The sequence below is a fragment of the Jaculus jaculus genome, chromosome 7 (assembly GCF_020740685.1).
Source record: "Jaculus jaculus isolate mJacJac1 chromosome 7, mJacJac1.mat.Y.cur, whole genome shotgun sequence".
Lineage (NCBI taxonomy): Eukaryota > Metazoa > Chordata > Mammalia > Rodentia > Dipodidae > Jaculus > Jaculus jaculus.
Window position 1 is genome coordinate 74,711,259 of NC_059108.1, and position 72,089 is coordinate 74,783,347.

Sequence of the window (72,089 nt, forward strand, 5' to 3'; positions counted from 1 at the left end):
GAGGAATCAGAAAAATTTGACCTCTATCATTTATACTACTCTCCTTAGTCCCCATGATTATTATTATAAGATATTACTTGCAATTGTCCTATAATTATATAAGAACTAAAAAATGTATTGTGAAACACAAAGGCAAGGATACAGCTGTGTTTTAGAAATTGTCTACATATTAATTCACTTGAAGTTACCATGGACAGATTTTTACCATATTAACATTTCTTATCCTCTTTATATTATGTTTTATCTTATTTTATTTGTTTCCAAGACATTTCTGTGTTTTCTACTCAGATAATAGGCAGTGGCTCGCAACAACACATATACCTACTTTCTATGTTACTATTGGTTAAGTTTCTGTATGTTGATGAACCAATATTCTCAGAAGGTGAAGTCATATTATTTTAATATGAAAGACCTGTTACCATGTGAATGTTAGAAAATAGGATAGAGTTTCTAGAACCAGATGTGATACAGAGAGACATCAGTTGCGTGTCCCATGTATGGTGTCTCATTTAGATAACTAAAGATAAGGAACAAAGGGTACCTAGACACACAAGCCCTACTATTTGACAAGCAGTATTTGAACTGACTTCATGTATTTTCTGACTGGCCTTTCTTCATGCTACTTATTAACATATATGCCTTGTGATCTTTTCTTTTTGAGTACTTTCATTGTTTGGCTACTGATGGTCATTACCGTTCTTTGGCCACTGTGTTAATAGCTTGAACTTTACATAGTGCAGGACTTACACCTTTGCGGCATGTATCACTACTTCTAGTTGTTACCTTCATCTGGCTGTTTCTTCTTAGTGAGCCTCTTAGTTTACATCATTGAGACAGACCATCTAAACTAGTAATTAGTTGAGTGATTAATGGAAAGTGGATTGCAGGAGATTGTACATACTTATAGATATTTTCATTTATATAGTACATGATGTTTATTCCCTAAATTTACCTCTTCCTCTAGAAATTGTCATCTAGTCATCTTTTATTTGAATTTGTTTTATATTTATGAGAATAAACATATCTTTGTCCTAAGGAAATTTAATGTTATCATGATTATATTTATTATTTTATTTTTTTGTTTTATTTATTTATTCTTTTTTTAATTAATTAGTTTTGTATCCAGCAAATACAGTCAGCTTGGTACCATTATTAGGCTAATCTGTGACTTACCCCTCCCCTTGGCCCTTCCTTGTTGAGGTATATGGGTCAAGCATTGTGGAGTTAGCCCTCAGTTATGGGTAGGATAAATATCTCTGCATATCATGACCCAACATGTGGCTCTGACATTCTTTCTGCCCCCTCTTCTGCAAAATTTCCCTGAGCCATGATGGGTTCATTTTTGGTCTGCTTCAGTGATGAGGTGTTGGGGGCCTCTGGGACTCTGGCTCTCTGATTTGGTAGGAGTTGATTTTTGTCTGTGTTGATCTCCTTCACCCTTGTGCTAGTGATTATTTTTAAAATTTTGATTATTATAGAATACTCAATTTCAATCACTGAAATTTATTATTGCTCTTTTTAAAGGTATACTTTATACATAGCTTACAGACCTTTAGCTATTTTTTATTCCTATATTTTGAACCTTTCATTTCTGATTTTTTTATCTCCTTAAACTTTAGTTTTCTCACTAATGAGATGGATATAGAAACACCTTTTATAAACTTGATCTATGGAATAGATTAGCATCTTATTTTCACATAAAAGATGTTCAAAATATAGGAATTGTTTCTTGTGTATTATTATTGCAGAACAGAACAATGCATGTGATTATGTTAGTTTCTTTTATATCCTGTTCCCTTTGGTTTATACCTCATTGAAGCTATCTATAGAATGGATTTTCAAGACTGCTGACCCTTTTAAAATACTGGAGTTTCAAATTACTCACATCTGTTCTGTAAATTTTTGAAGTCTTCTTTTCTAAAATCTAAGGTACTGTCATTCTATGCCAAGTGTTTCCTTTCTAGGCTATTTCAAGCAGCAATATGACAAGTTGACTTTTTCCCAAGGATTCTGTCACATGCATTTCATGAACCAGTTCTTTCTTTATGGTCAGAGCTCAGTTCAGAGAAATAATCTCCTTCATTGCTTCATCAACAAGCTGAAGGATGGGATTTTCTGCAAAATGAGACTTCTAACAGATGTCTAGTTTGTTGACATCTCAGCTACAGCCTGCCTATTTCTAGTCCATTCCCTCATCAGAATCACTTATGCTTCTCTCTCCTTTTATTCTAAATGGGATATAGTTCACTGTTTCTTAAACCATAGTTAGAAGATGCAATTTCATGGTCTCTGATTACTCTATAGGAATTTTGTTTTTTTAATTTTAATTATAAAGTTCATATAACCATATTCTGGATTATGACTTCAATTCTGAGATTCACATGTCTATTTATGATTTTTAAGTGTCATGTGATCACTTATACTAACAATATTTAATGTTATTGTGCTGGTATTAGCATGTAACGAATGTGTTACCATAATGATGATAATCTAATGAACATTATGGTAAATTATTTTACATGTGAATTTACATAATCACAAAATTTCTCCTTTGAAAAATTACTTTCACAGAAAAAAATTAGTTTCTTAGGTTTTCAATAGATTACAACATTGATTTGATCTTGCACAAAAGACAGTGTGTGCCTAGATCAACTGTCACTGCCCAATGAGAAGCTCAGCATACAAACAATGCACTCTCTCCAAATTAAGAGAATAAGGGTGTCACAGTATTTTCAGGAAATGTGGAGAAAGAATCAAGTTATCACATTGAACACATAAAGGTCTATAATGTCAAAAAAAAAAAACCCAAACAACTCACATCTACTTTGCTTTGATTTTAGAAAGATGAATTATTACATTAAGTGGTATTGAAAGAACCTGCTTATATATAACTGTTTTGATTTAGATACCACCTCATAGCTTCATATTGTGGTAAAATTGGGCTAAGTTTTGTAAATTTAAAGTCAGTAAAAGAAATTATTGTTCCTGTCCCAGTCCATAGCTCAAGGCTTGTGATTATTGTGCTTTGCACTTCAAGGCATTATGTGTTCTCCGTGGAAGACAGGTTAATGCAACAACTTCTGTTCCCTCACTGTCAATTACACAACTACTCCAGTCTATCTATTGTAATGTCAAGCTTTGGCATAACAATAAAAGATCAAGTTGTAATCTGCAGAAAAATTTACTCAAGAAGTCATGACTGGATGGGATGTGGCTCAGTGGTACAGCATTGTTTAGCATGCCCAAGGCCCATGGGGTCCCACCCCAGTAGCAGTACCCAGGGAAACAGCAAAGGTTCTAAAGCATCCAGAGGTCTTTGTGGGTAGCTGTAGATTACTTATGTATGGATGGAGAAAAATGTGTTTTGGGGGAGGTGGATGAAAGGTATATCAGGAGGAAAATTTCTAAAAGAATGAAGAAGGCCAAGGAAGATGAGAAGGAAAATAAATTATTGAGAAACAGAGCAAAGGACACTAATAAGTATGAAAACGGGAATGAGGACAGTTTAAATTCTTCCTTTCCAATTTGTCTCCTGTTTATTTCTTTTATATTGTACTCTAGCTAGCCTTTGAGAAGTGGAGACAGTGGGCAGCTTATTCTTGTTCCAAATCTCAGTGGGAATGCTTTGAGTTTTTATCCTTATGATGCCTAGGATGCTGACTATAGATTTGTAGCCTGTAGCCTATATTATGTGGAGATATGTTCTCTCCATCCCTGATCTTTCCAGTGTTATCAAGATTTGTTGAATTTTGTCAAAAGCCTTTTACGTATCTCCTGAGATGATAATCTGTTTTCTGTCTTTGTATCTATTTATGTGGTATATTATATATACGTGATCAAGGAGGATGGTCTTTTTGATAGTTTTGAACTTGGTTTATAAGTATTTTATTAAAAATTTCTGTTTACATTCACAGGGATAATGGTCCATAATTTTCTATTTTTGTTATAGTTCATTCTGGTTTTGCTGTTAATGTAGTGCTTTTAGAAATAATCAGAGAATATTCCCTCCTTTTCTATTTTGTGGAATAATTTGAAAAGCAATTGTTTCAGTTCTTATTTAAGTGTTTGATAGAATTTTGCAGTGAACCATCATTACCTAGAATTTTTTGATTAGGAGATTTTAGAGTAGTGCTTCAACCTTGTTGCTTTTATAAATCAGTTTAGGTTACTTATCTCAGCTTGGTTTAACTTTGGTAGGTCATATGCATTGGTAAATTCATCTATTTCTTTTTTTACTTTCCAATTTGGTGGAATATAGTGCTTTCAGTTTCTTATGATTTTTCTCTGCTGTAATATCTCCCTTTGCATCTTTAATCTTATTCATTAGAGTAATGTAATTCTTTTGGGTTTGTCAATTGTGCTTATCTTTTAATAGAAACAACTATTTGTTTCATAAGTTCTTTTACTTGTTTTTATTTTTGTTCAGAAACATTGTAAAAACCACAAGGTTGGAAGGAATACCTTGGTGCACTATCCTACAGACATTAAATAGTTGCTGCATTTATGAACTCATAGTGGTTACTGCCTTGTTGGTTCTGTCAACAATTTGACATGTATAAAGAAGGAGAACATAAACACACACACAAACATATACAACATGCACTCATGTGTACACTCGTCAGAATGGAAGTGGCTAGTTGAAAGGAAGAAGGGGCTCAGTAGAAAAAGGTCTAGGAAGGGGGAAAGAAGATAATGAGGGAATTATGATAAAATTACAGTATGTTCATGTGTAAAAATTCTCAATGAAAGAAAAAAATGTAAAATTGAGGTTAACAATATAACCTAAAATGGCTCTAAAAATGCAACCTGGTTAAATAAATCAATGTTTCATATAAATTTGATAGTTTTCTCATAGTTGTTTTATGTAATTTTTTGAGCTGTTAGTCTAGATGAATAATGTTGTACTGCAATTAGTTAAAATATTTAGAATATGAGATAATCATTCCATATCATGGTATATAGCAACAGAAGCTGAAAGTCCAAAATATGTACACATTTGGACATAAAATTTAAGCTCACAGAGGAAGAAATACAAATGGCAAACACACACTTAAGAAAATGTTCATCATCCCTAATCATCAGGGAAATGTAACTTAAAACAACAATGAGATTCTACCTTCCCCCAGTAAGGATAGCAAACATCAAAAAATCAAATGAAAATAAATGCTGGCAAGGATGTGGAGAAGTAGAAACCCTCATCCACTGTTGGTGGAAATGTAAGATGGTACAACCACTTTGGAAAGAAATCTGGAGACTCTTGAAAAACCTGCCTATAGAGATACCAACAAACCCAGTTATTCCCTTACTGGGCATCTACCCTAAAACCTTCAAACCACAAGCCAGAAATATTTGCTCAACCATGATTGTAGTGGCTCAATTCATCATAGCTAAGAGCTGGAATCAACCCAGATGTCCATCACTAGAAGAATGGATAACTTAAGATGTGGTATATCTACACAATGGAATTCAATACAGCAGTAAGAAAAAAATGACACAATGAAATTTGAGGAAAAATTGTTGAACTTGGAACAGTTCATTCTCAGTGAACTTACCCAATCACAGAAAAAAACTCCCCACATAGTTTGACTTGACTCATCGTTAGCACCTAACCTGAATCTACCCAAGATGCCTTACAAACTCACCAAGCTTATCCTGGACTAGACAATAGGATGGGTGGGAAGGGAGGGAGGAGAAGGGAGAGGGTGAGAAACACAAATATAGACCCAAATGGCAATGGACCATAAAATTCTACTTCCTAAAAGGCAGACCAAATGGCTGAACCTTCACCAGGCCCTTAGAGGGAACACCTGACCCACAAGACACTAAAGAGAGTATAATGAAGATTGACCTTAATCTTCTACAGCATCTCTCTCTGCCTCTCCCCCTCTCTCTTTCTCTCTAATTCTTGTATATTAGTTATCTTTTTCTTCCTTTTCTTAGTGGGCACTGACCTGTGACTCCTAATACCAACATGTGGCTATCATCCACAATGAGCTTTTGATCAGAGAGATGTACAAGATTTCCTAAAATACATATTTCTGTCAGAGTACTTGATGACCCACCAAAGGTTAGTGGTAAAACCCTACTGCTGGATACACCTTATGCAGTTGACACATAAAATGGAATGGCATGGCTGGAAGCTGGAAGTGAGTCATTTCCCAGACAGTCAGCCTGTCTAGTGCCAGAAGGTACTACATGGGTGACTGGGGGAAAATGACCAATATCTTGTCTAAGTGACTCATGGTCTCACCTATGTAGCAGCAAATAACCTGTCATGATGCTCACACAAGTGCAATAGTGGCACACAGTCATGGTGGGAAACCAACTGCTCTTGATTCGGCTAACTGATCCCCTCAGTGGTACAGGACCCAAAGCTGGAGCTGGGAAACAAGTCAGAACCATATCCAAACATAAGCCCATTCTCCATTGTCAAGCTACCATCAGTTGTGGGCTACAAGAAGGCCTACACCTATTAAATTCTCTATAAAAAAGTAGGGGTTATCTCATTTTCTCTGGTGCCAACTCCTTCTCTATTGGAGAATGTGCTTCTCTTTTTCAGATAGATGCAGATCCTAAAGAGACAGCCACCTCATACCTCAAAAGGGCCCCAGCTGAAACTAAGGAAAATTGGCGAAACAAGCAAGGGTGCTGTTTTCCTGATGAACCAGATATCAGCACAAGGGGGAAGGAGACCAACACAGAGAAAAATCAACTCCTACCAAATCAGCAATCCAGAGACCTAGAGGCCCCCAACACCTCATCACTGAAGCAGACCAAAAATGAACTCAACATGGCTCAGGGAAATATTGCAGAAGAGGGGACAGAAAGAATGTCAGAGCCACATGTTGGGTCATGATATATAGATATTTATCCTACCCGTAACTGTGGGCTAACTCCAGAATACATGACCCATATACTTCAACAAGGAGGGGCCATAAGGAGGTGGTAAGTAATGGATGAGCCTAACAATGGTACCAAATTGACTGTATTTGCTGAGAACAAAACTAATTAATAAAAAAATTTAATGCATGGGCAAGCAATCTAAATGCAATTCATTTATTGAATTATATTGTCTGCCTGACCCATGTTTTTGCTCATTCAGAGATTCTCTCTTTTTTAATGTATATATTTATTGACAACTTCCATAATTATAGACAATAAAGAGTGGTAATTCCTTTCCTTTACCCACTTTCCTCTTTGCAATTCCACCATATGTCATGTCTCCTCCCCCTTCTCAATTAGTCTCTGTTTTAGTTTGATATCATCATCTTTTCCTCCTATTATGATGGTCATGTATAGGTAATGTCAGGCATTGTAAGGTCATGGGTGTTTAGGCCAATTTGGGTCTGAAAAAAGTGCATTGTATGGAGTCTTATCCTTCTTTTGGCTTTTACATTCTTTCCATCACCTCTTCTGCAGTGGACCCTGAGCCTTGGAAGGTGTGACAGAGATGTTTTAGTGCTAAGCACTTCTTTGTCACTTCTCAGCACTGTGGTGGTCACTACAATCATAAAAGAGAAGCTTCTCTAACCAAAAGTGAGAATAGCATTATATGCATATAAACATTTGGAGAAGAGTTTTCCAGACAGTTTGGTGAGCACAATATACACATTAAGCCAGACAGAAGCATAAATTACACCCCTGGGCTCATGAATTCCCATGTCATAGGTTTGCAGTATCAGGCATGTATTCCTTCTTGTGGAGTGGTCTCCAGTCCAATTAGAAAGTGGTTGGTTTCCCCCATAACAGACTTTTGTAGTCAGGTTTCCATTGCTGGCAGGAATCACCTGACCAAGAGCAGCTTGTGGAGAAAAAAAGAAAAAGTTTCTTTTGTTTACAGATCCAAGTGGAAGCTCCATGATGGTGAGGGAAAATGATGGCAGGAGCCAAAAGGAGATACCACCTCCTGGCCAACAGCAGGTGGACAACAGGAACAAGAGATTGTGACAAACACTGGCAAGGAAAATTGGCTATAATATCCACAAGCCCATAAGCCTGGTCCCAACAATACACTGCCTCCAGGAGACATTAATTCCCAAGTCTCCATCAGCTGGGAACCTATGTTTATGGGGGCACCTGAATCAAACTACCACATTCCACCTCAGGTGCCCATAAATTGATAACCATCTGTGATATAAAATGCAATTAATTCAGTCCAACTTTAAAATTCCCCACAGTTTTTATCAATCCTAATGATGTTCAAACATTACCATAGTCTGAGATCATTTAACTTAGCCATAATACCCAAAACACCAAAAAACCCACAATGACACAGAATATACATGCACACTGCAAAAGACGGCATTGAATTCAGAAAGATATATTCAATGAATACAACATTTCAAACAACCAGGGCAAACATCAAACTCTGTAGCTCCAAGTCCAACAATTCTAATTAGTGACAAGTTTCTAAGTTTAGTAATTCTAACCAGCAACTAGTCTCTGGAATTCAAATTCCACCCCTCCAACTAGGCTACTCACAGTCATGGAAAACTTCATCTGGGCCTGGCAGCTCTTCTTAGCAGCTGTCTCATGACCCCAGCATTTCCACTGGGTCTTCACTGCAACCCATGGTTCGTCCTCATGGCTCCATCAGGTCTCCATGCAGGCATCCAGCAAACCTGCTTCACACTGTCCAGGGCTGTTTTCAAAACACAAGACCATGTTGCAAGTTCAATGACTCTTCCTTTTCTACAATTCTTCTACTTCACAAGACCAGGTGGAGTGCCAATTAATTTATCCAGAGGGTAATAAAGCAGACTTTGAATAACAAGACACTCCTTTAGCATCCAGGCCCCATCAAAAGACTGCATTCTTTCTGTTGTCCCAATGCAAGTCAGTCAGCCCAATCTCAATGTGTGTCATCTCCCAATTGCACCTCAATGGGCAGCAGTTTCTCCCAAAGATTTCTTTCTGTGCCATATCCCTCTGCTCATACTAGTTCATCTCTATGCAAAACAACTGCAGAAATTCTCAGGTCATGGGCATAACAGCAAGCCTCTCACACAAACTAATTCTATCCCAGTGCAGGCAAAGCTCTTTCTCACCCTCACAAGCCAAACTTCACAGTCCATAGTTGTTACTGCACTCAGGTCATTCAACTCTGACCAGAATAGTTAATTAAGCTTTACTTACAGCACCACAAGGTGTCTCTAGGGCAAGGTTTCAAATCCTTTTACATTCCTCTTGAAAATCAACTCCAAAAGGCCAAAGCCATAAATTCAGGTGTCTAGCAGCAGTCCCACTCCTCTGGTACCAACTTTATTGTTGCAATCAGGCTCACATTGCTGGCAGAAACCACCTGATCAAGAGAAGCTTATGGGCAAAAGGTTTATTTTGGCTTACAGACTCAAGGGGAAGCTCCATGATGGCAAGGGAAAAGGATGGCATGAGCAGAGGGTAGACCTCACCTCCTGACCAATACCAGGTGTACAATAGGAACAGGAGAATGTGCCAAATGCTGGCAACGGGAAACTGGCTATAATATCCATAGGCATGCCCCCAACAATACACTACCTCCAGGAGGCATTAATTCCCAAATCTACATTAGCTAGTAACATAGCATCCAGAACACCTAACTTTATGGGGGACACCTGAATTAAACCAGCATACAGACATGCCTCTATTGCATGCATTGGCTCATTTGGCCTGGCTGGCCAAAGTTAAGGCTGGCAGTGTCCACTGTTGTTTATCTCCACTGGTGAGTTCTCTCTTTTCCAAGGAACTGTATGCATCATAGATTTTTCCAGGTAGTCTACATGGAGAAGATTTTCAGCTCAGCTCCAGCAGTATTTCTCTGTGACCTAGCAGACCAAGCATGTGGAATCTTCCCCCAATAGAGTCTTACCATCTATTCCTGGTGTAAAACCAAGAACCTTGCCAATGGTCTGTAATGTTTGCGGGCATCAGGGACCTCTCTGGTCAACAATTCACTGGAAGGTCACCCATTCCTGGCACTGAAAATTTTCTTCTAACAATTTATAACTTCTGGGTATACCATTATCCAAAAAAAGTAGGTTTCCCTGTGATTTATTTGTACCCTCTTATATATTGATTAGCCCTTGCCCACCTTTCCTTTACTCAATCTCTTCCCTTAACCTCACTTAGGCAATTCCACCCCCAGTAATGTTTTTCTACTTACATATATACAATATCATCCCCTTTAGTCCCTTCTACCTCCTTTATATCCCCTTTCTAGCTTACTGGCCTGGGTACTGAATTTTATTGCAACTCACATTCAAATCCAAACATTTGTAGCTAGGATCCACATATGATAGAGAATATGTAGTGCTTGCATTGCTGGGCCTGGGTTACCTCACTAAATATAATCCTTTCCAGATTGATCCATTTCCCTGCAAATTTCATAATTTCATTTTTCTTTGCTACTGAATAGAACTCCAAATATACCACATCTTCATTATCTACTCATCAGTTGTGGGACAACTCGGCTGGTTACATTTCCTAGCAATTGTGAATAGAGTGGAAATAAACATGGATGTGCAGGTATCTCTAAGGTAGTATGATGAGTCCTTTTGACATATGCCTAGAAATGATATAGCTAGACCATATAGTAAACCTATCTTTAGCTGTCTCAGGAGCATCCACACTGATTTACACAATGGCTGTACTAGATTACATTCCCATCCACAGTGTAGAGGAGTTCCTCTTTTCTGCATGCTTTCCAGTATTTTTTGTCATTTGATTCCTTGATGGTATTCTGACAGGAGTGAGATAGAATTTCAAAGTAATTTTAACTTGCATTTCCCTGAGGGCTAAGGATGCAGAACATTTTTTAGATGTTTATTTGGCAACTGATTTACTTCTTTTGAGAGCTCTCTGGTTAGTTCCATAGCTCATTTTTTAATTGAGTTGTTTGATTTCTTATTAGTTTTTTTGTATATCCTTGATATTAATCCTCTGTCAAAATTAAAGCTGGCAAAAATTTTCTCACATTCTTTAGGTTGTCTCTTTACTATATTCATTGTCCTCTGCTGTACAAAAGCTTTGTAATACCATGAGGTCCCAATGGTTTATTAGTGGTTTTATATCCTGAGCAGCTGGGGTTATATTGAGAAAGTTTTTGCCTCTGCCAATATGTTGAAGGTTTTCCCTACTTTTTTTTCCTAAAAGTTTCAGAATTTCAGGTCTGATATTAAGGTCTTTGATCCATTTAGACTTAATACCTGTGCAGTGCAAGATATAAGTATCTGTAAGGGTGTGGTGAAGGTTTAGCCATTACAGGAAACACCTGAACTACAAGACACTGGAGAGGGTAGGATGAAGTCTAACCTCAATCCTCTACATCTTCCCTCCCTCCCTCTCCCTATCCCTCTCTCTATCCTCTCTAACTCCTATATATTAGTTAACTTTTTTCCTCATTTTCTTAGGGGGCACTGACCTGTATGTCCCAGTACCAGAATGGGGCTATCACCCACAATGAGCTTTTGATCAGAGCACCTCCAAGGTTTTCTAAAATAATGACAGATTTCTGTCAGACTACTTGATGACCTACCAAAGGTTAGTGGTAAGACCCTATTGTTGAAGACAACATATGCAGCTGACCAGTAAAATGGAATGGCATGGCTGGAAGCCAGGAGAGAGTCAGTCCCCAGACAGTCAGCATGTCTAGTGCCAGAAGGTGCTACATGGGCGACTGGGGGAAATGACCAATATCTGTCCAAGCAACTCATGGTCCAACCTACTTAGCAGCAAATAACCTCATGTGATGCCCACACAAGTGCAATAGTGGCACACAGCCATGGTGAGGAACCAACTGCTCTTGATTTGGCTAACTGATCCCCTCAGTGGTACTAGACCCATAGCTGGAGCTGGGAAACAAGTCAGAACCATATCTAAACATAAGCCCACTCTCCAATATTAAGCTACCATCAATCATGGGCTACAAGAGGGCCTATACCTATTAAAATCTCTATAAAAAAAGTAAGGGCTATCTCATTTGTCCTGGTGCTAACTTACTCTCCATTGGAGAATCTGCTTCTCTTTTTCAAATCAATGCAGGTCCTAAGGAGAGCGACACCCCATCTTACCTCAATAGGGACCCGATTGAAAGTAAGGAAAATTGGCAAAACAAGCAAGGGTGCTGTTTTCCTGATGAACCAGATACCAGCACAAGGGGGAAGGAGACCAACATAGAGAAAAATCAACGCCTACCAAATCAGAGAGCCAGAGCCCCAGAGGCCCCCAGCACCTCATCACTGAAGCAAACCAAAAATGAACCCAGGGCTGGAGAGATGGCTTAGCGGTTAAGCGCTTGCCTGTGAAGCCTAAGGACCCCGATTCGAGGCTCAGTTCCCCAGGTCCCACGTTAGCCAGATGCACAAGGGGGCACACGCATCTGGAGTTGGTTTGCAGAGGCTGGAACCCCTGGCTTGCCCATTCTCTCTCTCCCTCTATCTGTCTTTCTCTCTGTGTCTGTCACTCTCAAATAAATAAATAAAAAATTAAAAAAAAAATGAACCCAACATGGCTCAGGGAAATTTTGTGGAAGAGGGGGCAGAAAGAATGTCAGAGCCATATGTTGTATCATGATATGCAGGCACGTTTATCATACCAATAACTGTGGGCTAACTCCACAATGCACGACCCATATACCTCAACAAGGAGGGGCCAATGGGGAGGTGGTAGCTCACAGATGAGCCTAATTATGGTACCAAACTGCCTGTACTTGCAGAATAGAATACTAATAAAAAATTTTAAAAAGCAGAAATTCAAAAAAAAAGAGATAAGGATCTATTTCCTCTCATATGTGTGTGTGTATATATATGAAGTATGAAAAGCTCCTAGTTTTCTCCATTTAATATTATGTTGGCTGTAGTTTTGTCATAAATATCCTTTATTACATTGAGCTATGTCTGTTCTTTACCCAGTTCTGTAGGACTTTTAATGTGAAAGGATGTGGGATTTTTGTCAAATGCCTTTTCTGCATATAAGGAGATAATCATGTGATTTTTTTTCCACCAGTGCACTTATATAGTGTATGACCATTATCTTATTGTGTATGTTGAACCATCTCTCATTTGTGGGATAAATCCTACATGGTCAGGGTGAATGATCTTTCTGATATATTCTTGTATTCTATTTGCCAATATTTTGTTGCAAATTCTTTCATCAATGTTCATGAGTGACATTAGTCTGTAATTTTCTTTATTCTCTGACTGGTTTTGGTAGCAGGGTGATGCTTGCTTCATAGGAAGAGCTTGGGAGAATTACTTCCTTTTCTACTCTATGGAAAAGTTTGAGAAACGTTGGTGTTAGTTCTTCCATGAAGGTCTGGTAAAATTCACCTCTGAATCGATCTGGGCCAGGACTTATTTTAGTTAGAGATTTTTTTCATACCTGCTTGAATCTTCATATTTGTTATACATCTGTTTAAGTGGTTAATTTCATCTTGATTTAATTTTGGTGGGTCATATAAGTAGAGAAAATCATCCATTGTTTTCATATTTTTAAACTTAGTGGAGTGTATGTTCTTAACATATGTCATTTCTGATGGATTTATAATTTTTGATGGATTATATTGTCTTGATTTTTGTATTTCTTGTATTATAATGTAGATATTTTTGTATCTTAGGTTAATTTGATGCTTGGGTTTTCTGTTATCTGCAATGTTCGTAGATATGTAAATCCAACTTTCTGTATCTTCAGTGTTGGAGTTTATGGCCCCAGATGTGGTTCTTACATTTTCCCTGGAGTAACAGGAGAGGTGACTCTAGGTGTTGAGTGCCTGCTATTCAAGTATTGCAGCCCAGCTTGGTGGTGCACGCTTTTAATCCAAGCACTCAGGAGGCAGATGTAGGAGGATCACTGGGAGTTCAAGACCACCCTGAGACTACATAGTGGATTCCAGGTTAGCCTGAGCTAGAGGGAAACTGTTTACCATGCCCTTAGGGGGCACACCTGAATCACAAGGCCTTGGAGAGGGTACAATGAAGACTGACTTTAATCTTCTCCTGTTTATGTTTCTTTCTCTCTCTCTCTCTTTCTCTCTCTCCCTCTTCTATTTATCTCCTTTATTTTACTTATCTTTTTCTTTGTTCTCTTCTTGGGCACTGACCTGTAACTCCCAGTACCACCATATGGCTATCCTCCACAAGGAACCGTTGATAAAAAAAAGACTTACAATATTTCCCAAAAGAGGGCAGGTTTCTTTCAGAGTACTTGATAACCCAACAAGGGTTACTGGTAAGACCCTACTGCTGAAGATACCATATGCTGTTGGCACCTGACATGGAATGACATGGCTGGAAGCTGGTAAAGAGTCAGTCCCCAGACAGCGTATCTAGTGCCAGAAGGCGCTACATGAGTGATTGGGGGAACATGGCCAATATCTGTCCAGGCAATTCATGGTCTAAGCTACTCTGCAGCAAACAACCTGATATGATGCTCACACAGGTGCAATAGTGGTGCATAGCCATGGTAGGAAATCAACTGCTCTTGATTTGGCTAACTGATCTGCTCAGTGGAATGGAACCCATAGCTGGAGCTGGCAAACAAACAAGTCAGAATCATATCTAAAAATGAGTCCACTCTCCATTATCAAGCTGCCACCAATAGTGGGCTACAAAAGGGCCTACATATATTACATTCTCACTCTAAAAAAAAAAAAAAAAGGCTTATCCCATTTATCTGGTGCTGACTTGAGAGAATATGCTTCTCCATGAGAGAATATGCTTCTCTTTTTAAGATACATGCAGATCCTAAGGAGAGAACCATCCCATCATACTTCAAAAGGGTCCCAGTTGAAACTACAAATAATTGGGGAAACAAGCAAGAGTGCTGTTTTCTTGGTGAACCCAGTACCAACACAATGGTGAAGGAGATAGACACAGAGAATAATCAACTCCTACCAAACAAGATATCCAGAGACACAGAGGCTCCCAAGACCTCATCACTGAATCAGACTTAAAATGAACCCAACATGGCTAAGGGAAATTTGTGGAAGAGGGAGCAAAAAGAATGTCAGAGCCACACGTTGGGTCATGATACACAGAGACATTGCCTCCTACTCATAACTGATGTCTAACCCAAATTCCACAATAAGAAAGGTCCCTGCAGAAGGGCATGGTCACAGAGGAGGCAAACAATGGTAACAACTTGACTGTATTCACTGAGTACAAAAGTAATAATAATAAAAATGCATTGTAGTAGACTGGATGGAGCAAATTACTGGCTAATTCTAAAATTCAACTGAGCAGTAAACACATTCAGTGAAAACAAGCACAGAGTATACAAGAATTAGGATTAAAATAAAATGTAACCTAATAAAGCCAAATTCTCTAAGGGTATGTGTTGCCCCATAACATTAATCCTGTCAATGAGAAGGTTGAGATTTCTGGTCTGAACTGGATTTCAAGTCAGCCTGGGTCTGAGTAAAACCCTTCCCACAATAATGACAGAAGAAAAAGTCAAGGCCCTAAATGTCAGGATGCATCAAAGGCAACAATAGTCAACTATATGCTTCTTGGTTGCTGGATCTGGTGCTCTATTCAGCTATGTTGGATGTCATGCAGCCAAGGGTGAGTGAGTTCTTGTTGGGGATAGGAGGCTATTCATGATGCCTTGGGTTGCACTCACGCTTCTCAGCTGGTCCTGTTTGGGTTATCCTTCAGTAGATGCTCAGCTAGCCCCTGCTCTCTTCCCTTTCTGGAATATTGATTTTGAAAGGAGGCTGATGTGAGCAGAAAATCCCTTCACCTGGTTTCTAGTCTTGTAGCTCTGTGCCGGCCAGGCAGGCAGGACAGTGTGGGGGCTCACAGACTGGGGCCGCTGGTACCTTGGAAGGATTCTGACTGGTTTTCTCCTTTCTTCATTGTGTAGAAAATGTTATGTATTTGATTAAATAAGTGTTTTAATCATCATAAACTTCAGCATACTCCCATATAACACAGAAATTTATCATGGGTATTAAAAAAGCACATACAAAACACATGGGCACTTATTTATTTATTCTATATTTTTCCTTGTTTATCCAAGGTGATTGAATGCAGTGTAATGTAAGAGTAGGTTCAATAATTGTATTTTTATTTTGATTTAGGAGAAAATGAAAGTGAGTGAATCTATATGAACTATGTTTTCTTCCTTCTTACAAATTAATATGATGGAACAATGACCTGAATCGATGCTCAGGAACAGCTGCAGTTGCAACATGGTAAGACTCCCCAACCCAGCGTTCCCCTTTTCATCAGCATCTCCCTCACAGAATGGCTTCAAGGTCTGAGTAGAAAACTGAAAATCAAAATGTAAGGAAATTTTCATTTTAATTTCTTTTTTATTTAATTTAATTTATTAGTTTTCTTTTCAGCAAATACAGGCAGTTTGGTACCATTGTTTAGGCTCATCTGTGATCTACCCCCTCCCATTGGACCCTCCTTGTTGATGTAAATGGGTCGTGCATTGTGGAGTTAGCCCAAAGTTATTGGTACGATAAATGTCTCTGCATATCATGACCCAACATGTGACTCTGACATTCTTTCCGCCCCCTCTTTCGCAAAATGTCCCTGAGCCATGTTGGGTTCATTTTTGGTCTGCTTCAGTGCTGCGGTGTTGGGGGCCTCTGAGGCTCTGGCTCTCTGATTTGGTAGAAGTTGATTTTTCTCTGTGTTGGTCTCCTTCCCCTTTGTGCTGGTATCCAGTTCATCAGGAAAACATCACCCTTTCTTGTTTCACCAATTGTCCTTAGTTTCATTTGGGACCCTTTTGAGGTATGTTGGGGCAGCTCTCTCCTTAGGATCTGCATCTATCTGAAAAAGAGAAGCAGATTCTCCAACGGAGAGTAAGTTAGCATCCAGAAAATTGAGATAACACTTACTTTTTTGATACAGAGTTTGATAAGTATAGGCCCTCTTGTACCCCATGATTGATGGTAGCTTCATATTGGAGAGTGGGCTTATGTTTGGGTATGCTTCTGACTTGTTTCCCAGCTCCAGCTATGGGTCTCATACCCTGAAGGGATAAGTTAGCCAAATCAAGAGCAGTTGGTTCCCCACCATGGCTGTGTGCCACTATTGCACTTGTGTGGGCATTGCATCAGGTTATTTGTTGATAATTAGGTTAGACAATGAGTTGCTTGGACAGATATTGGTCATTTCCCCCAGTCGCCCATGTAGCACCTTCTGGCACTAGACACGCTGACTGTCTGGGGACTGACTCTCTCCTGGCTCCCAGCCATGCCATTCCATTTTACACGTCAGCTGTGTATGGAGTCTTCAGCAATAGGGTCTTACCACTGGCCTTTGGTGGGTCATCAAGTACTCTGACAGAAGTCTGTCACTGTTTTGGGAAACCTTGTAGGTTTCTCTGATCAAAAGCTCATGGTGGATGGTAGGCCCAAGCTGGTAATGGGGGTTACAGGTCGGTGCCCACTAAGAAATTGAGGAAAAACATAACTAATATACAAGACTTAGAGAGGAGGTGGGGGGAGAGGGGGAGAGGGAGGGAGGGAAGATGTAGAAGATTTAGGTCAGTCTTGATCCTACCCTCTCCAGTGTCTTGTGGTTCAGGTGTTTCCTGTAAGGGTCTAGTGAAGGTTCAGCCATTTGGTCTGTTTTTTAGGAAGTAGAATTTTATGCTACCATTGGTGTTTGGGTCCGTACATATAGTCTGATTTTTTAAGCCATCACTATATAAAATACAATGCCACTATTGCCCACATACATGCTGCAGTCCCTCAGGAATGTGGCTGTAGCATCCTATGGGAATATGCCTTGAGCCAGAAAATTTCCTTCACATTATCTAAAATCCTTCTTTTAGAGTTTTTTAATTCTACCAGACTTAGACAATATATTCACTTCTTTCATGTACTTCCATAGTATACTGAAGTCACCGTCCAAGGCACTATTTTGCTTGCATTGAGATTCCTTTCTTTATGAGCCTGCCAATAAACTAGATGGTAGGATTCTGTACAGCAGAGACCTGCAGTCTAGACAGGAGGCTCTGGGATAACAGGGACCGGATTTTTCATTTGGCCCTTTTCTCTCTGATGCATTGAAGAATTTAAAGCACAATTAATCTTTTTCTTAAGGTTTTATTTATTTACTTATTTGTATTCAGAGATGAGAGAGAAGGGACAAAGACATTAGATAGATGATAGATAGATAGGTAGTTAGGTAGACATGTAGGTAGGTAGATAGACAGACAGATAGATAGATAGATAGATAGATAGATAGATAGACAGACAGACAGACAGATAGACAGGAATAATGTGGGCAAACCAGGACCTCTAGCTGCTAAAAACAACTCCTGATGCACGGGCCCCTCTGTGTATCTGGCTTTATGTGGGTACTGGGGATTTCAACCTGGGCTGTTAAAATTTGTAGGCTAGTGCCTTAACTACTCAGCCATCTCTCTACTCCCAATTAATATTTTTTGAATTAGGGTTTATTAGGAAGAGAAGAACAAAAATATTTCTTTGGCTACTCAACCCAATATAAAGTGTTTATTATATTTTCTTTATTAGGATTTTATACTTTAAAGAATTTTTTTTAATTTTTTGGTTCATTTTTATTTATTTATTTGAGAGCGACAGACAGAGAGAGAGAGAATGGGCAAGTCAGGGCTTCCAGTCACTGCAAATGAACTCCAGATGTATGTACCCCCTTGTGCATCTGGCTAACGTGGATTCTGGGGAATTGAGCCTTGAACTGGGATCCTTAGGCTTCACAGGCATTACTGAGGGGACAGGCACATTCATTATTAATTAAGTACAATTTCATTAACTAAGACACATATTATTATAAGTAATTACTTATAGAACAAAAGTTACAATTTTCACTCTTCTTATTATTTCTAGACATTTGTTAACATATGAAATTTTAAGTTTTAGTTAATAATTGGTATGTAGTTGCTGAAAAATGCAACATATTTCTTTATGCCTCCAGGAGCTTGTAATCTAATTAGAGATATTATAAATACAAAAAACTTTTTGTACAATTTGATTTTCTATTAATGTGTGTTATTGCACATTATTCTACTAGACTTGCCTAACTTCTAAAGAAATGATAACTAGAGAAATAGTCATATGAGCTCAAGGGAGAAAAGCTTCCATAAGATGAAGAGGTTTTCACTATGCATTGCAGACAATGAATTTTCAAAGCAAGTTTTACTAATTCAGACCACATAAAGAAAGCCAGGTATTTTTCAACTCCTTGACAGGAAGTCTCAAAGGTAGATATGGCTTCTGAGAAGAATTTCTTGTCAGGAGCAAACTGTCTTGATGATTCTTATTTTACTTCTTTGGAATCTTCTGGGCCTGCCTTCATATGAGTGTTGGAAACCTATTCGGGCACTTCCCTTTTTGTGTTAATAATGATTACAGAAGTTTAGACCCTGTATTACCATAGACATATCTTTGTGTAAATGGAAATGTAACACAAAAGTTCCATTGCTGCTGTTGGGAGAGATCCCTAATTCCTAAGAAGAACTTATATCTCAACTGTAAACAACTGACTATTTATAAGGAAAAAGAGGAGAAATATGTTGAGATGGCAATATGTGGGCACTGGTGTGGTGATTTTTAAAAACTTATCTATTTGAGAGCAAGAGACACAGAGATAAAGAGGCAGAGAGAAAGAGAGAGAGCGAATGGGTGTGTCAGAGCCCCCAGCCACTGCAAAGGAACTCCAGATGCATGTGCCACCTTGTGCATCTGATTTCCATGGGTCCTGGGGAATTGACCCTCGACCCGAGGTCCTTAGGCTTCACAGGCAAGCACTTAACTGCTAAGCCTTCTCAGTAGCCCTTATGTGGTGATTTTTAAGGTAAAATGCACAGTGTTGGGCTCACTGGACTTGAATACTTAATTCTGTTGGTGGTGCTGCTCAGAAAGGTTAAGGAACCTTTAGGAACTAGAACCTTGCTGAAAGATGTGTGTCACTGTGGTTGGACCTTGATGTGTTCCAGTGCAGTCTTGCTTGCTATCTCCTTCCTGTTCTCATTGCTTCTATGCTGCTAATGTGACCTTGCCTTCTGCTCCTACCACACTTTCCCTGCTAGGATGAAACTTCCCCTTAAAACTGTAAGCTGAAACAAACCATTTTCTTCTATAAGCTGTTTCTGTTTGATTAATTTGTCTTACCAACAACAAAGTAACTGATACACTTGAATTCTAAAAACATGAAAAATACCTATTTGTGGAGAGAGTAAGGTTAAGACCCAGGCAGATGGAATGATATACCCATCAATGTTATAGTGGATCATTGTGTTTAAATAAACTAACACATAAAGCAATAGTAATTGCCTGATAAATTATATGAAGATAAATTGGTGTGGTTTGAAGCTTAAAAGTTTGACTTAAAAATTTGAATTTTAGAAACAATGTCATCTAATGGGTGCCTTAGTATAAATATTGACCTCTCGGAAGATAATTCTTCTCTCCCTCCAGTTTCTTTTCATATGTATGGCAGCCCATGAAATAGGAATCTTTATAATTTAGACACAGGTATCAATAAGAGTAATTTAGGTTTATATGAATAAACAACAGTCTTAAGGTTGGGATTAGCTGTGTGCGAATATCATGAAATAAAAAAAGCTTAATATTGCTTTTTCAGTGTGCAGAGTAATTGTATTAAGAATTGAACAGGCTAGTTCATCATATAAGCAATCTTAACATGGCCTAGCCATGCACTATCAGGTTAGCAATGCTGTTAAGATTTAATAATCTGTCTTTGCTGACTCTAGATTCTGTATTCTGTTGTGGTTGTCTCCTTAAAATCACATGGATATGTGCCTTGAAGGGTTGAAGAATTTTTCCAGAAAAGAAATACATTGTCTGTGTCTATTTTCTAAGATAATCTCTTTTTTTTAAGTGGGGAAAGGGAAATATAACAAGAGAAAAGATTTTTTTTAAAGGACACTTTTGGTATCATTGTGGCTATTTCCTGCTAGACGTGAATCCAACAATACCCAAAATAATCCCAGTGGCTGTGTGTAAACTGGTTATTATCTCATTTCAACAAGACTGGGGATAATGAAGAGAAGGTGAGGTAAAAGCTGTGGAGTAATGGTCTTGGCTGTGGGCTCACACAACAGTAGTGTCTAGCCTTGATGATAAACATATGTGTTGAACTTAACCTGTCATTTACCCAAATATTTAATAAAAATGTATCTTTGGTACATCATTTTATTTTTGCAGGACTACAGGGAATTGGAGTTGGCTTTTGCCAGGCTTGGAATGGAATAATCTAATAATGTTCTTCTTTGAAGATATAACACTTGTAATCATGGTTGAGGAAGGTTATAAAAATGGATCCATGGTGTGAGAAGTGTCAGCTATGAAATAGAAGGGCAACTTAGTAGGGAAGATGCAGGGAAAGATATATACCACAGTACAAGAAAGATACACAGAAGTGTTTCTGAGTAGAAACACACCTGTATGAAAGGGACTCTCATATTTATCTGGGGACCCTCTATTTTGGGTCATTAGGTAGTTTACATTGTACTCAAGGGCTAATGAGGCAAGAATATTTTGTCTAATACTATAGTCAGAGTAATAATGACATAAGTTTAGTATTGAAGGAACATTGTATGGGTGGTCATATGTACAGTGCATCAGAGGTAAGAATACAGTTCAGGGAAAGTGACAAAATAATCTCTTTAATAGATTTGAAATTCCTTTGCTTTTCTTTGAGGATATGGATGTAGCTCCATTGGCACAGTGTTCCCCCAGAATGCATGAAGCCTGGGATTGGTCCCCAGGAACAAATGATGACATATTCCTGCAATCTCAACACACTGAAGGTGGGGTCAAGGAAATCAGTAGTCATTTTTTTTTTTTTTGCAGGATGAACTTTATTATTATTATTATTATTATTATTATTATTATTATTATTATTTTAGTTTTTGAGGTAGGGTCTCACTCTAGCCCAGGCTGAACTGGAACTCACTATGTAGTCTCAAAGTGGCCTTGGACTCACAGTGATCCTCCTACCTCTGCCTCCTGAGTGCTGGGATTAAAGGTTTGTGCCACCACAACCCACATTTTTACGTTTAATAAGGTCCTAAAATCTTTTCTCCAAAGAATCTACCAACTTTAGGATTGAATATAAGAGTGAGTGGAGTTTAAGAAATATGTGTGAGTTGATGGTAATTGAAAAGGGTAGTGACTATAGTCATGAGAAGTAAATGACAGGAAAGAATGGGTTCTGTGCCTCTACTTCTCACTTTCTTTTCTTTGCCCACTACAGTTCAATCTACATCTGAAAGTGCCATCAAGGTTTCCCATCTATTGCAGACAGCCTCAGGTTGCTGGCAGAAAACACCCAACTTAAAACAACTTGGTTTTGGTTTATAGACTTGAAGGGAAGCCTTGATGTTGGCACTGAAAATTGTTGGGATGAGCAGAGGCTGGACATCACCTCTGGCCAACATCAGGTGAGCAACTGCAGCAGGAGAGTGTGCCCAACGTTGGCAAGGGGAAGCTAGATATAACACCCATAAGCTCCCCTCCAGGAGGCTCCAATTCCCAAATACCCACCAGCTGGGGGCCTAGAATTCAAAGCACATAAGTTTATGGAGGAGACCTAAATCAAACCACCATATTCTATCCCTGAACCCCATAAACTGATAACCATCCATGATGTAAAATGCAATGCATTCAACCCAACTTTAAAATTTCCTATAGATGTTATCAATTCAAATGCTGTTCAAACATCCACATGTTCCAAGGTCTTTTAACCAAGCAATAATACAGAAATAACACAATGGCACAGAATAAATAATCACACTGCAAAAGATGGCATTGGGCATAACAGAGACAGATGAAACCAATAAAAGATTTAAGCAAACAGGGCAGAAATCAAACTCTGCAGCTCCAAGTCTAATAACTCTAATCAGTGGCAAAGTCTCCAAATAATTCTAAGCAGTGATGTCTCTGGAGCTCCAGTTCCACCCCTCAAGGTAGGTTTTTCACAGTCCCAGAAAACTTCATCCAGTGCTGGCAGCTATTCTTGGCAGCCATCCCATAGTCTAGGCATTTCTACTGAGTTGTTGTAATCTGTAAAAAATTGCACCTTAATGGGCATCACTTTTGGCCCTAATATTTCCTTTTTTTTCTCTGTACCATATTGCTGTTCTCACACCAGTCCATTTCTATGAAATGCAACCTTGCATGCACAATGTTCCAGGCAGAACACAGCAAATCTCTCACACAAACTGCTTCTGGCCAAGTTCCTACTAAGTTCTTTCTCACCCTCATTAGCCAAGCCTCACTCTCCTTACTTCTTAATGGATTTCATTCTTTCAACTCGTACCAGAATAATCTATCACACTATACTTGAGGTACTGCAAGGTATCTCTTAGGCCAAGTTTCAAATCCTTCCATATTCCTGTCGCAAGTCAGTGCCAAAAGTCCAAAAGCCACACAGTCAGCTTTCTAGTAGTAATGACGCCCCTTCTCAATACCAATTTCTTTGTTGAAGTCAATTTTGCACTGCTGGCCGAAAACACCCAACCATGAGTGCCTTGTTGGAGGAAAGAGTTTATTTTGACTTATAGATTTGAGGGCAAGCTCCAAGGTGGCAGGGGAAAATGTTGGCAGGAGCAGAGGGTAGGCAGCATCACCTGTCCAATATCAGGTGGATAATCACAACAGAAGCACATGCCAAACACAGGCAAGGGAACACTGGCTAAAACAACCATAAGCCCACCCCAACAATACATTACCTCAAGGAGGCTCCAACTTAAAAATGGCCACCAAGTGGGTACCTAGCATTCAGCATGCAAAAATTTATGGGCTACACCTGGTGGGAAACCAAGGGCCTTGGCAGTGGCCTATAGTGTTTTGGGGGCATCAGGGACCTCCCTGGCCAGCAACTCATTGGAAAGTATCCCATCCTTGACACTGAAAATTTTCTAGCAACAATATATGGCCCCTGAGTGTTCCATTGTCCATAAAAGTAGGATTCCATATGATTTATTTATATCCTCTTAGATTTTGATTAGCCCTCCCTCCACCTTTCCTTTACTCAGTCTCTTACCTCGACCTCAATTTGGGCCTTTTCATCCCCATTAATTTATTTTTCTAATTACACATATATAATACCATCCTATTAAGTACCCCCCTCCCTTCATTTCTCTTCCCTTTATATATTTTTTCTAGCTTACTGGCCTTTGCTACTGAGTTTTCTTCCTACTCACACAGAAGTCCAATCATCTGTAGCTAGGATCCACATATAGAGAAAACATACAATGCTTGGCTTTGTGGGCCTGAGTTACCTCACTTAGCATAATCCTTTCGAGATCCACCTGTTTTCCTGCAATTTTCATAACTTCCTTTTTATTTACCACTGAGTAGAACTCCAGTGTATAAATGTGCCATATTTTCATTATGCACTCTTCAGTTGAGGGACATCCAGGCTGGCTCCATTTCCCAGCTATTGTGAATTCAGCAGCAATAAACATGGTTGAGCAAGTATCTCTAAGGTAATGAGATACGTCCTTAGGATATATGCCTAGTAGTGCTATAGCTGGATCATATGGTAGATCAATTTTTAGCAGTCTTAGGAACCTCCACACTGATTTCCACAATGGGTAGACCAGATTGCATTCCCAACAGTGTAGAAGGGTTCCTCACTTTCCACATCCTTGCCAGCATTTATGGTCATTTGTTTTCATGATGGTAGCCAATATGACAGGAGTGAGATGGAATCTCAATGTAGTTTTAATCTGAATTTCCCTAATGACTAGGGATGTAGAACATTTTTTATATGCTTATATGCCATCTGTAATTCTTTTTTGAGAACTCTCTATCTAGTTCCATAGCCCATTTTTAATTGGCTTATTTGATTTCTCATTATTTAATTTTTTGCCTTGTTTGTATGTCCTAGATATTAATTCTCTATCAGATGTAAAGCTGGCAGAGATTTTTTTCCCATTCTGTAGGATGTCTCTTTGCTTTATTTACCATGTCCTTTGCTGTACAATATCTTTGTAATTTCATGAGCTCAAAGCAGTTAATCTGTGGTTTTATTGCCTGAGCAATTGGGATTATATTCATGAAGTTTTTGCCAAGACCAATATGTTGAAGGGTTTCCCCCACTTTTTCCTCTAGCAGTTACAGAGTTTTAGGTATGATGTTAAGGTCTTTAATCCATTTGGACTTAATTCTTGTGCACGGGTGAGAGAAGAATCTATTTTCATCTTTCTACAGATAAATATCCAGTTTTCCCAACACCAATTTCTGAAGAGGATGTCTTTTCTCCAATGAGTATTTTTGTCATTTTTATCGAATGTCAGGTGGAGGTGTCTATAGCTACACAGACGTACATCTGTGTGCTCTATTCTATTCCATTCATCTACATGTCAGCTTTTGTGCCAGTACCATGCTGTTTGTGTTACTATGGCTTTGTAGTATAGGTTAAAATCAGGTACAGTGATACCACCAACCTTATTTTTGTTGCTCAGTATTGTTTCAGATATTTGAGATATTTTGTGATCCCATATGCATTTTTGGATTGTTTTATATTTTTTTTCTATTTCCATGAAGAATGCCACTGTGATTTTGGTGGGAATTGCATTAAATGTGTAGATTGCTTTTGGTAAGATTGCCATTTTTACAATATTTACTCTTCCCATCCAGGAACAAGGGTTGTTTTTCCATTTCCTAGTGTCTTCTGCAATTGCTCACTTGAGTGTTTTAAAGGTTTCATTGTAGAGATTCCTTACTTCCTTGGTTAGGTTCATTCCAAGGTACTTTATTTTCTTTGATGCAATTGTGAATGGGAGAGCTTCTCTGCTTTCATCCTCTGTGTGTTTGTCGTTACTATATAGGAAAGCTACTGATTTCTGTGTATTTATTTTGCATCCTGCTATATGGCTGTAGGTGTTTAACAGCTATAACAGTTTGCTGGTAGAGTGTGTAGGGTCCTTTATGTATAGAACCATGTCATCTGCAAATAATGATAACTTGATCTCTACCTGTCCAATTTGTATCCCATTTATGTGCATCTCTTGCCTTATTGTTATGGCTAAGACTTCCAGAACTATATTAAAAAAAAGTGGGGACAGTGGACACCCTTGTCTTGTTCCTGATTTTAGTGGAAAAGCTTCCAGTTTTTCCCCATTTAGTAATATGTTGGCTGTAGGCATGTCATAAATAGCCTTTATTATATTGAGATATGTTCCTTCTATTCCCAGTCTGTGTAAGACTTTTATCATGAACTGATGTTGGATTTTGTCAAATGCTTTCTCTGAGACTAATGAGATGATCATGTGAGTTTTGTCCTTCAATCCAGTTATATGATATATTACATTTATAGATTTGCATATATTGAACCATCCCTGCATCACTGGGATAAAGCCTACTTGGTCAAGGTGAATAATCTTTCTGATATATTATTGTATTCTGTTTTCCAATATTTTATTGAGAAATTATGCATCTATGTTCATGAGGGAGACTGGTCTGTAATTTTCTTTTTTTGTTCTATCTTTGTCTGGTTTTGGTATCAGGGTGATGCTGGCTTCATAGAATGAGTTTGGTAGAATACCTTCATTTTCTATTTCATGGAAAAGCTTAAGAAGCAATGGTGTTAGCTTATCCTTGAAGGTCTGATAAAATTCAGCAGTGAATCTATCTGGGCTGGGGATTTTATTAATTGGGAGATTTTTTTTAAATAACTATTTAGATCTCCATGCTTGTTATAGGCCTATTTAAGTGATTAATTTCATCTTGATTTAATTTAGGTAGGTCATATAAATCAAGGAAATCACACATTTCCTTCAGATTTTCATACTTAGTGGAGTATATGTTTTTGTAGTATGCTCCTATGATTTTTTGTTGATTTTTATTTATTTATTAGAGATAGAGAGATAGAGAATGGGTACACCAGGGCCTCCAGCCACAGCAATGAATTCCAGACACATGTGCCCCCCTGTGCATCTGGATAACGTGGGTCCTGGGGAGTCTAGCCTCGAACTGGGGCCCGTAGGCTTCACAGGCAAGTGCTTAGCTGCTAAGCCATCTCTCCAGCCCAATTTTTTGAGTTTCTCTTGTATCTGTTGTGATGTTGCTGTTTTTCATCTCTAATATTATTAATTTGTGTCTCTTCTCTCTTTCTTTTGGTCAGATTTGCAAAGGGTTTATCAATCTTGTTTATCCTTTCAAAGAACCAACTCTTTATTTCAATGATTCTTTGAATTGCTTTATTGACTTCTGTTTCATTAACTTCTGCCCTAATCTTTATTATTTCTTCCTATCTACTGATTTTCAGTTTGCCTTGTTCTTCTTCTTCCAAGGCTTTAAGGTGAAGCAGTAGGTCATTTACTTGTGACCTTTCAATTTTCCTATATAGGCACTTAAAGCTATAAATTTCCCTCTTAAATCTGCCTTCATTGTGTTTCAAAGGTTTTGGTATGTTGTGTTGTCATTATCATTTGACTCTATGAATGTTTTGCTTTCTTTCTTGATTTCTTCATTTACCCATTCATCATTTAGTAGTGTATTGTTTAGTTTCCATTATTTTGTGTGTGCTCTATAGCTTTTCTTCCTGTTGACTTTTAGTTTGATTCCATTATGGTCAGATAGCATGCAAGGAATTATTTCAATTTTCCTGAATTTGTTAATATTTGCTTTGTATCCTAATACATGGTCTATTTTTTTATTTATTTAAAAAACCATTTAATTCTTTATTTTTTGTTTATTTTTATTTACTTGAGAGTGACAGACAGAAAGAGGCAGAGAGAGAGAGAGAGAGAGAGAGAGAGAGAGAGAGAGAGAGAGAGAGCACACCAGGGCATCCAGCCACTGTATATGGTCTATTTTAGAGAATGTTCCATGTGCTGCTGAAAAGAATCTATATTCTTCAGCATTTGGATGACATGTCCTTATATATCTGTTAGGTCCATTTGTTCTATGACCTCATTTAATCCAGATGCCTCTCTGTTTAATTTTCCCAGGATGACCTGTGCATTGATGAGAGTGGGGTGTTTAAGTCACCCACTACCACTATATTTGTTGTTATCTGTGACCTTAGCTCTAATAGCATTTGTTTGATGAATTTGGAATCCCTCATGTTAGGTGCATATATGTTTAGGATTGTAATGTCCTCTTGTTGGAGTGAGCCTTTAATCAATATAAAGTATCTTTAATCAATATAATATATCTTTTCTAACTAATATTGGATTGAAGCCTACCTTGTCAGAATTAGGATAGCAACCCCTGCGTGTTTTCTAGGCCCATTTGCTTAAAACACTGTTTTCCAACCTTTCACCATAAGATAGTGTCCATCTTTTGTAGTAAGGTGGGTTTCCTGGAGGCAACAAATTGAAATATCCTGCTTCTTAACCCAGTCTGCAAACCTGTGTATTTTTCTTGGGGTATTGAGGCCATTGATATTAAGAGATATTACTAAAAGGTGTGTATTTATTTTTGCCATTGTTTTGTAGGCTTTCCAATTTTTTTCCTTTGCTATCTTTTATTAACTAGTACTTAAGTGTGGTTTGTTTTTTCCAGGTTCCTTATATGTGTGATTTTCTTTCTCTTTTCTCTTCAGCATGAAGGATTCTTTCAAGTATTTTCTGTAGAGCTGGTTTTGTCTTCAAATACTCCTGTAGCCTGCTTTTGTTGTGGAATGACATTATTTCACTGTCTATTTGAATAGATAGCTTTGCAGGATAAAGTAACCTTAGTTGACAGTTGGTAACTTTCAGAACTTGGACTACATCACTCCAAGCCCTTCTGGTTTGTAATGTTTGTGTTGAGTAATCTGCTGTGATCCTGATGGGGTTGCTTTTGTCAGTAACTTGACTTTTCTCTCTAACTGCTTTCAATTCTTTTTTGAGAGTTTTTATATTTTGGTTGTATAGATCTTTTACTTCCTTGGTTAATGTTATTCCAAGGTATTTTTTTGTTGTTGTTGCTATTGAAAATGGGATTATGGCCTTTATTTCTTTTTCTGTATCATTTTCATTTGCATACAGAAATGCTACCGAATTTTGTGCATTGATTTTGTATCCTGGTACTTTGCTATAGGAGTTAATCACATTCAAGAGTTTTGGGATGGAGTCTCTCGGGTCTCTTACATATACAATCATGTCAGCAGCGAATAGAGCTAACTTAACTTCTTCCTTTCCAAATTGTATCCCTTTTATTTCCTTCTCCTGTCTTATTGCTTGAGCTAGGACTTCCAGAACTATATTGAAAATCAGAGGTGAGAGAGGACATCCCTGTCTTGTTCCTGATCTCAATGGGAATTCCTCCAGGCTCTCTCTATTAAGTATTATTTGGGCCTTTGGAGCTTTGTATATTGCCTTTATTATGGTAAGATGTGAACCAGCCATGTTGATTCTCTCCAATGTTTTGATCATGAAATGATGTTGTATCTTGTCAAAGGCCTTTTCTGCATCTATTGAAATGATCATGTGGTTTTTATGTTTAAGCTTGTTTATGTGGTGAATTACATTGACAGATTTTCATATGTTGAACCACCCTTGTGTTCCGGGGATAAATCCCACTTGGTCAAGGTGGATAATGCTTTTGATGTGTTGTTGGATTCGGTTTGTGAGTATTTTGTTCAGTATCTTTGTATCTATGTTCATTAGGGAAATAAGCCAGTAGTTTTCTTTTCTTGTGGCATCTCTGCCTGGTTTTGGGATTAGGGTGATACTAGCTTCATAGAAGGAGTTGGGTAGCTTTCCCTGTTCTTCAATGGCGTGGGACAGTTTTAGAAAGATTTGTTTGAGTTCTTTCATGAAGGTTGGATAAAATTTGGCTGGGAATCAATCTGGTCCTGGACTCTTCTTTTTTGGGAGGTTTTTTATTACTTTTTCAATCTGCATGAGTGTGATGGGTTCATTGAGGTAATCTGCTCTGAGTTTAGCTTTGGTAGATGATATGCATCCAGGAATCTATCCATCTCCTCCCCATTTTCCAGTTTTGTGGAGTAGAGGTTTTTGAAATAAGTCCTTAGGATTCTGCCAGTTTCACTTATGTCTGGTGTGATCTCTCCTTTTTCATTTTGGATTTTGTTAATTTGGAATCTCTCCTTTTTTGCTTGATCAAATTGGCCAGAGGTTTGTCAATCTTGTTTATTTTATCAAAGAACCAGCTCTTTGTTTTGTCAATTGCCTTAATTGTTTCCTTGGTTTCCACTTCATTAATTTCTGCTCTGATTTTAATTATTTCTTTCCTTCTGGAGCTCTTTGGGTTGGATTTTTCTTGTTTCTCCAATGCCTTTAGGTGGATGGTTAGGCTATTGATTTGGGATCTTTCTGTCTATTTTATGAAGGCATTGAGTGCTATGAATTTTCCCCTGAGGACTGCCTTCATTGTGTCCCATAAGTTTTGGTATGATGTGTTCTCATTGTCATTCAATTCCAGGAATTTTTCAATTTCATTTTATATTTTATCCACTATCCATTTATTGTTTAAGAGTGTGCTATTCAGTTTCCAGTTGCCGTCGGGGTTCTTGTTGGTTTTTTTGTTGTTGATTTCTAGGAATATAGCATTATGACCTGGAAAGTTCTGTAGATGTCTGTTAGGTCTAAGTGCTCTATGGTTTTGTTGAGCTCTCTTACTTCCCTCTTGAGCTTCTGTTTGGATGATCTGTCTATTACTGATAATGGTGTGTTAAAGTCCCCAGCTATGATGGCGTTGGCAGTTATTTCTGTTTTATTTTCAAGTAGGTTTTGTTTTATGAACTGTGGTGCACCTGTGTTTGGTGCATACAGGTTTATGATTGTAATATCCTATTGATGTATTGTTCCCTTGATAAGTAGGAAGTAGCCTTCTTTTTTTTTTTTAATTGTTTTTGGTTTGAAGTCAGTTTTATCTGATATTAATATAGCTACACCTGCTTGTTTCTTATTTCCATTTGCTTGGAATATTGTTTTCCACCCTTTCACCCTGAGGAGGTTTCTGTCTTTACTGGTAAGGTGGGTTTCTTGAAGGCAGCAGATTGAGGGGTCTAATTTTTTGATCCACCCTGTTAGCTTGTGTCTCTTGATGGGTGAATTAAGGCCATTAATAATTAGGGTGATGACTGTGAGATTTGATTTGATCCCTGCAATGTTGTGGTGGAAGAGGTGTGTTGGTGTTTTCATGGAATTCGAATTTTTTGTGTCAACTCTAGGTTTGGTTGTTGTGATCTGCTTCTTGTAGGCATTTGTGTTTGGTTATTTGTTTCTTTTCTGTGGAGAATTTCCTGAAATACTCTCTGTAGGTTTGGTTTTGTGTTAAATAATTGTAAAGCTCAGTTTTGTCATGGAAAGTTTTCCTTTCACAATCTATTATAAGGGAGACTTTTGCTGGGTAGAGTAGTTTGGGTTGAAAGCCACAGTTTCTTAGAGTTTAGAGAGATTCATTCCAGGCCCTTCTAGCTTTCAGGGTTTCCATTGAGAAGTCTGAAGTAATTCTGATGGGGTTACCTTTGAAAGTGGTGTGCTGTTTTTCCCTAGCTGCTTTTAGGATTTTCTCTTTGGTGTCAATGTTTAGAGTCTTAATCATAATATGTCTTGGGGAGTTTCTCCTTTGGTCTAGTTGTTTAGGAGTTCTCTTTGCTTCTTGTATCTTTATTGGCCTTTCTTTTAAGAGACAGGGGAAGTTTTCTTCAATTATTGTGTTAAATAAGTTCTCCATGCCTTTGGTCTGAAATTCTTCTCCTTCTGGTATTCCAATGGTTCTGGTATTAGGATGTTTAAGTGTATCCCACAATTCCCTCATGTTCTGTTCACAAGAACTTTTGAACTTACTGAAATTTTTGAACTCTCAAACTGTTTCTTCCATCCTGTCTTCCAGATCAGAGTTTCTATCCTCCACTTCACTGACTGTATTCTTGAGAGCCTCTAGTGAGTTTTGGACTTGTTCAATTAAGTTTGCATTTTCTACTACTTTCTTATGTATCACTTCCATCGCTCTGTACAGCTCCCTTTTCACCTCATTTTCTGATTTTCTTGATGATTCTTGGTTATCATCCTTGCCTTTCTTTATATTTTCATTTATTCTGGCCTCCTGATTTTTAAGGTGCTCTTTTTTTTCACTCTCCCATAACTCTCTTATCTCTCTTTGAATTCCTTCCAGTGTCTTATCATATTGCTGTAGCTTAGTCATGGTAGCATCCACACAATCATCTGTCCTTTGTAGCTTTCCTGCAAGTTCTAGCAGTAGGTTGGTCAGGGTTGCATTGCTCATAGCTTCCACTTGATGTTCTGATCCTAAACACTCTTCTATGTTTTGGTTATATGTAATCCTTGTTGGACTGGGTGATCTGTCTGGATTTTCTTGCATTTTATTTTTCATGTTATTTCTTTTGCACTATTGTCTACCCATGTCAGTTATGGGGAGGTAGGTGGGTGGAGCATCCTGGGCTCTAGCTCAATGAGAATCCAAGGCAGCCTGGGGCAGTTGCAAGCAGCCTGGGTTTTTGCTCTCTCTTGCCAAAGTCGCTTATCAACTGCCTGAAAGGGGTGCCAAAGTTGCCTGAATTCTCACCTAATAATGCACCAAAGCTGCCTGCCTTTGAGTTTGAAAGGGGGCTGAGTTAGTAAGCCCTGAAACTGCCCAAATTCTGGCTGGGAACACTGCGACCTGCAAACAGTCCGTGCTCTCCTGCTTCAGGGGAGTGGGGGATGGGTGGCGATGGACAGGTAGGGGATGGCACCTGAGCTGGTGCTAGTGACTCAGTGTGGACTTGTGTGGCCCTTGCTGTGGGACTCGGCCCGCTGCACATGTAATTGTAGTGCAGAGGCAGCTGATGTGGGCATGGGATCAGGACACAGCTGAGGCTGGCCGGTGGGCAAGCAATCGGAGCACAGCAGCGGGGGGGGGGGGGTCTGGTAGCCACCTAATAATGGCCGGCAGAGGTGGCCCCTGTGGGCGTGCGAATCAAGCACAGTGTGGCAGGCCAACGCGCGCTGTCAAAGCACAATGGCAGAGTCCCCACATCAGCTCAGCAGGCTGGCAGTTGTGCGGTGGGCTGGAAGGCACATGATCAGAGCACAGCCACGTGGGGCACGGGGCACAGTGGCTGTATGTGTGGGGGTAGACTACCCACCTGAGGGAGGATCCGTGCTTCCCTGTTTTTCCCCTCTCTGTGCCCTCCCACTGGTAAGAAGACCCTTATAACCCTTAATTCCTTTCTTTCCGCGGTAGCTGCAGCGCAGCTAGGCAGTCGCCATCTTGGCCGGAAGTCCGCTAAGTTTGGATATTCTTGTCTGCGGAGATACCATATTGTTTTCAATGTCCATCTAAATAAATAATTTTAATCATTTCCCTAATTTGTGCCTCAGGCCTTTGCCCTTAAACTGCATGTCAGGAGGAAATACTTCAACTATTTTTCTGTGGAGCCTTTTAAGATCCTCATATTGTTATACACCCTAAGCTAAAAAATGTAATGTCAAGATAGAATATTTGCCTTCATTCTCTGCATATTTGTATGCTGCAAAAAAGAAGGTTCTTTCCAACTATTTCATACTTTCATGATCTAATCTCAGCTGTAGTCCCAAATAATACTTGTCTGTTAGCAGCTTTCTGCTTAAGTCTCATGCCTCATCTCCTGTTCATACTCACTGAAATTGAATTATTGACAGAACTAATTTTTGAAGGGAAATTAATGATAATTATCATGGTATTTCCTTATAGATACTAAATGTACTACCTAGTGAATCCATCCAATATAAATGCATTGAAATAATGTTTTTTGAGGGACTCTCAACTCATAGATCTTATTAAATAAAAGGTTGATCGTATATAACTTGTAAGCAGTGCCCATTGAAATTTGATAACTAATAGGAGCAATTACTTAGTAGTTTCCTCAAGATGAACTCTGCTTTATTACTTTAATTCAACTTGTGTTGCTTCAAAGTATTCAGTGTTTATTATTCAGCAATTGTCTCTACACAGAGGTAAAAATATTTATTCATAAGAGAGCAAGTACCTTGGCTGTTGAGAAATACTTTACACAGCAGAAGCATTTCCCCTAATAGACTTTGTTTCAAATGCTTCACTTGCACTGTTTTTGTATATGTATTTCACTTATGAATTCTTTGGCATTAAATATATCTGCTATGGTTAAAGGAATACATATAACCAATTGAAGTCAATTTTATATTAGTTTTCATTATGGCTCATAATAAACATGTAGTTTTCTTGGAATGGTGGTGAATGGCACCATTCTCATTTCTACCCCTTCATATGTCCATGAATGCTCACTATAGGAGAAATATTATCATATATGAGATGCTGATTCAGAGAATATACAACTTCTAGACATTCCTACCCTACTCCCAGTACCATAAGGCTTATATGAGTGAGGGTTTCTTAAAGGATCAGAACAAATAGAATGCATAGGTATTTTATATATAGAATGGGATTTATTACATTAGTTTATCTAATATAGGTTGCACAATCCAACATTGGCTGTCTCTAGGCTGCAGAGCCTAAGAACCCAATTGCAGATCAATATATGAGACTAAATGCCCTCCACAGTCCTGATCTGGTGTTCAGTGTCTGGAGGATTCCTGGAAAGCCACTAGTTTTCAGGCAACATTGTAAGGGTGTGGACACTTCATTTCAATGTCAGTGAAGGATGGCATTGAATGGACTCACTGAAAGTGTCTACTTGACATCCTGTTAAAAGGCAATGCTTTTTCCTAGGCCCTCCTTATATATGGGGAAGAGATGCTCACTCTGGGGGGAAGTCCTCCTGCCTCAGACAGTCCTTCCTAGTAATACTCCCACAAGCTTATTGAAGTTGATCTGATTAAGTTGACAATAAAAATTTGCTGTCACAATGCTATTTACAATTTTCATGGATACTATCAGGCTTATAATATGGAAATCAAAATCTGTATTCCTACTTTTTCTTCCTTAATTCTCTTTTTCAGAGTTGATGTATATTGGATATGCCCTGGAGTAATATTATTAGTTGTTTGGTGTCAGTGACTGTATTAACTGGCATATAAATGTCATTAGATAATAATTATTTAATAATATATTTTATAGCAGGGGAAAGCCTGGTATGAGCAGATTACAAAAGGTGGAAGACAACAGCAAGACAGTGAGGCAAATTCCACCAGTATGGGGGATCTAGCTATGACAGTGCCCTAACCAGCCCCCAGAAACATATCTCTTGAAGCTAACCCGCACCTCCCGTATTGCCAGATGTGGTCAAACATTCAGAAAATATGAGTTTATATGGGACTTCAGATTTGTAAACTACTACAATTACCCTTGTTCAATTCTTCTTTTCAACAAAACTTCAGCTTATTTTCAGAAAATGTGCTAAAATATATATTTATACATAGAAACACATATAATAAATGTGGGTTAGTATACACAAAATGTTTCTAATTTCACTTGCTTGGTCTAAAGCCTCCCTGTTTTTACACTCAATATGCATGCGTGTAAGTTGTGCCTTTTGAAGGTATTCATTGAGTCTTGTATTTTGATCCAACCAGCTAGTCTTTGTCTTTGAATTGAAGTTGAAAACTATTAACATTAGCATAGCTATGCAATTAAAATAGCGATAACAATAACACTGGGTTATTATCGAGAGATCTTGCTAACCTCCTGTAATTTTGTTAATTGTATTTTCTAGCTTGTTTGAACATTGCTTTTTCTTTCCTATCCTATTTGATTTAGGGGTTTGCTGATTTGCTGAGTTTAGCATGTTTCATCCTTTTCCAATACTCATTTATTTTTCTCATAAGAGTTATGCTTTTCTATATTCTCATGTATTGAAAATCTCAAAGATAGAGCTGAATTATCTAGCATGATAGTATTCTCTTTTTTTTTTTTTTAAGTTATAGGCATACTCAGTATCTAATCAGCGCATGTTGGTACCATCCTTACCTTCATACCTGTCCCCCCTCCAAAGGGATTCTCCTCTTTGGGGATGATGGTTATCCCAAGGGCATTCTGTGTTCTTCATGGTGGAGGTAGCCATCAGTTATGGGGAAGAGGCAATGTCTCTGTATATAATGATGCAACTTGTGGCTCTGATAATATTTCTGCCACCTCTTCCCTTAATTTTCTTGAGCCATTGTGCATTTGTTTCAGATCTACTTCAGTGATGGGTTCTTGGAGTCTCTGTGTCTTTGGATTTCTGATTTGATAGGTTTGGAGTGTCCCCTGTATCTATCTCCTTCACCATTGTGCTGATATCAGGTTCAGCAAGAAGGAAGCACTCTTGCTCATTTCCCTAATTACTTTATGGTTTCAGCTGGGGCCCTGGTGAAGTGTGATGGGCTGATTCTCTCCTCGGATTCTGCCTCCATCTGAAAAATGGAGGCAGAATCTCCAAAGGAGAATGAAGTCAGGACTGCTTAAATGGGATAACCATTGTTAATTTAGAGAGAATTTAATAGGTATAAGCCCTCTTATAGCCCAAGATTGGTGAGAACTTGGTACTAGAGAGCAAACTCACTACTTGGATGTGATTCTGATTTGTTTCCCAACTCCAGCTTTAGGTTCCTATCCACTGAGTAGATCTGTTAGCCAACCCAAGGGCAGTTTGTTAACCACCATGGGTGTCTACCACTACAGCCCTTGGGTGAGAATCATGTCAGGTTGTTTACTGCTGAGTAGTTTAGACCTCAAGTTGCTTGGACAGATACTGGCCATTTTCCTCCAGTAGCTCATGTAGCATCTTCTGGCACTAGACTGTCTGGGGACTGGCTCTCTTGCAGATTCCAGCCACATCTCTCCATGTTCCGTACCAACATGATATGCTGTCTTCAGCAGTTGGGTCTAACCTTTGGTGGGTAATCAAATGCTCTGACAGAAGTCTGTCTTCTTTGGGAAAACTTGTAGGTTTCTCTGATCAATAGCTCATTGTGTTTGTTAACCACATCCTGGTACTTTGAGTTACAGGCCAATGCCAAGGGAAAAGAAGGAAGAAAAAGATAAGTAATATAAAATACAGAGAGAAAAACATGAGAAAATTAGTGTTAGGCTTCATCTTTTACTCTCCAGTGACTTTTGGATTGGGTGTAACCTCTAAGGTCCTGATGAGGGTTCAACCTTTTAGTCTGTCTTCCATGACATAGGATTTTATGGTAATACTTACATTTGCATCCATTTTGTGACCCCCTCACACACACACTTTCCCTCCTCTCCAGCCCCACCCTCCCTATTGTCCAGTCCTTGAGATGCTTATTAGGTATGTCAGCATCTTGGGCTGATCCAATTAGGAGCTACAGATGAGTGAGACCATGCAACAATTATCTTTCTTTGATTGGGTGAGTTTGCTGAGAATGATCTGATCCAAGTTTGACCCTTTTTCTACAAATTACACTGTGTCATTTTTTCTAAATGCTGAGTAGAATTCCATCATGTAGATATACCACATCTTGGTTAACAATTCATCCAACGATGGACATCTGGATTGATTCTAGTGCTTAACTATTATGAATTGAGCAGCTATAAACATGGTTAAGCAAATATCTTTGAAATAAGGAAGGGAGAATTTAGAGTAAATGCTCAGTAAGGGAAAAACTGAGTCTGTTGGTGACTTTATTGTCAACCTTTTCAGGAGTCTCCATATTGCTTTCCATAGTGGAAAGTGCTTTCCATAGTTGTACCATCTTACATCCCCCCCCCGGCAATGAATGAGGGTTCCTATTTTTCCACGTCCTTGCCAACATTTGTTTTCATTTGATTCTTTAATGTTTACTATCCTTACTGGGGTAAGGTGGAATCTCATAATTGTTTTAATTTGCATTTCCCTGATGGTTAGAGATGTTGAAAAATTTCTTAAGTGTGTGTTTGACATTTTCATTTCTTCCTTTGAGAACTCCCTGTTTAGTTCTCTGCCCCACTTTGTGAGTGGCTTTTTTTATATTTTATTATTTAAGTTTTTGAGTTCTTTTTAGATTCTAGAAATTAGTCCTCCGCCAGTTGTATAGCCAGAAAACATTTTATCCCATTCTGTAGGTAGTCTATTGGCTCTGCTTATTGTATGTTTGTCTGTGAAAAAAATTTTTCAACTTCCTGAGACCCCAGTGGTTGAGTGTTAAGTCCCTGAGCTACTGGGGTTTTGTTAAGGAAGTCTTTCCTCACTCCTATATCATAGAAACTTCCCCCATTTTTTTTTCTTCCAGTTGTAACAGAATTTCTGGTCTTATATTGAGGTCTTTGATCCATTTGGACTTGACTTTTGTGCATGGAGAGATGTATAGGTCCAGTTTCATTATCCTGCATATGTTTCTCCAGTTTGTTCACACACCATTTGTTGAAGATACTGTCTTTTTTCTAGTCTGCATGGTTAGGGCCTTTGTCAAAGATCAGTAGATATAGTTACTTGACCAAAGTCTGGATCCGCTATTCTGTTCCATTGGTATATGTTCTTATGCCAGTAGCATGCTGCTTTTGTTACTATGGCTTTGTAATATAGCTTTAGATCAGGTATGGTGTTGCCTCCAGAGGTGTTTCTTTTGCTGAGGATATGCTTGGATATCTGAGGCCTTCTGCCATTTGATATGAATTTTGAGATCAGTTTTTCTATCTCTGAAGAAAAATGCTAGGATTTTTATTGGTATTGCATTAAATGTGTATATTGTTTTTGGTAAGAATACCATTTTCACAATGTTAATTCTGCCTATCCAGGACCAGAGGAGGTCTTTCCATTTTCTCAAGTATTTCTCATTTTCATTCTTGAATGTTTACATTTTTATTATATAAGTTTTTAACATTCTTGGTTAGTGTTATTCCAAGGTATTTTATGGTTTTTTTTTTTTTTGATGCTACCTAAAAAAATGAGACAATGCTGTTAATTTATTTCTCTGTACATTTGTCCTTTGCATACAGAAAAGCTACTGATTTTTGTACATTGATTCTGTATCCTGTTACTCTGCCAAAGGAATTAATCACCTTTAAGTGTTTTGAGATGGAGGATCTCATGTCACTTATGTATAGAACCATGTCATCTGTAAATAGGACTAACTTAACTTCTTCCTTGCCAATTTGTATCCCTTTTATTTCTTTCTCCTGTCTTATTTCTTGGGTAAATACTTTTAGAACTATGTTGAAGTGCCAAGGTGTGAGTGGGCACTTCTGTCTTGTTCCTGACCTCAATGCAAATTCCTTTAGTCTCTCCCCTTTAAGCATTACTTGGGCTTTAGGTGCTTTATATATAGCCCTTATTATGTTGAGATATAAACCATCCATGCCTATTTTCTCAAACGTTTTTATTATAATTTATTTATTTATTTATTTACTGAGGTAGGGTCACACTCTAGCCCAGGCTGACCTGGAATTCACTCTGTATTCACAGAGTGGCCTCAATGTCACAGTGATTCTCCTACCTCTGCCTCCCAAGTGCTGGGATTAAAGGCCTATGCCACCATGTCTGGCCTTCCCCAACTTTTTGATCATGAAGTATTTTGTTGAAGGTCTTTTGTGCATCTACTGAAATGATCATGTGGTTTTTGTGTGTAAGCATATTTATGTGGTGTATTACATTGACAGATTTCCATATGTTGAATCAATTCTGTGTTCCTGGGATAAAGCTTATTTGGTCAAGGTGGATAATACTTTTGATGTGTTGTTGAATTCAGTTTGTGAGAATTTTGTTCAGGATCTTTGAATCTAAGCGCATCAGGGAAATAGGCCTATAGTGTTCTTTTCTTGTTGTATATCTGTCTGGTCTTGGTATTATGGTGATACTAGCTTTATAAAAGGAGTTTTGGAGCTTTCCCTTTCTCTAATTATATTTATGAGAAAATTTGCTTTTAGTTCTTCCATGGAAGTTTGAAAGTATTCAGCAGAGAAGCCATCTGGTCCTGGACTCTTGTTTTGGGGGAGGATTTTTTTTTAATTACTTTTTCAATCTTGATGGGTGTGATAGGTTTGTTTCAGAGATTAATGTGCTCTGAGTTTTTCTTTGGTAGATGATATTTATCCAGGAATTCATCCATTGCCTCCAGATTATCCAATCTTGTAGAACTTGTGGAAATAAGTATTGATGATGTCTATGATGGTGTTGTTGTTTATTTCTGTTTTGTTTTCTAGTAGGTTTTGTTTTATGCATTGTGGTGCTCCTGTGTTTGGTGCATAAAGATTGATGATTGTGATATCCTCTTGTTGGTTCATTCCCTTGATAAGTAAGAAGGGGCCTTCTTTCTCTTTCTTTTTATTACTTTTGGTTTGAAATCTATTTATCTGGTATTAGTATAGCAATGCCTGCTTGTTTCTTATTTCCATTTGCTTGGGATATCATTTTCCACCCTTTCACCCTGTGCAGGTATCCATCTTTACTGGTGAGATGTGTTTCTTTAAGACAGTAGATTGAGGGCTCTATTTTCTGGGTTCACTCTCTTAGCTTATGTCTCTTGATTGGCAAATTAAGCCCATTAATGTTTAGAGTAATAATTGTGAGGTTGGATTTAATTCCTGAATATTGTGGTGATTTCTGTGGTTTGGTGTTTTCTGGGACTTTGTAGATTTTTTGCACCTTCTCTGAGTTTGGTTATTGTGATCTGCTTCTTGTAAGCACTTTAGGTTGGTTATTTAACTCTTCAGTGTAGATAATTGCCTGAAGTACTCTCCTTAGGTTTGTGATTGTGTTCCCATAGTTGTAGAGCTGACTTTTTTATCGTGGAAAGTTTGTCTTTCACCATGTATTATGAGAGGCATGTTTGCTGGGTAGAGTAGTTTGGGTTTGAAGCCATAGGTTTTTAGACTTTTCAGTGTTCCATTCTAGGCCCTACAGGCTCTCAGAGTTTCCATTGAGAAATATACAATAATTTTTATGGGATTACCTTGATACATAATGTATTCTTTCTTTCTAGCTGCTTTTATGACTTTCTCTTTGTTATCAATGTTTAAGTTCTTAATGGTAATATATCTTGGAAAAGTTCTCCTTTGGTCCACTCTGTTTGGTGTTCTGCTATCTACTTTTATGCTTTAAAAAATTATTTATTTATTTATTTGACAGAGAAAGAGGGAGAAAGAGAACGAGAGAGAGAATGGGCCTTCAGCCACTGCAACCAAACTCCAGATGCATGTGCCCCTTGTACATCTGGCTAATGGGATGCTGGGGAATAAACCTGGGTCTTTTGGCTCTGCAGTCAAATGCCTTCCCTGCTAAGCCATCCCTGCAGCCCAGCTTCTTGTATCTTGATGGGACTTTCTTTTCAGAGAGTGAGAAAGTTTTCTTTGATAATTTTGTTGCATAAGTTCTCCATGCCTTTGGTCGGAACGTGTTCCCCTTCTGTTCCCAAAGTTGGGATGTTTAAGGGTAACCCACTGTTCCCTCACATAGTATTCATATTTTTTTTGAATTTATTCAAATTTTGGACTCACAAGTGGTTTCTTCTGTCATATCTTCCAATTCTGAGGTTCTGTCCTCCACATGACTGACCCTATTCTTGCGAGTTTCTATAGAAGTTTGGACTTGTTCAATCTGGTTTGTATTTTTTATTACATTTTTATGTATAACATCCAGCCCTCTGTTGAGTTCCTTTTCATGTCATTTTCTTTCTTTTTTTAATTTTTTTTGTGTATTTTCATTTATTTATTTGAGAGTGACAGTCAGAGAGAAAGAGGCAGAGAGAGAGAGAGAGAGAATGGGGGCGCCAGGGCCTCCAGCCACTGCAAACAAACTCCAGATGCGTGTGCCCCTTGTGCATCTGGCTTACGTGGGTCCTGGGGAATCAAGCCTCGAACCGGGGTCCTTAGGCTTCACAGGCAAGCACTCAACCGCTAAGCCATCTCTCCAGCCCTCATGTCATTTTCTAATTTTCTTAATTCTTCTTGGAATTTATCCTTGCATTTATCTATGTCTTCATTGAGTTTAGCCAGCTGATTATTGAGGTCCTCTTTTAACTCTCCTTCAGACCATCTATTTTTGGAAGACTTCTTTTTTTTTCCCTATTAGATCTAATCTAGTGAGGACAGTATTCATAAAATTATTGGACCTTTGTTGATTATCTGCAAGTTCTGCTAACTGCCTGGCCAGGGTTGCATTGCTTGTGTCTTCATTTTTGGGTTCTAATCCTGCTATCTCTCCTATGTTTAGATTAGAGATCAACATTTTTGGATTTACTTCCATTTGATGTTCCTATTATTTCTTTTGCACTATGGTGTGCCCATTACAGTGTGGGAATCTTATTGAATTCAGGAGGAAGTTGTAGTTTACCCTTGAGTTGTCTTCAGTGGTTATTTTCTTTCATATATGACTAGATTAGGCTTCTGATTGCAAGAGGGCTGTCTGCTCAGGTGGCAGGACTCCACACCATTCTGGTTGGGACCCAAAGACAAGGTGTAAGGGCTCTTTGGTTGGTGGATCTTGGTATGGCCTGTTTTCCCTGGCCTGATGGGGCAGTGAGGGGAAAATGGGTCAATGTGGTCTGTTGTTTCAGTGAGGCAGGGGAGTGGGGAATAAGATGAGACTGAGCAGCCCTGTGATGCCTCAGGGTGAGGGGGTGGGGCTTCAGAGTCAGCTGGCATGGCAAAATGGGAGGGGGATTGGACTGCTGGATCCAGTGATGCAATGAAGCAGGAGGGGTTTGGGAGAGGAGGGTCTGCTGTTGGCAAAGCAGATGACCAAGGGGACTGCAGAGTCTGATGATGTGGTGAAGCAGGAAAGAGATAGGACTGCTGTGGGGTCTGATGTCACAGTTGTGAAGGCATGGGTTCATGACTCAGTGGGGCAGGGGCAAGGGGCAGTGGTCCTGGTTGCAAGAAGAGGGAGGAAAGCGAAGGAAGAGAGGGAGGGATAAGAGCTGGCTGCCTGGGTCCTCTCAGCATGTGTTGCAGTCCGGTTCGCATTGCTGGTAGAAATCACCCAACAAAGAGCAGCTTCTGGGAAAAAGAGGTTTATTTTGGTTTACAGGCTCAAGGGGAAGCTCCACGATGGCAGGGGAAAAGGATAGCATGAGCAAAGGGTGGACATCACCTCCTGACCAACATAAAGTGGACCACAGGAATAGGAAGGTGTGCCAAACACTAGCAAGGGGAAACTGGCTTTAATACCCATAAGCGCGCCCCCAACAATACACTCCCTCCAGGAGGCATTAATTCCCAAATTTCCATCAGCTGGGAACCTAGTATTCAGAACACCTAAGTTTGTGGGGGACACCTGAATCAAACCACCACATTCCGCCCCTGGCCCCCATAAACTGATATCCATACATGATGTAAAATGCAATGCATTCATCTCATTTTAAAAGCCCCATAGTTTTTAATCAATCCCAATGATGTTCATACATCCCCATAGTTCAAGATCTTTTAACTGAGCCATAATACCAAAAAATAACCTCAAAAAACCCATAATGGCACAGAATAAATATTCACACTGCAAAAGATGGCATTGGGCATAGCAAAGAAACATTCAACCAATACAAGATTTAAACAACCAGGGCAAACATCAAACTCTGTAGCTTCAAGTCCAGCAATTCTAGCCAGTGACAAATCTCCAAGTCCGATAATTCTAACCAACAACACAAGTCTCTGGCATTCCAATTCCACCCCTCCAGCTAGGCTACTCACAGTCCTGGGAAACTTCATCAGGGCCAGCAGCTCCTTGGCAGCCATCTCATGGTACTGGCATCTCCACTGGCTCTCCAATGCAAGGCATGGTTCATCCTCATGGCCCCATGGGGTCTCTATGCAGGCAAACAGCAAACCTACTTCACACTGCCCATGGCCATTTCCAAACCACAAGACTGTGTTGCAAACTCAATGACCCTCTTTCCAGCATTTCATATACTCCACAATACCAGGTAGGGTGCCAATTTGTTAATCCAGGGGGGAATAAAGCAGACTTTGAAGAACAGAACACTCCTTGAGCACCCAGATCCCTTCAAAAAAGTCTACATTCTTCTCGTTGCCCCAGCGCAGGTCAGCTAGCCCAGTCTCAAAGGTTGTAATCTCTCAGTTGCAGCTGAATGGGCAATAGTTCACCCAAAGATTTTCCTTTCTATGCCATATCCTTCTGCACACACCAGTTCATTTCTACGCAAAGCAACCCTGCACAACTTCTCAGGACATGGGCATAAGAGCAAGCTTCTCACACAAACTGCTAGCCCAGTTCAAGCAAAGCTCTTTCTCACCCTTATAAGCCAAACCTCACAGTCCATAGTTCTCATTTCATTGAGGTCTTGCAGCTCAGACCAGAATAGTCCACCAAGCTGTACTTACAGCACTGCAAGGCATCTCTTAGGCCAAAGTTTCAAATCCTCCCACCGTCCTCTTGAAAATCATCTCCAAAAGGCCACAGCCACACAGTCAGGTGTCTAGCAGCAATCCCACTCCTCGGTACCACTTTACTGTTGCAGTCCAGTTCGTATTGTTGGTAGAAATCACCCAACAAAGAGCAGCTTCTGGGAAAAAGAGATTTTATTTTGGTTTACAGGCTCAAGGGGAAGCTCCATGATGGCAGAGGAAAAGGATGGCATGGGCAAAGGGTGGACATCACCCCTTGGCCAACATAAGGTGGACCACAGCAACAGGAGGGTGTGCCAAACACTGGCAAGGGGAAACTGGCTTTAATACCCATAAGCCCACCCCCAACAATACACTCCCTCCAGGAGGCATTAATTCCCAAATTTCCATCAGCTGTGAACCTAGCATTCAGAACACCTAAGTTTATGAAGGACACCTGAATCAAACCACCACAGCATGTAAGTAGTGCAAGATCACACCTGGTCCACAGCACTGTGGGCGGCAGGATGGGGCGGTGGCCTTGGTGCCAGGAAGAAGGAGGAAAGCCATGGGAGGGAGGGATGAATAGGAGCCAGCTGGCTTGCATCCACCAGCATGCAAGTAGCACAGTAGAATCTGGTTTGAGGCACTGTGGGGTAGGCAGCTGGATGGGGCTGTAGTCTTGGTGGTGGGAAGAGGGAGGAAAGCCACTGGAGGTAGTGTGGGAGGAAAGAATGCTGGCTGGCTTGGGTCCACACAGCCTGCAGGTAGCAGGAGTGAACCTGATGTATGATGCAGTGGCTGGCGAGGAGGCTGGGATGGCTGCTTGAGGGGTTTGGGAGAGTGGTGAACCAGCCAAGAGCATAGGTATCAGTGGGTTCTCTACTTTCCTCCTCCATGTCTTCCCACTGAAAGTCTGCTAGGACCTGCAGACCCTGACGGCCCCACCTATCTTGCCTTTCCTTCCTTGCCAGGTGAAGTGTGGTTAGGTGGATGCCATCTTGACTGGAAGTCTGCAGTCTTCTTTGTGAAACCACCAACAGCATCATTTATTACAATGGTCAGATAGTAACTGCTGTGTCTGGCTTTTTATTTTGTTAGATCACTTTACTATTAAATGGGGGGAAATCCAACAAAATTATTTTTCTTGCCTTAATGAGAATTTTATTTGTTTTGCTAAAAGAGAAAAATCATATTTTATGCAATTGTGTATTCATAGTACATGATGAAACTGAATTCATTTTACTAATAATTTTGCTGAAGTATTTTATAATCAAATTGTGTTTCATTTTTGGTTAAGTTAGAATATCAGACTTGAGATTTTTTTTTGTACAGATTGATTTTCTCATAATTGTGTACATTTTGAAATAAGTAAAAACAATAACATGCCCTATTTCCTGGAGAGATTTTGATAATATCTTTATAGAAATAACAGAAGAGAGAAAGAGATAGACATAAAGACAGAAAGAGAGAGTTGTGTTTGTTGCAGAGGACTGAACATGGAGTATGGTATATGTTAAGCAGCTGCGTTGTCACTGAGCTAGAACCTAGGCCTGCAGAAATAATTTGATGTGATTAATTACAAGGAACAAGTGATTTTATACTTCTGCCAAATCAAAGTAATTACACCTAGCTTTCTATCCTTTGAGAAGTCTGAGGTACTTTCTTTTCTCTTTGTTTTCATTCTTGCCACCTATATTTTTATCCCTTCCATCTTGTAAATGATGTCTCATCTTACTTACTATATTCCTTCCTAATACATTGTTTGACCCTTGCTTTTCTGTAGAACACATTTCACTTTTACATCATACCTATGCCTTGTGATTCCTACACTTACTCACTTTCCTTTTAACACCTAAATATACCTAAAAATCTCATTCAACTGCTATAAAATGAAGACTGAAAAAAATACACACTCTTATTTAGTCTGTTATTGGGGTAAAAAGTAAAAAGATGAGTAGTATGATGTATGTGTTTAATTTTTGAATAATACATATGCTTTGAAGATGCAAATAATGAAATATATTCTGCTATGATGAATAGTCTAACATGTACCACAGACTTTACATGCACAGATTCTTAGATTCTCCATGTAATTTGATTAGCTAATAAATATATCAGTGACTTCTCTATCAAAGAACCATTTATACTTTTACTAGGTAAGTATGTTGTGGAAGTAAATCTAGAATATTTTCATATTCATTTACATTTTTATTTTTCCAGTAATTCTTATATTTATTGTTACTGCCCAAAGTTACATATAATCTAGCTGTCTTGACATTTTACTTTATTTTTTCTAAAGCTAGTACAGTAAAATTAGAATTACCTAATATAACTTTTAATGAGCAATAAATTGCTATAATTCAATCCATGTTTTAAACATTTTAAGATACAAACTATGCCGGCATCTCTTCAAACTTTGAAAAAGCATATAGGAGAGCACTAAAATGAATTTCATCTTGTGAAGTAATAGTTTTAGCTGCCTTTTCAGATGTACTTATTCAGAATCAGAAGAGTTCAGTTCTTTCTCTAAAAGGCATTTTCATTTGATGATCTAGGTGGAAAAAGCAGTTTCTTTTTGGGTATGGAGTTTCCATGGTGTTAATAGAGGAAGTTATAATTCTCATATTAGCTTTTACTTTCTTTTGCTTTCCATTAACTAAAGGAATCTGCATAGCTAACCCCAAGACTAATTGGAACAGGTAATTAGGGTGTTAATGAAAAAAGTCAATTATCCTTTATGTATAGCTAGTATACCTTTCTGTAGTGTTGTACCTATAAAGAGAAAACAGTTATTTAAAAAAGTGAAGGACAGTTAAATGTTATGAAAAGTTGAATTTTAGTTTGGGCTGCTGGGTGAAAGTAGTGTCATTTTAAATAATGACTTGCCTTGAGTTTTTTTTTTTTAATTTTTATTAACATTTTACATGATTATAAAATATATCCCATGGTAATTCCCTCCCTCCCCAACCCCACACTTTCCCATTTGAAATTCCATTCTCCATCATATTACCTCCCCATTACAATCATTGTAATTACATATATACAATACCAACCTATTAAGTATCCTCCTCCCTTCCTTTCTCTACCCTTTATGTCTCCTTTTAACCTTACTGGCCTCTGCTACGAAGTATTTTCATTCTCACACAGAAGCCCAATCATCTGTAGCTAGGATCCACATATGAGAGAGAACATGTGGCGCTTGGCTTTCTGGGCCTGGGTTACCTCACTTGGTATAATACTTTCCAGGTCCATCCATTTTTCTGCATATTTCATAACTTGATTTTTCTTTACCGCTGAGTAGAACTCCATTGAATAAATGTGCCACATCTTCATTATCCACTCATCTGTTGAGGGACATCTAGGCTGGTTCCATTTCCCAGCTATTATAAATTGAACAGCAATAAACATGGTTGAGCACGTACTTCTAAGGAAATGAGATGAGTCCTTTGGATATGTGCCTAGGAGTGCTATAGCTAGGTCATATGGTAGATCAATCTATAGCTGTTTTAGGAACCTCCACACTGTTTTCCACAATGGCTGGACCAGATTGCGTTCCCACCAGCACTGTAGAAGGGTTCCTTTTTTTCCACAGCCCTGCCAACATTTATGATCATTTGTTTTCATGATGGTGGCCAATCTGACAGGAGTGAGATGGAACTCAATGTAGTTTCAATCTGCATTTCCCTGATGACTAGTGATGTAGAACATTTTTTTAGATGCTTATATGCCATTCGTATTTCTTCCTTTGAGAACTCTCTATTTAGCTCCATAGCCCACGTTAGTCAAGAAAGATAAGGAATGTCACTTTATATTGATTAAGGGCACACTCCAACAGGAGGACATTAAAATCCTAAACATATATGCACCTAACATGGGGGTTCCCAAATTCGTCAAACAAACACTATTAGAACTAAGGTCACAGATAACACCAAACACAGGGGTGGTGGGTGCCTTTAACACCCCACTCTCATCAATTGACAGGTCATCCCAGGAAAAAATAAACAGAGGCATCTGGACTAAATCAGGTCATAGAAGGAATGGACCTAACAGATAATATACAGGACATTTAATCCAAAGGCTGCAGAATATACATTCTTTTCAGCAGCACATGGAACATTCTCTAAAATAGACCATATATTAGGACACAAAGCAAATCTTAACAAATTCAGGAAAACTGAAATAATTCCTTGCATTCTATCTGACCACAATCAGTAGCAAGAAAGGCTATAGAGTATACACAAAATCATGGAAACTAAACAATATACTACTAAATGATGAATGGGTCAATGAAGAAATCAAGAAGGAAATCAAAAAATTTATAGAGTCAAATGATAATGAGAACATAACATACCAAAATCTCTGGGACACAATGAAGGCAGTTCTAAGAGGTAAATTTATAGCCTTAAGTGCCTATATTAAAAATTAGAAAGGTCACAAGTAAACGACCTAATGCTTCACCTTAAAGCCTTGGAAAAAGAAGAACAAGGCAAACCAAAAATCAGTAGATGGGAAGAAATAATAAAGATTAGGGCAGAAATTAATGAAATAGAAACAAAAAGAACAATTCAAAGAATTAATGAAACAAAGAGTTGGTTCTTTGAAAAGATAAACAAGATTGATAAACCCTTAGCAAATCTGACCAAAAGAAAGAGAGAAGAGACATAAAATAATAAAATCAGACATGAACAAGTTAATATCACAACAGATTCCAGAGAAATTCAAAAAATCATAGGGACATACTATAAAAGCATATACTCCACAAAGTATGAAAATGTGAAAGAAATGGATGATTTCCTTGATCTATATGACCTACCTAAATTAAATCAAAATGAGGTTAATTACTTAAATAGACCTATAACAAACATTGAGATCCGAACAGTTATCAATAATCTCCCAACTAAAAAAGGCCCAGGCCCAGATGGATTCACTGCTGAATTTTACCAGACTTTTAAGGAAGAGCTAACACCATTGCTTCTTAAGCTTTTCCAGGAAATAGAAAAAGAAGGAATTCTACCAAACTCCTTCTATGAGGCCAGCATCACCCTGACACCAAAACTAGGCAAAGATAGAACAACAAAAGAAAATTACAAACCAATCTCCCTCATGAACATAGATGCAAAAATTCTCAACAAAATATTGGCAAACAGAATACAAGAGTATATCAAAAAGATCATTCACCCTGACCAAGTAGGCTTTATCCCAGAGATGCAGGGATGGTTCAACATATGCAAATCTATAAATGTAATACATTACATAAACAGGTTGAAGGACAAAAATCACATGATCATCTCATTAGACACAGAGAAAGCATTTGACAAAATCCAACATCCCTTCATGATAAAAGTCCTACAGAGACTGGGAATAGAAGGAACATATCTCAATATAATAAAGGCTATTTATTACAAGCCTACAGCCAACATATTACTAAATGGGGAAAAACTGGAAGCTTTTCCACTAAAATCAGGAACAAGACAAGTGTGTCCAGTGTCCCCACTTTTATTTAATATAGTTTTGGAAGTCTTAGACATAGCAGTAAGGCAAGAGACACACATAAAAGGGATACAAATTGTAAAGGAAGAGCTCAAGTTATCATTATTTGCAGATGACATGATTCTATACATAAAGGACGCTAAAGACTCTACTAGCAAACTGATAGAGCTGATCAAAACCACAGCAATGTAGCAGGGTACAAAATAAATGCACAGAAATCAGTAGCCTTCATATATGCTAACAACAAACACACAGAGGATGAAATCAGAGAATCACTCCCTTTCACAATTGCATCAAAAAAAAAAAATAAAGTACCTTGGAATAAACCTAACCAAGGAAGTAAAGAATCTCTACAATGAGAACTTTAAAACACTCAAGTGAGAAATTGCAGAAGACACTAGAAAATGGAGAAACATCCCTTGTTCCTGGATTGGAAGAATCAATATTGTGAAAATGGCAATCTTACCTAAAGCAATCTACACATTTAATGTAATCCCTATCAAAATTCCAAAGGCTTTCTTCATGAAAATAGAAAAAACAATCCAAAAATTCATTTGGAATCACAAAAAACCTCGAATATCTAAAATAATACTGAGCAACCAAAATGAGGCTAGTGGTATCACCATACCTGATTTTAACCTATACTACAGAGCCATAGTAACAAAAACAGCATGGTACTGGCACAAAAACAGACCTGTAGATCAGTGGAACAGAATAGAGGACCCAGATATAAGCCCAAGTAGCTATAGCCACCTGATATTCAATAAAAATGCCAAAGATACTCATTGGAGAAGAGACAGCCTCTTCAGCAAATGGTGTTTTGCCTTGAGTTTTGATAATAGAAATAAGCAGTAAGTAGTTCTAAATCATCTAGGGCAAGACTTTAAGTTTACTGAATGCTTCCCCATATGTCTGCGAGTGTCAAATTCAACTTGCAAATTATTTTGCTTCATGAGGAGTTTTTAATTGAACACTCAGCCATTTTTCTTCTTTCTTTATAATTTCTGATGTTTGGGTGTTGATAGTATGACACAATAAAATTTCTTTTCAGTAAGGATGTGCATTCAGTATCATCATGACCTTGCTGCTTTCAACATATACATGCAATGGTGAATTACACCTATTTTATATTAAACTTTCATATTGCTTTATCATTACATTATGGAATTAATTTGTTAACTGCATTTTTCTGGTTAAATTGGAAAGTTGTTATTTATATCATATAATTTTTAGTCATATGTAAATTAAGATTTATCTAGTTGTTTATTTAACTATATTTCTAGAAGAAAATAAGACATTTTTTGAAAATTATATCTGAAATATTACTGCACAAAATACAAAATAAAGACAGAGCCAATGAAGAATATTTCTTTTAACTATTTATTTATTTGTTTGCAAACACAGGGAAAGATGAAGGAGAGGGAGAAAGGGAAAGAGGGAGAGAGAATGGGCATGCCAGATCCTCCTGCCACTGCACATGAACTCCAGATGCTGACTCCATTTTGTGCATATGGCTTTACATAGGTACTGGGTAATCGAACCAGGTCTGTCAGGTCTTGCTAGCACTTGCCTTAACTGCTGAGCCATTTCTCCAGCAAAAGAATGTTTTAATTAAAGAAAATACTCATAAAATATATTTACATGGTCAGGCCACAGAGGGTTTGGGAATAAGCACCAAAAAAGCTTAAGGGAACAAGCATTGGAAAAACACATGGAAATTCTCTCTAGTTAATTTTTGGTGATAAGGATATTAGCTAGCCCACATGGCCAACGTGAAGAATGAGAACTTGTACTGGGCAGTATCTAAGGAAGTCTGCACAGCCAAGATCTTGTTTAGGCAGTATTTGTTTAGGCCACCATTGTTTGCATGATTGTGCTGGGACATGTGACATTTCCAGATATGGTGCTAATGAACAATTCGCTGATGTGCAGTGGAACTCCATTAACTCTTTAGTGGCTATTGCACAGACCCTTATCCTTAGGTCACTTTCCTATGTCCATTTTACCAGACAGCTGTTTGGGTCATATATTTAAGTAAAGATGATAAAGTTTGTTGGTAAGGATACAGTTTCTTTCAATATGGTGTTGGGAAGCAGCTGATTCCATAGATGATATTTTATGATGGACAAACAAGGCATCACACCATCTACCACTGCCATTTTTGATCATGTCACACAAAAATGGGACCATTAGCATTTTGTTTGCCTCTTTCTGATCATTTTTATCATAGTGAGTATATCAAACAAAATGTTATGTTCAAAATGTCAGTTTGATAAAAACAAATCAAAGTTAAGAGATGAAACTCTCTGGGAATATCTTCATCATATATGATGGGGAAATAGTAATGATCTTAATGTGTACAGAAATTATAAATCTAATGGAAGAACAAATAGTCCTATTCAAAACTGACAAATGACAAGGACAAGCAATCACCCGAGTGCCCCGCCCCCCCAGGCGACCCATGCTCCTAGCCGCCCCACCACGCGCCGCCCCCCAGCGCACCCCGGGCCCCCACCCCCACGCGTCCTGGGGCATCCAGCGCGCCCCGAACCCCGCGCGCCCCACGACCCCCCGACCCCCCCGTACCCCGCCCCTGTGACTCCCGTCCTCCCCACTCTGCGCGCCCCTCGTCCCCCCACTGCACACGTCCCGCACGCCCCTGCAGGCCCAGGCATGCCCAGCACCCCTGCGCCCCCCCTCCGCATGCCCTGCGACCCTCGCGCCACACCCCCGCTCGCCTTGCACCCCCCCAGCGTCCTGCCCCCCCAGCTTGCCTCAGCGTGACCCGCCCCCCTCCATGCCCCGCGCCCCCTGCACTACCCCCACGACCCCCCCCACGTGCCCCGCTCCCCTGCACGTCCAGAGCACCCTGCGGCATCCCGTAGCCTCCCGCACCCTGGTGTGCCCCGCGCCCCCTCCCCCCGTGCACCCTGCGCCCCCCCATGCACCCCGCGCCACTAGGCCCCCGTGTTCTGCGGCATCCCACATGTCCCACGCCTCCCGCACGCTCCCCCTGTGCACCCCGTGCCCCCCTGCGTGCGCGCCCCCCCTGCTCCCACGGTGCACCCCTCGCCCCCACAGACTGACCAGAGCGCCCCACACCCCACTCCCCTCCAGGGCAACCCACCCCACACCCCCTGAGCCCTGCCGCCTCCCACACGCCCCACCCTGATTGCCCGGTGAGTCCCGCACCCCCCCCCACCGCGTGCCCCACTCGCTCCATACACACCGTCGCACCCCACACCCCCCATCCGCCCACCCGCCCACGCACCCTCCACACGTCCTGCGTGGCTGTGCTCTGATCGGGCACCCATCAGTCACGCCTGCCAGCCTGCTGCATTGAAGCTGAGACCTCCTACCTCACCCTTGTTCTCTGATCCTGCGAGTAGACCAGCCATGTGGTGCTCGGTTCGCAGGCCTGTGGGGGCCACCCCTGCCGTGAATAGGTGGCTGCCAGATCCCCTGCTGCTGTGCTCACATCACTGCCGCCGGTAAGCCTCTGCCGTGTCCTGATTCCGTACCCACATCATCTGCCTCTGCACTACAATTGCACGTGCAGTGGACCCAGTCCCACAGCAAGAGCCACACAAGTCCACACTGAGTCACTAGTGCCAGCGCACGTGCCATCCCCCACCTGTACATCGCCACCCATCCCCCACTCCCCTGAGGCGGGAGAGCACAGACTATTTACAGACCCCAGTGTACCCAGCCAGCGTCTGGGCACCTTCAGGGCTTGCTACCTCAGTCCCCTTTCAAGCTCAAAGGCAGGCAGCTTAGGTGCATTACTGGGTGAGAATTCAGGCAACTTTGGTGCCCCTGTCAGGCTATAGATAGGCGGCTTTGGCAAGAGTGAGCAAAAACCCAGGCTCCTTGCAACTGCCCCAGGCTGCCTTGGATTCGCATTAAGCTAGATCCCAGGCTGCTCGACCCGCCTACCTGCCCATACACTGACATGGGTAGACCACAGCGCAAAAGAAATAACACAAAAAATAAAATGGAAGAAAATCCAGACAGATCACCCAGTCCAACAAGGATCACAACTAACCAAAACATAGAAGAGTGTTTAGGATCAGAACATCAAGTGGAAGCAATGAACAATGCAACCCTGACCAAACTACTGCTAGAACTGACAGGAAAGCTACAAAGGATAGATAATCGTATGGATGCTACCATCACTAAGCTAGAGCAATATGATAAGACACTGGAAGGAATTCAAAGAGAGCTAAGAGAGTTGAGGGAGAGTGAAAAAAAAGAGGACCTTAAAAATCAGCTGGCCACACTAAATGAAAATATAAAGAAATGCAAGGATGATTTCCAAGAATCATCAAGAAAATCAGAAAATGAGACAAAAAGGGAGCTGGACAAAGCGATGGAAGTGATACATAGGAAAGTAGTAGAAAATGCAAACTTAATTGAACAAGTCCAAAACTCACTAGAGGCTCTCAAGAATAGAGTCAGTGAAGTGGAGGATATAAATTCTGATCTGGAAGACAGGATGGAAGAAACAATTCGAGAGTCCAAGAATTTCAGTAAGTTCAAAAGTTCCTGTGAACAGAACATGAGAGAATTGTGGGATACACTTAAACGTCCTAATATCAGAATCATTGGAATACCAGAAGGAGAAGAATTTCAGACCAAAGGCACGGAGAACCTACTTAACACAATAATTGAAGAAAACTTCCCCCGTCTCTTAAAAGAAAGGCCCATCAAGATTCAAGAAGCAAACAGAACTCCTAACCGACTAGTCCAAAGGAGAAACTCCCCAAGACATATTATCATTAAGACTCTAAACATTGACACCAAGGAAAAAATCCTAAAAGCAGCTAGGGAAAAACAGCACACCACTTTCAAAGGAAACCCCATCATAATTACTTCAGACTTCTCAGTGGAAACCCTGAAAGCTAAGCTAGGAGGGCCTGTAATGAAAATCTTCATTTTCTAAGAAACTAGGGCTTCCAACCCAAAGTACTCTACCTGGCCAAAGTGTCGCTTATAATAGATGGTGAAATAAAAACTTCCCATGACAAAACTCAGCTTTACAATTATATGAACACAAAACCAAACCTAGGGAAAGTACTGCAGGAAATTCTCCACAGAGAAGAAACAAATAACCAAACACAGATGCCTACAAGAAGCAGATCACAGCAACCAAACCCAGAGTAGATAGAAAAAAAAAAAAATTAAATTCCAAAGAAATGCCAACACACCTCTACCACCACAATATGACAGGGATCAAATCAAATCTCACAGTCATCACCCTAATTATTAATGGCCTTAATTCACCCATCAAGAGACACAGGCTAAAGGGTGGATCAAAAAATTAGACCCCTCAATCTGCTGCCTTCAAGAAACCCACCTTACCACTAAACACAGAACCCTCCTCAGGGTGAAAGGGTGGAAAACAATATTGAAGCAAATGGGAATAAGAAACAAGCAGGTGTAGCTATATTAATGTCAGATAAAGTTGACTTCAAACCAAAAACAATCAAAAAAGACAAGGAAGGCTACTTCCTACTTATAAAGGGAACAATCCATCAAGAGGATATTACAGTCATAAATCTGTATGCACCAAAAACTGGGGCACCACAATTCATAAAACAAAACCTACTTGACAATAAAACACAAATAACCACCAACACCATCATAGCTGGGGACCGTAACACACCATTATCAGTAATAGACAGATCATCCAAACAGAAGCTCAACAGGGAAGTAAGAGAGCTGAACAAAACCATAGAGCACCTAGACCTAACAGACATCTAGAGAACTTTCTATCCCAAATCCACAGGCTACACATTCTTCTCAGCAGCCCATGGAACATTCTCTAAAATAGACCATATAATGGGTCACAAAGATAGCCTCCACATATTTAGGAAAATCGACATAATTCCCTGCATGATAGCAGATCATAATGCTATATTCCTAGAAATCAACAACAAAAAAACCAACAAGAACCCCAATGGCAACTGGAAACTGAATAGCACACTCTTAAACAATAAATGCATAGTGGATGAAATAAAAAATGAAATTGAAAAATTCCTGGAATTGAATGACAATGAGAACACATCATACCAAAACTTATGGGACACAATGAGGGCAGTCCTCAGGGGAAAATTCATAGCACTCAATGCCTTCATAAAAAAGACAGAAAGATCCCAAATCAATACCCTAACCATCCACCTAAAGGCATTGGAAAAACATGAAAAATCCAACCCAAAGAGCTCCAGAAGGAAAGAAATAATTAAAATCAGAGCAGAAATTAATGAAGTGGAAACCAAGGAAACAATTAAGGCAATTGACAAAACAAAGAGCAGGTTCTTTGATAAAATAAACAAGATTGACAAACCTCTGGCCAATTTGATCAATAAAAAAAGAAGAGACTCCAAATTAACAAAATTCAAAATGAAAAGGAGAGATCACAACAGACATAAGTGAAATCGGCCTATTCATCAGGACTTATTTCAAAAACCTCTACTCCACAATACTGGAAAATGTGGAGGAGATGGATAAATTCCTGGATGCATATCATCTACCAAAGCTAAACTCAGAGCAGATCAACAACCTCAATGAACCCATCACACTCATGGAGATTGAAAAGGTAATAAAAAACCTCCCAAAAAGGAAGAGTCCAGGACCAGATGGATTCCCAGCCAAATTTTATCAAACCTTCATGGAAGAACTCAAACCAATCTTCCTAAAACTGTGCCACACAATTGAAGAACAGGGAAAGCTACCCAACTCCTTCTATGAAGCTAGTATCACCGTAATCCCAAAACCAGGCAGAGATGCCACAAGAAAAGAAAACTACCGGCCTATTTCCCTAATGAACATAGATGCAAAGATACTGAACAAAATACTCACAAACCAAATCCAACAACACATCAAAAGCATTATCCACCTTGACCAAGTGCGATTTATCCCAGGAACACAAGGGTGGTTCAACATATGAAAATCTGTCAATGTAATACACCACATAAACAAGCTTAAACATAAAAATCACATGATCATTTCGATGGATGCAGAAAAGGCCTTCGACAAGATACAACATCACTTCATGATCAAAAATTGGAGAGAATCGGTATGGCCGGTTCACATCTTACCATAATAAAGGCAATATAAAAAGCTCCAAAGGCCCAAGTAATACTTAATGGAGAGAGCCTGGAGGAATTCCCATTGAGATCAGGAACAAGACAGGGATGTCCTCTCTCACCTCTGCTTTTCAACATAGTTCTGGAAGTCCTAGCTCAAGCAATAAGACAGGAGAAGGAAATAAAAGGGATACAATTTGGAAAGGAAGAAGTTAAGTTAGCTCTATTCACTGATGACATGATTGTATATGTAAGAGACCCGAGAGACTCCATCCCCAAACTCCTGAAGGTGATTAACTCCTATAGCAAAGTAGCAGGATACAAAATCAACGCACAAAAATTGGTAGCATTTCTGTATTCAAATGACCAAGACACAGAAAAAGAAATAAAGGACATAGTCCCATTTTCAATAGCAACAAAAAAATAAAATACCTTGGAATAACGTTAACCAAGGAAGTAAAAGATCTATACAACAAAAATATAAAAACTCTCAAAAAAGAAATTGAGGAGGACTTGAAAAGATGGAAAGACCTCCCATGCTCGTGGATAGGCAGAATTAACATTGTGAAGATGACAATCTTACCAAAGGCAATATATAGATTTAACGCAATTCCAATTAAAATCCCTACAGTGTTCTTCACAGAGATAGAAAAATGATCTCAAATTTCATACGGAAATGCAGAAGGCCTTGCATATCCAAACATATCCTCAGCAAAAGAAATACCTCTGGTGGCATCACCATACCTGATCTAAAGCTATATTACAAAGCCATAGTAATAAAAACAGAATGGTACTGGCATAAAAACAGGAGTATAGACCAATGGAATAGAGTTGAAGACCCGGATTTTGGGTCAAGCAACTATAGCTACTTGATATTCGACAAAGGCCCAAACAATATAGACTGGAAAAAAGATAGCATCTTCAACAAATGGTGCTGGACAAACTGGATAAACACATGCAGGAAACTAAAACTTGATCCACACATTTCACCATGCACAACACTCAAATCCAAATGGATCAAAGACCTCAACATAAGACCAGAAACTCGAAAACTACTGGAAGAAAATTTAGGAAGTACTTTCCATGATATGGGAATGGAAAAAGACTTCCGGAATAAAACCCCAGTGGCTGAAGTTCTTAAACAGTCACTCAACCATTGGGATCATATGAAGCTGAAGAGTTTCTTTACAGACAAGCATATAATAAGCAAATCCAATAGAATACCCTCACAATGGAAGAAAATATTTGCAGGTTATCCAACTGATAGAGGCCTTATCTCTAGAATTTACAAAGAACTCAAAAGTCTAAACAATAAGAAGACAAATACCCCACTCATAAAATGGGGCACAGAGTTAACCAGGCAATTCACAGAGGAAGAGATACAAATGGCAAACACACACCTAAGAAAATGTTCATCCTCCCTAATCATCAGAGAAATGCAACTTCAAACAACTATGAGATTCCACCTTACCCCAAAAAGGATAGCCAACATCAAAAGGTCAAATGAAAATAAATGCTGGCGAGGATGTGGAGAAGCAGGGACACTCATTCACTGTTGGTGGGAATGTAGGATGGTACAACCACTTTGGAAAGCAATATGGAGACTCCTAAAAAAGCTGGCTATAGTAACACCAACAGACCCAGTTATACCATTACTGGGTATCTACCCTAAAACCTTCAAGCCAAAGGCCAGAGAGATTTGCTCAACCATGTTTGTGGCAGCTCAATTCGTAATAGCTAAAAGCTGGAATCAACCCAGATGTCCATCATTAGAAGAATGGATAACAAAGATGTGGTACATCGACACAATGGAATTCTATACAGCAGTAAGAAAAAACGACATAAAGAAATTTGAGGAAAAATGGTTGAACCTGGAACAGATCATCCTCAGTGAACTTACCCAATCACAGAAATAAATCGACATATAGTCTCACTCATCTGCAACACCTAACCTGAATCTGCCCAAGATGCCTTACATACCCAGCAAGCACCTCATGGATTAGACAATAAGATGGATGGGAGGGCGGGGAGGGAATCAAAGGGTGGAAAACAGTAATCTGGACCCAAACGGCAATGGTACCATAAAATTCTACTTCCTAAAAGACAGACCAAATGGCTGAACCTTCACTAGACCCTTACAGGAAACACCTGAACCACAAGACACTGGAGAGGGTAGGATCAAAACTGACCTAAATCTCCTACATCTTCCCTCCCTCCCTCTCCCCCTCTCACCTCTATCTCTCTCCTCTCTAACTCTTGTATATTAGTTATATTTTTCCTCAATTTCTTAGTGGACACTGACCTGTAACCCCCAGTTCCAGCTTGGGCCTACCACCCACAATGAGGTTTTGATCAGAGAAACCTACAAGGTTTCCCAAAACAATGACAGACTTCTGTCAGAGTACTTGATGACCCACCAAAGGCCAGTGGTAGGACCCTATTGCTGAAGACTCAATACGCAGCTAACGCGTAAAATGGAATGGCATGGCTGGAAGCCAGGAGAGAGTCAGTCCCCAGACAGTCAGCGTGTCTAGTGCCAGAAGGCGCTACATAGGCGACTGGGGGAAATGACCAAGAGCTGTGGAAGCAACACATTGTTTAACCTAATTAGCAACAAATAACCGGATGTGATGCCCACACAAGTGCAATAGTGGTACACAGCCATGGTGAGGAATCAATTGCTCTTGATTTGGCTAACTGATCCACTCAGTGGTACTAGACCCATAGCTGGAGCTGGGAAACAAGTCAGAACCATACCCAAACACAAGCCCACTCTCCAATATCAAGCTACCATCAATCACGGGGTATAAGAGGGTCTAAACCTACCATACTGTCTATCAAAAAAGTAACTTGTTATCTTAATTTTCTGGGTGCTAACTTACTCTCTGTTGGAGAATCTCCTTCTCTTTTCCAGATAGATGCAGATCCTAAGAAGAGAGCTGCCCCAACATACCTCAAAAGCGGCCCAACTGAAAGTAAGGACAACTGGCGAAATAAGCAAGGGTGATGTTTTCCTGTGAACCGCATACCAGCACAAAGGGGAAGGAGATCAACGCAGAGAAAAATCAACTCCTACAAATCTGAGAGCCAGAGCCTCAGAGGCCCCCAACACCTCAGCACTGAAGCAGACCAAAAATGAACCCAACATGGCTCAGGGAAATTTTGCGGAAGAGGGGGTGGAAAGAATGTCAGAGTCACATGTTGGGTCATGATTTGCAGAGATATTTATCATACCAATAACTGGGGGCTAACTCCACAATGCACAACCCATTTTCATTAACAAGGAGGGTCTAATGGGAGGGGGTAGATCACAGATGAGCCTAAATAATGGTACCAAACTGCCTGTATTTACTGAAAAGAAAACTAATAAATTAAATTAAAAAAAATACAATGTTGCATAATGTTTATAAATCTGTTTGTTGTCAGATCCTTCAATTAATAATCCTCCTTCTAGGAAATTACAAACATTCTCATCTCTCTTAGACACCAAATGTAAAGTCTCCCTGATGATTTGCTGCTGTGTATCTTCACTGTAAGGCTGGTACAACTTGGACAGCTTTGGCTTCCCGTGATTGTTGAAGATAAGGATTGCCTTGATCATGGCTGAGCCTGGCCTACTGGGTGGGTGTGTTGGGGGGGCGGTGCCCAGGGCAGAGGCAGGCATGCAAACCTCGCCTCTGGGAGGGACATCAGCTGCAATCCTTCCCCACCCGCCCCCTCCTGTGGCACATGCACTTATACCCTAAATTCTTATGTTTGATCTTTTCTTAGTGTCCCAGATATCTTGAAATTTCCATTTATACCTTGCTATTAGTTTGTCTTTCTCTTTGTTGGACTGTATAGGTCTGCCACCTGGTCTTCTAGTTTAGATATTCTCTTCTCTCCTTCTTCTGTTCTACTGGTGACACTTTCCACAGAGTTTTTTATTTCATTGACTATATTCTTCACAGACAGGATTTCAGCTGGATTTTTCTTCAGTGTTTCTATTTCCTTACTCATGTCTTGTAATGACCTCTTTATCTCATTAAGCTAGTTTCCTGTGTTCTCTTTCAGATGTTTGTTTTCTTCTTTAATTCCTTTGTTTTCTTCTTTGATTCTTCTTCATTTCATCTCTGATTTCTTTGAGCATAGATACCATTATTTTCTTAAAATCTGTGTCTGGCATTTCATCTAACACAGTCTCATTGGTGATCATTTCTGATGAATTTATAGTTTCTGATGGGACTGTATTGTCTTGATTCTTTGAGTTTCTTATATTATATTGTAGTGACTTGTGCATCCTGAGTTGATTTGGTGCTTGGGTTTTCTACTTATCTGCAGTGTTTCAAGATATGGCAATTAACCTCTGTGTACCCTCAGGATATAAGTTCAAGGTGACAGGTGTAGCTCTTGTCCCCAATAAAGCCACAGAAGTAATCCCAAGTATTGAGTTTGCTTCCTAAGCAAGTATTCTAGTAGACTGGGTGGAATAATTTACTGGCAAATCCTAACTTCAACCGAGTAACAAACACAATCAATAAAAACCAGTAAAAACTATGCAATTGTGGGGATTAAAACAAAATCCCTAAGGGTGTGTATTTTTATACACTCTTAATCTTGTTAAGTGGGGGTTAGAGATTTCCCTTGTGGATTGAGTTCCAGGTCTACCTGGATCTGGATTAGACCCTGCCATCAATAATGACAGAAGCAAAAATCAAATGCCCTACATATATATATGTATATGAAAGCACCAAAGGCAACAATATTCAACCCTTAAGTACAGGTTATTTGAAAATGGTAGAGCCAATCAAGAATATATACCCCATAACCTTCCCTGGAAGGAAAGATAGATTAGCTTTTGCAGTGTGTGCCTGTTTTTTTTTTTTTTTTTTTTGTCAATCAGCCTCGTTACATTTTGGGGTGGCTTCCAATCTTACAAATGTTGAGTGCCCACCTCGATCCCTCCATGTTGTGCTGTGCAGCTGTACCTCTGATCTGTCCTGCTGGCTACACTGCCACTAGTGGCCTAATGCTGGAGGTTCATGGTTCTGATGGTGGTGGATGGGATAGTTCAGACTACTGGAGTTTCTTTCCCTTTCAGAAGCTCTTTAGTTGATCTCAGCTGTCTTTCCGTCAGATTTCTTAACTTTGCAAGAAGGCTGATGAAGCTGAAAAATCTTTTGCTTGGTCTCTGCTGCTGCTGCTATTGCTTGGCACGTCCAGAAGGACTGCCCTGGGCAGGCACGCAGATTGCAGATTACAGCCACGATCACCTTAGTGGGACTCTGCCTGTCTTCTTCTTTTCTGGTGGGTCTTGGTCTCTCCAGCTTCTCTGCTATGTGTAAGAATAACCTATACTCCTTCACTTTTCAGAATAAGAGTTTATTTTGCCGGAGTTTTGCTTAACTCCCTCCCTAGGCTGGTTTGGCATGGCTCCTAAACTGCCATCTTACCTGGAAGTCTCTCAAGCTCATTTCTTATCTCAGTTCCTGACAGTTGTTAATAAGAAATAACTTAGAAACTTAGGATGCCACTTTTTTTTTGGGGGGGTGAGGTAGGGTTTCACTCTGGTCCAGGATGACCTGGAATTCTCTATATAGTCTCAGGAGGGCCTCGAACTCTTGGCGATCTACTAATTCTGCCTCCTGAGTGCTGGGATTAAAGGTGTGCTCCACCATTCCCAGGTAGAATGTCACTTTTATCTAGTGTTTGATAAAATGTTACTGACAATCCAAAGATAAGTTCACACTTTACCCTGTACTGTTTACACCTTGTGGAACACAACAGAAGGATACAATAAATAATCATTGATCTCTAAATATACCAAGGATCAGATGCAAGTCTCATTTTGTTATCTGGAACTAACTGGTAAGAAGGGAAAACATGTGGTGTACAACAGTTTCCATAGAGTCATTGAACTTCATTCATCCAAGTTCTGATGTTAGAGTGATCTATGTCAATGACCTCTGGTTCTGATGTCATGTCAACAGGCACTTGAATGCTCATGTTTTCTGCCTACATTTGAATAACACTACCATCTAAAAGCATCTGGAGTGGATGGCTTTCAATCTCTAATTTTGGCTTTTTTTAAACATTAAACAATATGCAGAGACTAGTTTTTATATAAGCCATGAATGGACTCAGAAATTTAAGGATTAGCAAACATGTATTTCTGAATAATTTTAAATATCTGCTTAAGATAAATGTTATGTTAAATACATGTAACTTTTTTAACTTCTTAAAGAGTCAGGTGTGATGGCACATGCCTTTAATATCAGCACTTGTGAGGGTTAGGTAAGAGGATTGCCAAAAGTTAAAGGCTATCCTGAGACTATATAATGAATTCCAGGTCATCCTGGGCTACAGTGAGACCCTACCTCAAAAAACACAAATAAATAAACATAAAAGTGATGTGAGACAATTACTATTATTTGCTAAATAACACTTATAAAGAAATGCTTGCAATAATTATCAATGCCCAGTGTTCAGATATTGTTATTTTAATGAGTTAAAGTCATTTTATATCTTAGGACCCATCATACTGCATGACTAGTGATAGATGCAGTCCATCATTTGTTTAACATACAAATATGCTAAATGCTTTAAATATGGGGATTTTTTTTTTAACAAGATCAAGTATAAGCAAGGGATATAACACCAAGGATCATTCCTGTAACAAGGATATTAGGAAGGGATTTGTAATTACATAAAAATCATAATTTTATATAAATTATAAACAATGAAATTAATATATGAAAGTTAGTGTAGTACTTCACAAGATCACAGATCATATTAAGCAATACAAATATATTTGCTAATGGATTTGTAGACATGATGTCCAAAAGCAAGGTATGGTATGCTTGGTTCCATCTTTGTTCTTAGAGTATAGAGGGTGGCCTTCACACTGTGCTCTCACTTGGTCATTTCTCTGTTCATGCACAGTATATCCAAATATATTCTTACACACACCAGTAAAACTTGGTAAGAACCTATTCAGAAAACCCTATTTCTAAATTGATCACCTATATAATGACCTTTCTATAAAACACAAAGCCTCATAAATTGGCCCATAGAGCTTCCAAGTATGAATATGGGGTTGGAAACAATACAGCCTATAATAATTAATTCATTATCTTTAAGACCCCAGAGAACTACAATGTTAAAATAGGAATATTAAAGAAAATTGAGTGTTTTAAAAGTAACTAGTAGTCTGAGTGTTTTTGGTGATCCAGGTATTGCAATAAAATTTTAAAGTGTACAAGAAAATTGTGAAAACAATAAAAGCAGATTTTTTAGTGCCAGATGCATAAAAAGCAACTTAGTGTCATGTTTCTTACTATAAGAACAAATGTTCACTAAGCTAGAAATCTGCTGTTTCAAAAATCAATTGACAAGAGAGAAAGTGAAAGGTTTGCATTGAGCACTAATCATTGGTTACTCATGGTTCTATATGAAATCTCTCAGAAGACCGTTATGAGAGATTATAAAGAGGTGAATGCTATTTACCAGCCTGAGACTTAGCAAGTCCTAAAACCCACCAGTACTTTTTTAATGAACCTTAACAAATGATATGTTCCAGGTCTTTCTGGCATATACTAACATATCTATGGTTTACTAAGATCATAAGACTTGAGTGACCTTCTAACTTTCAAAATCATTCCAACTTGGATGATGTGATTAATCTTCTATCACTATAGCTCCCTTTCCCTCATTATGTGCATAGTGACATGAAATAGGAAGAAGGTGAGATTCCAAAGGCATGGTCTCCCATCCTCAGTGCATGCCACTTCTTACTACACTTGCTTACTGACCTCTTTCTCTTTTTACTACTGAAAAGAAGCCAAATTTTAGAATTTTAGATTGTGTTGTGATAAAGTATATGTTATATAACCTAGGTTCTTGACAGGAAGTAGAAGTCCTGTAATATTTTCAAATTCTCAGAATTTATGTCAACATTAAACAGGAAAAGACAGTCACTAAAGATAATATTAGAATTCTAACCACACTTTTTCTCTTATTAATATAGAGACTTTACTCATCATTTAAAATATTTCAGGCTTACTTTCTTCATTTATATCAAGAGAATAGGGTAGACAAGGTTGTGTAATATTCATCCTGCCTACTGTTCAAAACAAGCAAATGAAGAACTGGCTAAAAACTTTTAAATCCTTTACATAGCATATAAATAGTAATTATCATTATTCTTATCTTCAGAGAAAGAAACAGACAGCATAATAATTGAATAAATAAGTTTATTGACAAGCTTATCTACGAGTCTGTTGCCCACTTGAAGCCATATTCTCTAATTGTCACAATCCTATTTTTTGCATGATTATGCTTGATACCAAGAAGAGTAGGGCATGAGCAGGGCAAAAAGAAAAGGGCTGCAGGTACTATATATTTAAGAATGTATGACTGAAACCTAGAACTTCTGAGGAGAGGAGAAATTAAATTGAGGTAAATATACACAAGTACCCTATAATCATCCCACTCAGGATTGTAATTAGCACTTGGATACCTATGATGTCATATCCTAAATGTCATGTGACTTTATACCTTATGTGAATTAAAAGTGGTAAATGAGAAGAGGGGTAGAATGATCATAGTAATAAATAAACGTCTAATTTTTGTTTGTTTCATATCTGACTTTTGCTAAGACAGGATCTGAGACAATTCAAGAAAATGAAAAGCAAGATAGAAGACTCGATCCATTAACATAGATTTGGGTGCAAAAAATTTTATCTTAAAGAAAAATATCTCCATTGCTTTAATGACTATGTGCTTCTTTACAGTTTAAAAAAAATGTGTTTTACATAAATCTGTGCATTGGGCATGGTGGCATATGCCTTTGATCCCAGCACTTGGGAGGCCAAGGTAGGGGAATCATTATGAATTACACACACACATACATGCACACACACACACACACACACACAATCTATATATCAGAAGTCTGTAGTACATGCTTAATTTTCAATTAGAGCAAAATAAATTAAAAAATAATTGATGGTTGTACAAGTCCATCCATGTTGTAGCAAATAGCAAGGTTTTATTCTTTTTTTTTGAGGTAGTGACACACTCTAGTTCAGGCTGACCTGGAATTCATAGTCTTAAGGTGGCCTTGAGCTCCTGATGACCATCCTACCTCTGCCTTCCAAATGTAGGACAAAAGGCATGCACCACCGCACTTGGCCCTCACTCTATTTTTAAAAAGCTAAACAGTATTGCATTGCATATATGGAAATTACTTTCTTTAGCCATTCACCAACTATTGAATGTGCAGGTTTTTTCCATAGTTTGGCTATTGTGAATAGTGCTGCAATAGACATGAGATAATAGATATGATTTCAACATATTAATTTTATATCCTATGCCTACATATCCAGGAGTGGGATTGCTGGCTAATATGGTAGCTCTATTTTTCATTTTTAAAGGAACTTCCTTGCTTGTTTTCACAATAGCTATATCAATTTGCATTACCTCAACAATGTTCTTGTTTTCTACATTCTTGTCCAAATGTATTTTGCTTTATTTTTTGATAATAGCCATTCTAACTTAGGTATTGTCATATTATTTAACTTTCCCTGAGTTTTTTAAATTTTTTTTTGTTTATTATTTATTTAGTTGAGAGTGACAGACAGAGAAAGAGGGAGAGAGAGAGAGAGAGAGAGAGAGAGAGAGAGAGAGAGAGAGAGAATGGGCATGCCAAGGCTTCCATCCACTGCAAACGAACTCCAGATGCATGCGCCCCCTTGTGCATCTGGCTAACGTGGGTCCTGGGAAATCGAGCCTCGAACCGGGGTCCTTAGGCTTCACTGGAAAAAGCTTAATCACTAAGCCATCTCTCCAGCCCTTCCCTGAGGTTTTAAAGTTTCAATATATTTTTCAAATGTATTGTGGGTCACATGCATGCTATCTTTTGTTAAATGTCACAATTTTAGTGAAATAAGCAAGGCAAAGTAAGAAATTCTACATGCTATAACTAGTATTTGTAACCTAACAAACTTTATCATTATAGAAGTTAACATTATAATGGTTATTTTCAGAAGTTGGCTAGGTAGGGAATGTAGCAGTTACCTTCTATGGTGATTTGATTCAGGTGATCTGAATGCTAGGTTCCAAGCTGATGAAGATGTTGGAATTAATGCATCCTGGAGGCAGTGTATTGTTGGAGGCAGACTTAAGGCTATTATAGCCAGTGTCCCCTTGCCAGTGTTTAGCACATTCTCATGTTCCTATTGGCCACCTGGTGTTGGCCAGGAGGTGATGTTCACCCTCTTCTCATGCCATCATTTTCCACTACAATCATGGAGATTCCCTTAGAGCCAATGAGCCAAAATTAACACTTTTCTCACAGCTTTTTTTGGTTGGGTGATTTCTTCCAGTATTGCAAACCAGACTGTAACATTAAAGTTGGTACCGGAGTACTGGAACTGCTGCTAGACACCTGACTGTGTGCTTTTGGAAATTTAGAGCTGATTTTCAAGAGGAATGTAGAATTTGAAACCTTTACCTAAGAGACACCTTGCAGCACTATAAGTTAAATTAACAAGCTCTTAAATAATATAACATCTTCATTCTTTGAGTCTGAGACCCCAAACACATTTACATTTTCTTCTGTGCCAAACTTTATGTTTTTCACATTCTTCTGCTCTGTATTTTCCTCCACAAAACATATTTGTCCATTACTTCTAAAGTCAACTTTCTCAAGTTCTCTGAACATGAACAGCCAGCCATTCCCTGGGAACACCACACAAACTGCCCCTAGTGTGGTTCTGAACAAAGTCTCATTTTCTCTCTGGAACCTTATAAAGCTGAGTCTTCATAGCTTTTACCCACTTATTCCATAGTCTATTTCTCTCTGCATTTCAGTCTTTCAAAATCTCACCAGAATGATTCATTAAGCTCCATTTAATATATATGCATTCATACATATAAATACATATATATTTACACACACAACTTGGTATTCTGTGGAAAATAATGCACTTATCAATTTACATGAAAATAGAATATTTCCCTCTTCTCATGTTCTCACTGTCCATTCCATCACCAAATTCAGTTTTCTGTTTCCTGAGGTCCCTGCCATTTCCACTTCCATGATTCAGGCTATAAATATGAAGTCATGTGTACAACACATTTCTTCTAATGTACAAAGAGTAGTGTTTCTACTCAAAAAGAATAAGGTAAAAGGGGTAGATAAGAAACCTGACATCAATTAAAACAATTCTTAAAAGAAAAAAAAAATTAAGGACTGGAGACATGGCTTAGCAGTTAAGGTGTTTGCCTACAAAGCCTAAGAATTCAGATTTGATTCCCCAGTACCCGTGTAACCCCAGTGCCCTAGGTGGGGAAGGTGTCTGAAATTCAGTTGCAGTGGCTGGATACCTTGGAAGGCTCATTCTCTCTCTCCCTCTTTATTTCTATTTCTCAGATAATAAGTAAATAAATAAAACACTTAGATCACCACTCTTAAATCTAAATATAGTGATTTGACTTCATTTTTTGTTTGACAGAAGTTTCCATTTTACCAAAGTTATCTCTTGGATATCATCATGCTTCAGTAGTAGAGCAAATGTTTATCTACAAGTTCACAAGTATGTGATTTAATCTGAGCTTATGCCTCACATTCTGATCTCAGTTGAGCATCCTTGCACCTCTGGGCTTTGCTGACTTACATTGGCTGAGTGTTGACTATCTCAGCTCAGCTGTGCCTCATGTATTTCCCACCTGCAAGCTATCTTGACTTTTCTCATGGCCAAAGTGGAGAAATGAACAGAAATATAACTCCATTTTTATTATCTCCCACTTGAACTAAATGCTACTTCAGCTGCCTAAATGTTTCTCAGGTTACTCAGGTCAACATTTCATTCTCAAATTTCATCATTTGCCACCATAAAGTGTCATTATATTTCCCCTGCACATTCTACACTGTTTATATACTATATTGATGCCTTAAACTGTCCCATGCATCATAGTTGTTACTTTCCCATTTGACCAAACAAAATTATATGGTTGAACTTATAATCTAATGGCAAGAAATAAGCTCTACCTCTTAATAGGAATTATTGCACAAATGCATGACAGATATGTGCATGTTGAATGGGAAGGATTATGTTTTGAATACCATCAGTACTCACTCCACCTTCTCCATTGAGTTCTTTCCAACATAGAAGGAGACAAAAATTATTTCCTTATAATTATTTGGACTTACTGTGAGTAAGCCAACTTGTATTGCAACACTCTTGAAGAGAAATACACACCATTCTTAGATAAATAAATTAACAGGTCTTGGAAGCATTTTATTGTTCTATATACAGAACACATAAAATATTCTCTCCCTAACCGTGAGTTCCACATCCATGGTTTCAATTAACAAACTGTGGGTTGAATTATTTTAAGTGAATATTTAATGAATACATACAGAATAGCACCTTTTTATTTCCCTGCTATGGTAGAAAAACAGCTCTTCTCAAGACACTTAAGTTGTACAGGAGATATAAGTCATCTAGATTTGACAACATGCATAAAATGATCCAAGTGGGTTGCATATAATACTATCTCATGGTGGCAAATTTGGTATATTTTTGGTACCCAATTAAGGACTGGAACCAAACCTGAAGGGCACTGATGAACAACTGTATGCTTCTCTGTAATCCTTTCTGTCCACCTTGAACTAACTTTTAGCTATCTAAATGTAACACAGCTTTCTGAACTCACTAATCTATTCATGTGTTTCATCATGTTTGGTACACTATTACCACATTTGTTTTGTCCTATATTCTTTTTTCTCTGTACTCCATATCTTATCTCTCCATGTACCTGGGCAATTAAGCTATCAAAGTAAGTCACTGTGTTCTTGTCTACTTTGTCTACATTTTCAAGTTGTGAATCTGAACTATAACTGTTGCATTTAGCATTTTTTTCTTTCAATTCCAACTGTCATATTTGAGGTAATCTTTCATGCCTGTATGTAAAATATTGAGGAAGCTTACTTCTCTTTTCATCCTTAACTACCCAAGAATTTACTCTCTAAAATTTTAATAGTCATAGAATATCCTAATTAGACATTCCTTTGGATCTAGGATGTTGGTTATGGGGTCCTATATAAATTAGTACCTCTTACATCTGCCCAAAATTCAGTTGCGTATAGTAATACTAACCTGGAATCAGTTGTCATTATTGTCACAAGCTTGTCACAAATACGTCCACATGGAAAACATACAATCATAGACTTCAGAATAAGAAAAGACAGTTTGAATCCTGGCTACATCACTTATTAGCTATGTACACTTGAATAAGTGAACTAAACAGTAGCAGAATCCTTTTGTATGAATAATAATTCATTTGAGTGATAATAACATCAGCTTCTAGGGCATGAGATGAATCTTGATGAGGGACAAGTAGCTAAATACATCATTGGGTTCAGAACATTTGATTGAGTTTCAATCAATGGTAGCCATATATCTTTCAGGTTCCAGTTGAGGGATCACCATCTTCAATCTAAAACTTCATTCTTTTGAGGTCTTTATCAATTGCTATATTGTATGAACCCACATGTTGGCTTATATCAGTCTTAACTTGACTTTAATAAATATTGCCCTTTTATTGTTCCTTTTAAAATTTTTATTTATTTGTTTGAGAATGGGCACACCAGGACCTCCAGCCACTGTAAACCAACTCCAGATGCATGTGTCACCTTGGGCTTCTGGCTTATGTGGGTCCTGGGGGATCAAGCCTGGGTTCCTTGGCTCTGTAGGCAAGCTCCTTAACCACTAAGCCATCTTTATGGCATATATATATATATATATATAATTGTTTATATATATAAGTATATATATTTATATATTATATATATTTATATATTATATATAATATATATTATATAAATTATATTGATATTATATTGATAATATATATTATATAAATTATATTGATATTATATTGATAATATATATATTATTGTTTATATATATATAGGTATAATATACATTATATATATAATATACATTATATTGATATTATATTGTGTATATATATATATATATATATATATATATATATATATATATATAGTTTATTTACAAGTAGAAAGAGATGGAGAGGAGATAGTGATGATAGAGAGAGAGAGAGAAAGAGAGAGAAGCAGCTGCAAACAAACTCCAGACACATTCTTGACAAAGTACATCCTGCTTTACCTGGGTACTGGAGAATCAAACCTGGTTCTTTAGGCTTTGCAAGCAAGTACATGAACCACTTAGCCATTTCTCCAGCCCTGTTTAAATTTTATTATTATGTAGAAACATAATAATCATGTGTTAGTACCATCATTTCCCTAATCCCTGCCTCCATTCCACTGAGGGCACTCTTCACTGGGGTTGCTGGTATTCCTCCTAGAGTTGTGGGTTATGAGATGTAGAGCATCAGTCAGTCACGGAAGTGGTGGCAATGCCCCTGAACATTCCTTTCCATTCTCTGGCTCTTACATTCTTTCCTCCCTCCTTCTGCAAAAGTTTTTGATCCATGATGGGTGTGTTTTAAGTCTGCTTTAGTGTTGTGCTCTCAGCAGGTTCTGGATTTCTGCTTTGGTGCATTTTGAGTGTCTTCCCTGTATGTCTCCATGACCCTGGTACTGGTTGTCAGGCTTGACATTGAAAGGGTGCTCTTGCTCATCTCAAGAATTCCTCTTTGGTTTCACTTGGAATCTGGCTGAATGTGTGAAGGGTTATTCTAGCTGCCTTCTAAAATAGGAAACCAGATTTTCTAAATGAGACTGAGGTCAGCATAGGTTCAATGGGATAAATATTAAGAGAGATTTAGGTGGGTTTAAGCTCTGTTTTGGGTAAAGACTAGTGTTAGTTTCTTCTTGGCGTCCATAATTTGGTCTCCACAGGATTCTGACTTGGTTCCAAGTTCCAGCTAAGAGTTTCTGCCCACAGAGTTGATATCTTAGCCAATCAGAGAGCTGTTCATTACCCACCTAGGCTGGGTGCCACTATTACACAGGCATGTCCATCTTGTCAGGCTGATTATTTTTACATAGCAGTGTCCCCTGTTAGCACATGATGCTGTTAGTCATTTTCCCTCAGCAGCTCATGTAGTGCTTTCCAGAATTATACTGACAGACCATCTGGGGACTGCCTTCCTTCCAGATTCCATGTAGATCTCTCCATGATATTCTGTGCTGGCAGCATGTGGTGTCTTCAGCAGTAGGGTCTTATCATTATTTTATTTTTTATTTCAGAGGGAGAGAAAGGCAGACAGAGAGAGAATGAAGGAGAATTAGTGCTCCAGGTTCTCAGCTACTGCAAGTGAACTCTACAAACTTGTGCCACCTCATGGGCATGTATGACCTTGTACTTGCATTACCTTTATGAGTCAGGCTAATGTGGGATCTGGAGATGTGAAGCCATCTTATCTTTTGCCTAAGGTGGTAATCA